The sequence below is a fragment of the Rattus norvegicus genome, chromosome 13 (genome assembly GCF_021556685.1).
Source record: "Rattus norvegicus strain SHRSP/BbbUtx chromosome 13, alternate assembly SHRSP_T2T, whole genome shotgun sequence".
NCBI classification, from domain to species: Eukaryota; Metazoa; Chordata; class Mammalia; order Rodentia; family Muridae; genus Rattus; species Rattus norvegicus.
Window position 1 is genome coordinate 80,989,718 of NC_141546.1, and position 64,345 is coordinate 81,054,062.

Below are 64,345 nucleotides of genomic sequence, written 5' to 3' on the forward strand. Positions count from 1 at the left end.
CAGCTAAGCTGCAAAGGGTGATAAATGGAAAGCAACAACTTCATAAGCCAGCTAAGCTCGGTAGCCAGAAATGGTCACTGCAGGTAATTTCCACAGGGAATTTGTAATACAAGATGGCACCCAGGAAAACATTTATTGTAATCACTTTATCAAAAGTGAGTTTCTCAAGATCACAAAGACCCTCTAGAAACCAGGAGACCCAAGACCAATAACTTTGTAGAAATATGAACAAACTTGGAAGAGGTAACACCCGGTGTGATAATTATTTATTAGCCGTTAAACAGAACTCGGTACTGCCAAATGTATGAATGTAAAAGGCTCTAGGGTATTTTATTAAGTGAAAAATATTTAAACAGCATAATATCATTTGTACATACTCTATAATGTAGAGAGTATCTGTGGCAGAACCTGGTCAGGTAGCTCTCCTGGAGAGATATTTCCTACTGATTTCCTTGGCTGTTCTGGAACTCGGACTGGCCTCAGAGATCTGCCTGCCTCTGCCTCCCGAGTGCTGTGGTAAAATGTGCTATGGTTCATCTCTCACATTTGAAGGAAACAAACATCTCAATTGTGTAGGGACTGTGAGACTTCAGGACTTCCAGGATGTAAGTCTTTGGTGTTAAAAAATTGAGACAGGAGAGCTAAGACATACTATCGTCTTGGTTTCTTGTGCATTTGCTACTTTCCCAGGCATAGTACCAGCTCTGATCGCAGGAACTTCCTGTGTCCTCCACCACCACATTTCTGTCCCAGTGTGGGTGTCAGAGAGGAAAGGCAGAGACAGAAACAATACTGGGTCCTGATGTGCCTCGGCAAATGTGGGCAACGCCCTGCTTTTACTAGCTTTTGCTTCTGAGATTGCTCCCTTTTTATTACAAGGCAACAACATCCCTTCAGTTATGACAGGCCCACACCTTCAGGACTTTGCACTCCTACTAAAGAGGGAGAAGGTAGGAAGATGGCCGGCTCCAGGGGTCTCTCCTAGAGTAGGTGGAGCAGACGCCTCACCCATAGGTGAGCTCACCTGCCAGTCCGTTGACTGGGTGGGGCATGTGGGCCCAGTCTGACACAGGTGACCAGGAGGAGAGTCACCGGGACGACAGACTGAATCGGGCCAGAGGGTAGCTTTAACCAGACAGCCCAGACCTGTCCAGTGCCTTGCCGGTTCCAGACTGGGTTTGTGTCAGAAAAGGAGCAAGACCATGTTGGGGACGGTGGGACCTGTGCTGTGGATGTTCTGTGCGAGTGAGTAAGCCCTCTCCTACCAGACCTGGGGAATGGCGAGGGGTATGATCTGAAGGAGAGGCTGTCCTAGCGTCTCTCACCTCCCTTGGTCTCTGCAGTGCTGTGTCCCACTGAGCAGAGCTATACATTGTACAGTTTGGAGGGGCCGTTTCCAGGCTTATTCCTAAATCAAAATGGTCTTTGTCTCTGTTAGTTCCTAAACAACCCCCAGCCCGTTGTTGTTATGAGAAACTCAAAGAGTCAGACACAGTATTTGAAATCAAGTGTTGTTCCCAAAAAGCCAGGGTGTGGATCTCAGTAGATTTACTGTCTCGGGCAGTTGTTCTCAACCTTCCTAATGTACTGAACCTTTAATATAGTTCCACATGTTCTGGTGACCCCCTAACCATAAAATTGCCATTGCTGCCTCATAACTGCAAAATTGTGACTGTTGTGACTCATAAGTAATGTAAATATCCGTGTTTTCCAACGATCTTAAATGACCCCTGTGAAAAAGTCATTCCATTACCAAAGGGGTCGCGACCCACAGGTTGAGAACCATTGATCTGGTTTGTTTGTTGTTAACTGTCTCCTTAAAGCCGGGAAAGACACAACCGTAAACATGTTAGCACCTATGCCACCTATAGGAAACTTAAAGAGTGAAAAACTTCCTTAATATCCTGTATAGAGCCACAAGCTGGCATGCACGGGCCCTTGGGAGCCCTACCTGGCCCACTCTGACCACTGACAGCTCTGAAGCAGAATCCCTCCTCCCCAGCTCAGCAGTTGATGGGTTTGTGGCTGAATCGAAACTAAGTGCTAAATAGCAAAGCAGTTGTGTGGAGATGGGCAGGGTGTGTGAGGGTGTCTGAACACTTGGGGACTGGACCAGGAGGCTGAGAGAAGGAGTTAAGCTCAGAGACCCTAGTTCAGAGTGTTTGTCCAGTGGCCTGCTTCCAAGATCAGGAACCACAGAGAGGGAGTCAGAGTGGAACAGGAAGCTCTGGAGCCCCAAGGAGCCTGGGAAGCAGAGCCCATGGGGCTTTGGTTAACCCACTGTTCAATACACCCTGGCAAGCCCAGAGCCACCTGGGCCGCCACCCAGCACAGTTCCTCTAGGTCCCGGGGCTTCCTCTCCAGCCCATCTTAGAACCTTGGCTTTGAAGTGAAGGCCACTCTGCTAGGCAGGACAACAGCTTGATCAGATCAAGGCTTTGAGGGAGAGCTAATCAGCCTGGCTGGTTCCAGTTCTATAGGCAGGAGGGTCCATTTTCCTGAGGCAGACACCCTTGTCCCCTTGTCATCAGCCTAGATGGCCAGTCCACTCCCTCATTTACTTAGCTCCTCGATGGGCACATGTAGATGCCTGAGGGGTGGGAAGTCTGGATTCGTCAACCTCAGCCATCATATCTGAAAGAAGGATGCTTGCCTCAGGGGAGGGAGGCTGAAAGGACATGGCCGCCCTCCCCTACTCGACTCAGGGATTCTCTGACCCTCTCCTGAGCCAAGAGTTTTCTCCATGCTTGTATACACACACACACACACACACACACACACACACACACACACACTTGCGCATGCACACACCCTGCATAAAGCCCTGTGTTCTGCAGCCTGGTACTAACGCATGTACACACACACATACGCACACACGTACACACAAAAGAAGTAACACTGGCTCAGGGAAATACCAAAAACCGAGAACACAGTCACTTGCTCAGCTCAGAATGAGAAATGTCCTTAATTCTGAACTGCCTGCAGCAGGCTGGTGGCCTTCTGGAGGGTGAGGCATGTGACCTCTGGGTGAACCCAGCCAGCAGCACTAGTGGGGGTTGGGCATCGAGGTGTATGTGTGTGTGGTGTGTGTGTGTGTTTCCTGACATATTGATAAACTATACCTTCTACCCTCACCCTTTCCCCTCTCCCCCACCATCTCTGCTCAGAACTGCATGCCCACCACCTTTCTTTCTTCCACGACCCTACCTGCTCTAGGAGGAAGGGCTGGAGTGCTGGGGCAGAGGAAACCACTCTGCCAAGGGGTGGAATAATTAATCATTGCCAATCCCGGGTGCCGTCACAGATTACACCAAAAAGCCTTTGGACAGTGCGCTCTCCCTTAGGCTTCAAGGGCAGGCATCGATTTCTGCTTTTGTGTGAGGGGCAGCCTAGGCAGGAATCACAGAAGGTCACCTTCCCTACCTGATTGTGCCCATCATAGATTGTGCTGATGTTTGGGAGAGAGTCACTGAGCTGATGAGGTAGCCCCAGGCTCACTGAACTTTGGGGAGATGGAAGTTATTATAAAAGGCTATACTCAGAGGTGGTATAAATTGGCACCTTAGATTTTTTTTCATTTTTATTTTACTTTAATGCATATATATGAATGTTTTTGCTAGCATGCATGCATGTAGCACATGTGTATCAATGCATGTCGGTTGGATCCCTGGAACTGGGGTTATGAACGCCGGCTGTGAGCCACCATGTGAGTGCTGGGAATCTAATCTGGGTCCTCTGTAAGGGCAACAAGACTCTTAACCTCAGAGCCCTCTACCCAGCCCCAGAATTATTTTTAATGACAAAAGAGGCTGAGACAGTGACTCAGTGGGTCAGAGTGTTTGCTGAGGACCAGGGTTCAAATCCTTAGCACCCACATTAAAAAAAGGTTGGGATAGCCATGCACACCAAAACTCCGGCCCCGAGGAGCAGAGACAGGCAGAACTTGGAGCTCAATGGACAGCCAGCCTGGCTGAGACAAGGATTCAGTAAGTGATTCCAAAAACTGAAGTCAAGAGAGAGGGAGAAGACATTTAATATCCTCCTCTGGCCTCTGTATCTTGCACACACACGCACACACACACACGCACACACACACACACACACACACACACACACACACACACACACACAACTAAAGATGGCCGGCCTGCTTTCATTATTCTAGTTGATGTTTCTAAAAGAGTAATTGACAAACTATACTTTCCCATCAGGCAGATGCCCTGCCCATTTTAATGCCTCACTCTGAGGACCTCTTCTGTCTACTGGAGCAGGGGCAAATTACTTCACCTCATGAAAGCTCGGTGTCATGCCGTGGACTGTAAAACCCAGAGGCTAATTTACAATGCATCCAGTGTGCACTGTGTTTCTAAAGGCAAAGACCTTAGAAGTGAGCCCCTTGTGGACCACGAAGGGCACACTGGTATTATCGTTGCTATTATTAGAGTGAGCAAATGCAGGCACCAGAAGTCAATGACACACTAGTGACCCATCATCTAACAGCTCCGATCTGACCAAAATGAGCCAGGAAATGACACGGAAGTCACTTCGGATGAGTCCCAATTATCACCCATCAGCCAACATGTGCCTGCCCGCTCCCCTCAGAGGCTGCTAGAAAAACCCTCCAGTTTGTGCACAAATTTCAGCCACTTGATCCCCTGAAAGATGAAGATTCTACCTGGAAAGCTCCAGAGGGAGAGTCCATGATCAGGAGCCAAGACCTGACAATATAAAACACAGGCACGTACACACACATACACAGACAGACACTGACATACATGAACACACACAGAGACACAAACACACAAACAGATAAATACACGTGTACCCAAACATCCCCCCATAGACACACACAAAGACAGACACTGGTGTATGTAGACGCACACATACACCATACAGCCATACACAGTCACCCACACCATACACAGCCATACACAGTCACCCACTCACACACACACATCATGCTGACACATACACAGACATAAATACACTCACAGACACACTCAAGGCACACACTTGCACGCACACAGACAAACACACGATACAGACACGCTCATACAGATACACCCCACACAGACACACAGACACTCATATACAAGCACACTAACACACAGAGACACACATACACAGGCGCATACACAGATACATAGAAAGACACAGACATACACACTGACAAAAACAGATACACAAAGACATATACCAAGACACATACACAGACCACACAAACACAGATACATAAACATACCCATTTACAGACACACACACACACACACACATGCACAGACAGACACACACACACACCACATATAGACACACACCCTTTTAGAAGTACAGTGAATTTCTTTGTTGCCTTTATGCTAAACTAGAAAAAATACTGTTTTTCATATAGAAATAAGGAAATCTACCCTTGCAAAGTGTTATACTAGGTGAGAAAAAAAAACTTTTCTCTCTCTCTCTATCCAGACATTAAAAGGTTTCAGTAACCCCCTGGGTGTTGGGCCACAGTGGGATTTTAGGAAGTCTGTTTTCTGGTCGTTGGTCTGGTGAGGCTGTTCTCCACATTAGAATCTTTTGGGGCCCGTCATCAGCAGACACACAGTCCCCACACAGCAGGGTGAGTTTTCCTAAAAGTGCTGCTCTCCACTTGCCTCTCTGAAGTTGGCTTTACAGCCTGGGGACTCCCTGGTGTCTGCTCTGTGGGGGCTCAGAGTCTAAGCTCTGTACTGTTCCCTGGCCCAGGCTGGGCAGTGAGAGGGAGGGCACAGCCTCAGGCATGAATATCTATCTGATAACAGTCAAATTGGAGAATTCCCTTGTGTCCGGGAGCTCTCAACCTCAAGAAAATTTTTGGGCCAGAGCCAGGGCAGTGAAGTGCAAGGCCCATCCTGTCCTCCCCTCTGCTCAGGGCCCTGGGTGTAATCCTTAAGGTCCACCTCCTCTCACCTGATGCCTAGGTATCACTTGCTGGCACAAGGCAGAGGCCAGTGCTCACTGGCACAATTCTGCCTGTCAGAGATGCGATTGGAATTACAATGTCCCAGCTAACATCTGTCTCGGGCCCCAGAGGGGAAACAATGTGAAGAGTGACCAACCTAAGAGGGATGTGTTCCCAGGTGGAGAGTGGCAGGGTCAGGGCCGTCAACCCTGGCTCATTTACATCCACTAGGATCCTTCCTATTTTCTGAATCAGAATCCAGACAGACTGTGTGCTTCTCCATTAAAAACCACCCACGTGGTTCTGAGAAGCAGCCTGGGTTACACTTACAAAGTACAGTGTGGCCGGTAAGTTTCGTCAATGCCCTGGTACCCTGAGTGTGAATTTACTCTCAGTTTTGCATCGTCTGGTGTCATCCCTGAGAGTTGCTGTCTGGTCCCTGGCTGGGTGTCTTGACTCAGGGAAGCCAGCTGCCTGCATTCTTACGCTCCAACGCTCACTCAGGGTACCTGGGACCTTATCCAATGGGTATTGATGGAAGGTCAAGGGAGGGGTATGGAGAGCCTCCCAGGCAGGGGTTGTGTGGGAAGCTGTTCAGGGACCACAGCTTGAGAGGTGAAACCTTTGAGATCCCAGCCCAGGGCTCCATGGAACCCGATTGTGATTATTGCGATGTTGGTCACCAGAAGGCCAGTGAGCCTGGCCCTGTGCATGCCTGTAAGCAGTGTGCCTTCCTGTTAATCTCTCCCTCCTTCCTAAGAGGATGAAGATGTGGTCCAAGCCACATGCTCTTCTGCTTCCTTCCATGGGGTCCTCCGTCCTCTCATGCTTCTGTAGCCTCACCCTCCTCTGCCCCTTGTTGTCAGGGCTCTCGATACTCAGTTCTTCCAGCATCCCTCTGTGAATATATCTGCACCGTTGTTCTTCACTCCTAGCTAATCTCAAAACTCCGAAATGCCCGTCTTCAACCCTACCTCTCTACAAGCTAGAGTCCTGTAAGACCAACAGACAACTTCCAGCTCATATGTCTCTAAAGACTTCCAACTCGCCAGCTACAGCCCAACTCACATTGTGAGTCCCCTAGCCTAAGTCCTTAGTCACCTCTCTGTGCCGCTATCTGATGCTCTCTCTGTCCATCTAGTGACAGAAGGCGAAGACCTAGCAGTGATCTCCTGCCTTTTCCATTGCAGTGCAAAAAGCCATCTCAAATTTACCGCTTACTCGAAATTATAATGCTAATATTTAGTTTGCCCGCAGAGCTGGAGTTGAGAGGGGTCTTAGCTGGGTGACTTTCCTGGGGGTGGAAAACCTCTTCTCGTGCTGGTACCGCCTGTGGCAGGCCAGCTGGTGCTGGCTCTGGCTTTGTTCCCTGTGGCCTTCCACAGTGCAGCCTTAGCTTCCTCAAAGCTTCAGTGGGAGGCCGTGTGGCATTCTACTGTTCAGGGAGTCATAGGCTGAAACTCAAGGGAGGAGTGAAGAGTCCGATTCTTTTTGTTGTTACTGTGTATCTCAGGCTGACCTGGAATGTTACTCTCTAGGCCTCTCTGTCTCTCTGTCCTCAAGTGCTGGGATCATAGATAAGTGCCACCACCCCTGGGAAATGGTTTATTTTCTTCATCACTCACCCACCCTCCGCCTGCCTCTCTCCCTCTCTCCCTCCCTCCCTTCTCCCATCTTCCCCCTCTCTCTCTTCTCCCTCCTTCCTTTCTTCCCTCCATCCCTCCCTCCCTCCCTCTCCTCCCCCCTTTCTCTTTCTCTGGTGGTTATGGAGGGCCTTGTGAATGCTAACAAGTGTTCTATCACCGAGCTACACCTTCAGCCAAACTTTGAGTCTTTTTGGTTTTTCCAGACAAGGTTTCAGTATGTAGCCGGCAGCTGTCCAAGAACTCACTCTGTAGATCAGGCTGGAGATCTGCCTGCCTCTGCCTCTCAAGTGCTGGGATTAAAGGTCTTTGCCACTACTGCCACGCCTCAAACCTTGATTCTTGACGAGAACAGTTTCAAAGAATTTTGGGTCTATCATAACTTGCCAAGTCACCTTTGATGGCCCCTGCTTTCTTACCTGAAGCCAAGTGTCTGCTGCGGATGTTAGGTCTTTTTCACCTGTTCATTTTGCTCAACCTCTTTTGCACTCTGTTGTCATGGCCGCTTAGGCTTGGGCTCGACTCGTGTTTATGTCAGTGATGAGACCCTAGATAGAGTGCTTTATAGGGAGGTACTGGTGGGGTGGCCATAGGTAATCTGGCTGAAAGGGAGCCCAGTAGCTGGTTTGTCCAAAGCTGCTTTCATGGACCCAGTATTCTCTTGTCAGTTGGCTTTTGTGTTTTATTTGGAGTGCCTCTGTGTGTGTGTGTGTGTGTGTGTGTGTGTGTGTGTGTGTGTCTTTGGTCCTGTTGCTATGCTATGCCCTGCCTGTTTCTTTGACCCTTGCCTACTTCACACACCTCCTGTCTTCTATTTCTTTTTGTTGATTATCCCCCAGCCTCTGCCCAGGACAGCGTCCCCACTCCTGAGGCACTTGCTCTCACCACGTGTGGTATGTGTGGGGGAGGGGGCACTTGTTACCACGGTGGTTTCACATTTGTTCTGAGATTATTTATTTATTGCCATCTGACTCACCCAGAGGACTGAACTCTGAGAGAGCAGAACTGGGCCTGTCTCTGCTACCATCAGCTTCCCACCTCTGGCAGGGAGCCTGGAGCCCTGCTGGGTGCTGTTAATGAATGCAATGCCTGCTCTCTTGCCCCTTCCCAGGCAACAGGCCTGCTAGCCCTCACTGTCTCCTGTGCCTCTCCAAGCTTGGCTATTCTAAGTTTACTCTGCCCACTCCACGACTGACTCATATCTGTCTGGAGTCTGACGTGTGAGAGGGACTAGCTAGCACATCTTGCAGCTGAAGAGTGGCCGGAGTCTGTTCCTCCCACAGCTGGAGTCTCACCCCTCCACCCAGTGCAGGAATTCCAGTTTTCAGAACATGGTTTCCAGAGACATATTAGACTTGAAGGTGAGGGCGATAGCCCTCAAGCTGTCTTACATTGGCAGCACTCAACTCTGTTCCCCTGCTGCCTTCTCCCTGCTTTCGGCGCCATGTTCCCAGATCCCTCTGTCCTCAGAGCAGGCCCCTACCCAGGGCACCAACTACTACCCTTGGAAATGGCCTTCCTCCTGAGATGCTCCCTCTCCGCCACCCACTAACCTTTGGGCCACTTCCTTGTCTTCTGCATTGGTGAGTCAGACATGCCACAGGCATCTGACGTGACGCAGGCAGGCGCAGACACAATTTTAGACAGACACTTCCGGTTAGGACGGTCACCCAGTCCATTGGAGAAGAATAAAGTGTGGCTTGAGTGTCCCAGAGCTCGCTGTCCTTCCCTTGCCCACCAGCTTGCTAATACGTGCCCTGCGGGGGAGTGGGTAAAACTGGGAGTGAGCTTGATCCTCCTATGATGCCCGTGTTCCTGCTCCTGCCCAGGATGCTCTGCTTCCTCTGGTCTCTCCTTTGTCTTCAGACTCTTCCTATGTAGAAGCTCACTTTCGTTAACCTGTAGGCTTCCCAAGCCTCTCCATCCTGAGTCTGGTGGGGACTAGAGAAAGCTTCTCAGAGTCTTTGTCTGGCTTTAGCTCTCTCATACACTCTGTCAGGAACACTCTGGGACACAGTAGTCCCTGTGCAGTCTCCACCTCTTGGCTTTGTAGCTGGAACAGTGTTGTCTGTCCATTGTAGGAAACTCAGATGAATGTACCCAGAGGCAAATCCCTAAACTGCCCTTTGGTGCCCAAAGCCCAAGATAGCTGTTATTGATGCTGTCTTTCTGGGTTGTTGTCTTTTAGAACTCACCCTGTGTCTGTGCTCATGTGGGATTGTGGGTTTTGTAGGCACAACCCCTACCCCCTGCTTCTTTCCCTTCTGCACACAACTCAACATGGTGAATGCCATCCCTCGAGGGCTATATCCAATTTTGCCTCCTCAATAAGCTTTCCCATTAAAATCCTTTCCCTGATTTCCCTCCCCCCTCCCATCTCTCTCTTCTCACACTTACTCCTAATACTCTATTAGGCTCCATTAGGGTACTGGTTGACAGTGACATCTACCTGCTTCTTATTAGGGATTATGCCACAAGCCACTCAATCAACAAAGCCCTAATTAGTATCCAGCCAAGAGGCAGGCCTCTTGGGCATTGAGCCAGTGAGTGGCACTTACTAGAATAGTCTGAAGCACCGAGTCCTCTTAGAGAACACCAGCTGGTAAAAGAAGGAGCCTCCACATACAGAGAGAGATTCATGTCAACATCCGGATTATACTCAGAAAGGTAGAACGATAAGGACTGGCTGTGGTCGGGCGGCCTCTAGAGACTATAGACTATGACCGAACCCTGCAAGTTCTGCTAGGCCTGGCACAGGTCTAGGAATTTAGAAGAAATGTATCGAGTTGACCTGAATTTATAGGTTCCTAAAGCTCTATGTTGACCCAACAGTTCAACAAATATAGAGTTAAAAACAACAACAACAACAACAACAAAAAAAAAAACCTCCCGGTGGCTTCTCCCTTCTTTGTCCCGTGCTGAGCACTTGGACTGCTCTACCTGGGAGGAGGGCAAACCTACCTGCATGTGAGAATTGCCTCCTCCTTCTTAGACACATTCATTCTCCTCACCCAAATGTCTGCCTAACCCAAGCTGTGTCCCTTCTGGCCTCCAGCATCTCCTCCCTAAGCAAGAATATGTGGTTTGTCTGAGCAAATGGGTTTTTCTAAGTGGCCACGCTCCTGCCAGTTTCCCCAGGGCTCCCATAATGTGCTGTGTGCCCTTAGGCAGCCAACTCCAGGAGCATTTCATTATCTGCCTGGGCTGTATTACTTTCTGTTTCCCTCTCAGGAGACTGCTTGTTATCTCCTTAACAAATCTTAATTATTTACAAGCAATCATTGAGGCCTCACGCTGGGTCTCCACACCCTAGCTCTGCAGGGGGCTTAAATGACCTCTCTTATTACCACTTAGGACTTCTTGAAGGCTGGACTTCCCTTCTTTGGGAGGGGCTCTCTGGGTCCTTTATTTTATATTCAGGCAGTTTCTTTTCTTTGAAACATACACCTTTCTAATTTCTATTAATATCCATTTTAAAAAATCTGAATGGAATTTCCATTCACGTGCTTAGTGTTTTGCAGTGCCCTGGCCCATGGCTTTTTCCATGGTTGGCAAGTTCTACTGCCCAGGTGTGTCCATGTCATATGTGGAGACGCTTTCTAGTAACTCAGGATAGGTCCTCCCTCAAGTGTCTTGAATTACCAACCCACCCTTCTTGTGTGAAAGTTATCTATGGCTCTGCCAGGCTGTCAAAGAACACTTACCAGAACTTTGCTGGTGCCTTAGGGCCTTTGCTGAGCCCTGGGGATCTGAAGTGAAGGCAATCCCAGACAGTGGAGAAATCTTACTGTTCTTGTAAAGTCCAGGCTGGTCTGACAGCCCTCCCGTGTACATCCTGATACCCAGCAGGTACTCACCTGTAGTAGGTGACACAAAAGGCAACATCTGCATGGGAGACTTAAAACCCTGCCTACAACCTTCCCTACAAACTACTATGACACAGGAAGATTCTTGTAATTCCCCTCTTGCAGATAAAAACACATTTTCCCTGTCAATTTGGATGTCCCCAGGGGTTAACACATCAATGTATTATCAATTCTAAAACCCTAGAACAACTGTGTTAGTCAGCCTCTGTCGGTGGAATAAAACAGCTGGGAAAAAAAAACCTACTTAAACGGGGGTGGGGGGGTGGGGTGGGGGAGGAATTATTTTGGTTCAAGGTTTTTAATCCATTGCCTCTGGGCTCAACATAAGGCAGAGTATCATTGTGGGTACTCACAGTACAGCAAAAAAAGTGGCTGACCTCAAGTTAGATGACAGGATAGAGGAAGGGAGAAAAGGAGGGATGAAGATGGGAAGCAAGACAAGAGGGACAAGCTATCATCTCCAGAAACATGGCCTCAAGGACACACTCTCCCACTTTCAACATTTCCTGCCATCTCCCAGTAGCCCATCAAAATATGACCCTATCAATTAATTAATCAGTCAATCAGTGAGGTCAGAGACCTCCTGTCCAATATCTTCCCCAAGGTCCCTCCTCTGAACATGGCTGCCCTGGAGACCAAGCTTTCAGTGTGCCAGTCTATGGGGATGTTTCGAGTCTGGCCCACAATAGCAACATCGTTCTGTGTTAAAGAGGAGCGTTCCTTGAGCTTTGAGGGAGAAAGGCAAGCAGAGAAGTAAGGAGGGAAGGGAAGAAACTTCTGGAAGCAGGAATTGGTAAGGAGCTGTGGCTTTGTGGGAATTGAAAGGGTGATATTAATGTCGAGGAGGAGGAGGAGGAGGAGGTTGGAAGCTTCTAAAAATGACTTCTTTCCTCATATTCTAGTCGAGGGTTCAATGTCTCACCTGCCTTTTTTTGTTTAACCCCTTAGCGGGGGTGCAAAGACCCACGGGAAGGAAGGACTGAAGAACCAATAAGCATAAGACCAACAGGAAGGGCACAAAGGAACAGGATTATTAAGTTATGGCGAAGCCAGTAAGGTGTTTCGTTGCTGTTAGATCAGAATGGCAGAACTCTGGCTGTATCTGCAGAAGGACTGAAGGTGGTTAGGGTGAATGACCATGACAGCACAGAGTTCCAAAACACGGGGGAGCATCCCACCTGGAATCGTGGAACATGTAAGCCACAGTCAGTCTTTTAAAACCCCTCTCAGATGTACAGCTAACATGAAAATTGCTCTGTGCACTAGTCAAAGGGTGTTTTTTCCCCAATTCTTTGTGAGTCTCCCATCATTTCTATCCCTTTCCTTATCAACCTATTAGCATGTAATGATTTTAACTCACTGTTAGAATGATCGCTAAAATCAATCAATTAGCTTCAGTCATTAGGAATCACTCCTGCTTTCTGTGGGCTAACTTGTAGGCTCTTGTCTCTCACGACGAACTTCTAATCAAGATGCTTCTCAACAGCAGAGCATGAGATGACAAAGTACGGGTGACTCACCAAGGGGAAAGGTATACAACAGTGGCGATCACTCAGAGAGCTCTGATTATGAGTTGGGAACCATTACACAAAGGGCACATCGCTTCCTCATTACTTACCGCTCACAAGACGTACTTTACCCCACTTGGGGTTTCACACGAAGCAGGTGAAGGGATTCTAACTGAGGTATTATTACAACAATACATTTCGAACCTGTGCGTGCATTTACAGCTCCTGCTCATGCAGTGAGTCGTGCTCTGGGAACAGTGGTGAATGAACGGGGATAATCACAGGGGTGTTCCTGGCTTTACAAAAGGGAGTTGGGAATGGGAAGGGACAAGTGGAAGGAAGATGTTTGTCTTGCTGGGGAGGGGATGCACAGAGTCCCCGATCTAGCCTGATCTAGCTTGATCTAGCCTGATCTAGCCTGTTCTGATTGCCACCTCCGATAAGGAGGTGGAATGGCTGCTACAGAGGTGTAGGGTGCTCTCCAACAGCAGGTTTGCTTCCCAGACACTCTCCGGGCCTAATTCTTCTCCTATAAAAATCTCAAGTTTGTTTCTCTTCTGCTGGGAAAGAGTCTACCTGGAGTTTGATTTAGAGGATTGCAAGGTGGCAGAGAGATGGCTTAGCCGTTAAGAATGCTGTCTGCTCTCCCACAGGACTTGAGTTCAAGTTCTACCATCCACATAGGGTGGCTCACAATGGCCTGTGGCTCTAGCTCCAGGGGATCCAACAGCTATTCTAGCATCTGAGGTATGTATTCATGTGCACAGTACCCCTGTGACACACAGAAAGAGCTAAGGGCACGTACGAGCCCAGTCTATGTCCATAAGCCCTGTAAGAAGCAGGCTCCATGCATTTTTTTTATCTTGCCTTGGTAGACACCTGTTAAATACTCGACCACGAACTGAAGAAAGGATGTGAGAGTTTCATTGACGAGGAAAGGGGTGGAAGAAATGGATTCTGTTGGCAGTCAGTACAAACACCATCCCTGCCAGCGGACAACGTGATCCTTTTGTGCTGACCGTTGGGTAGATGTTCTGGACTGTCAACTACGTCTACGTAGAACACATTGCTTAACCCCTCTGAGGTACATGTCAAGGCATGCGAAGACCAGACCTCAATTTTGTCATCTGAAAACTAGGGATAACACCAAAGAGAGAACGGGAGTAAATGAAAAAAGACCTGCACCGTTGAGTTGTAGTTAATGTAATGTAAGAATGAGAGGAATTGGGAGTTACCAACTCCACGTGTTGGCTTGTTCTCCTTTCCCTGACTGTTGGCTTCCTATCTGGTTCCTGTTCCTTAGTCCTGAGTGAGTGGACAGCTGAATTCGGAAAGAATGGCTCAATGAGTTAGTTCTCTTTGATTTGGTGGCGAGAACTGGTTGATGGGAGGGACTGTGCTACCTGAACTCCACCAGTGGCAGCTGTTGTAATAGACTGCTCACATGTAAGACAAGGAAGAATCCTTATTCAGGTCATGGAGAATGGTCACCTTGAGGACAAGGCTCCAGGGAAATGGGTCCGGGCAAGAGGTGAGGTAAAGATCAATGGCAGTTGTCATGACTACTACTAGGCACCCAGGGAACATCATATAATCGTGCGCTCTGAACAGGATGTAAGCTGGGGCTGGGACCTAGAAGATAGCAGAGGCCCTTTCTAGAAACTCGCCACCTGGTGAAGGATGCCTTACTCCTAATGACAATGAATGTGCTTTCTGATAGATGAAAGTGGAGAGACCTCTGGTGACATGGAGGAGCCATGGTGAGCCATGGCCATGTAGGAAACAGCTCAGGGGCAGGCTTCAGATACCAAAGAAGACAGTGTTTGGATGACTTCAGGGTGATGTCTGGCAATGGGGCACTGTTATCCCCTGCTCCAACTATGCCAGGAATTTACGAATGCCAAGGAGAAGGCTGGCTTTTAGAAACTTTTTTTTTTTTAAATCCCCCAGTATCTATTTCTCTGATTTCACAAAGAAGACCCAGGAGCTCTCGTCACCCAGCTCCCTTGTTGGGCAGTGCTCACTATGTCAGGGCAGTTGGCTCTCACTGAACACCGAAGTATGAATAGCTCCATTCCTAGGAATTTGCATCCTCAAAAAAAAAAAAATCCTGTGCTCTTGTTTTATTTCTGTTATTCTCACAAATATCCTGACAAAAAGCAACAAGGGAAGGGTTATAATGCCAAGTTACGTCCCATCATTTTGGAGAAGTCAAGGCAGGACTCAAGCAAATAGTCACATCATATCAACATTCACGAGTTAAGAGAGAATAACTATGTTCTTGCTGGCCTGTACAGTTTACTGCCTCTGCTTTTACGCAATTCAAGGCCCCTCAGCCTAGGGAATGGTGTCACTCACAGTGGACTTTGTCTTCCTACCTCAACGAGCAATCAAGACAGTTCCTCACAGATATACCACAGTCAAAATGGATGTAGACAATTTCTCAATGATGACTCTTCCCCCGTGATTCTGGGGTATGCCAAATTGACGTTAAAACTAAGCAGCACACCTTGTTAATCTGACAGATGCCCACGTTTTGCAGTGGTGACTTCAGAGCTAGGTGACAGAAGGCTACTTTTAGCAGGATGCTTTCATTCCTTGTGACACAACATCCTCTCAGGAACCCTCAGAGCAAACTTTGTTCAGACTGCTACCCCCAAGTCTACCAACTCATCTGTGCCTTTAGCACAGTAGATGGGTGGCTTGCGGTCCTTTCTAAGGCTTTCTCTTCCTACCACCCTGCTAACTCCATTCTCTTCTGACTCATTCTTTTCAACAAACAGCCTCAAAGTATTTTTAAGTCATCAAATAGAGCCCCCTAAAGACACAAACCTGTCTTGGTCCTAATGTTTATTTTAGCTATAACGTACTCACGTCCTTTCTAGAAAGGTTGTCTACTTGTTCCTTATTCTTGTTCCACTTTGTCTTCCATTTAAGTTCCATCCCCACCTCTCCACTCCATCTGCTCATGTCAAGGTCATCTTCACGTTCCTACATCTAGCTGCTGTCAGTCTTGGTCCTGAGTCCCTTTATTAACAGATCATTGACTTCTGAGCAGTTGACCCCTGTCTTAGTCACTGTATTGCATGAAGAGGAGATACCATGACCAAGACAATTCCCATGAAACAAAGCATTTAACTGGGGGCTCGCTTACAGTTTCCCAGAGTTAGTCCATGACCATCATAGCTAGGAGCATGGTGTCATAGTGTCATGTGTCATGAGGGTAGGCACTAGAGCAATTGTCAGGGGTTGGGGAGGGAAAGAGAGAGAGAGAACCTGTGCCTGACATGGGCTTTTTGAAACCTTAAAGCCCATCCCCAGTGGAACACTTCCTCCAACAAGGCTACGCCTCCTAATTTTTCTAATCCTATCAAAGAGTTCCACTCCCTGGTGACTAAATATTCAAATGTATGAGCCTAAGGGGCCCCATTCTTATCTAAACCATCACAACTCCTTTTGTGAGACACCTTGGCCTCTCAGAAGCTTTCTCTTCATTTTCTTAGCTCTTCTGCGTGTGTGTGTGTGTGTGTGTGTGTGTGTGTGTGTGCGCGCGCGCGCGCGCGCGCGAGCGCGTATGCTGAGCTTCCTCACCAAGTATTAGCCAGCACACCAGAGTAGCATTGGAAGAGGACAAGGCAAAGCATATTCTGTCACATGAGTTAGCGTGGGAGCTATGGAATGCCCTCACACCATACTTACAGACCACCCAGATTCAGATGGCGCTAACACTAAGGAAGGAGACTGTGGGAGGGAATGGTGGAACTGTGGGTTTTTTTTTTTAAACTCTTTTCTAATAATTACTTCTGATAAATAAAATGCCCCCTAGGGATATTCTCTTTTACTTTGATTTAATCTTGCTCATGAATTTCTCTCTGATAAGCAAGTGTTCCATTAATATTCGCTAGGTAAGTAAATACACAAATCATGGTTACGACAGAAAGGCATTTCCCAAGATCTTTCTGTGCTTGGTATGAAGTAAAACTTCATTTCCCCAATAACTGGTGGGAACACTGGGGCTTAGAGCAGTCTGCACAACGGCCCAGCGGATAGCTGAGATGGAAAGCCAGGGAGCCATCAAAGGCAGATAAAGTCTTCGGGACACCTCAGGGTAGGAAGACTCAGACCACGGCACTTGACTTCCTCCCTGTCCTGGTCTTGGAGACAGCTGCTAGCATGTGCTGACCAGGTTGCTGCTGCGGTAGTTTTCTAGGGCCACAGAACTCCTCCGAACATTCTTGCAGTGGTTCAAAGACACTGCGTGGGTGGGTACGTGCGAGCGCGCCATTTATTCTCCTTTCTTTCCAGTCTGGGTGGCTGCTGATGCTATTACTGTGGAAACCACACAGGACGTTCTTCGGGCTGCTCGAGGAAAGAGTGTCACCCTCCCATGCATCTACAGCACTCCTGTTTCAGACCGACAGGGATTCATTCAGTGGGATAAGCTTCTCAGAAGTCAAACGGTAGGACTCCAGGGTGAACGGGATATCGTGGGTCATGATTGTCACCTGATCTCCTGACAGGCCCGTACCTTAAAGCCTTCCTTGCCTCACTTCCTCTTTCCTCTCTCTGGGTTGAGGTTCAAACCCAGGGCCTTGGGATCTGATCCTGCGCTCTAGCGCTGAGCTGTGGCACTGGGGTTCCTCCCTGTCCCGGTCTTGGAGACAGCTGCTCGCATGCCCTGACAAGGTTTCATACGGCCGCAAAATTCCTCTGAGCATTCTTGCAGTGATCTGAAGATATCGAGTCTTATTTTTGAAAATATTTTATGAAAATTATGTATATATGTTTATGGACATATACACCATTGGTTTGTTTCCTATGTTTTGCTGCCACAGTAAACCCAATCGTCATTATATGTGATATATATATGATATATATTCACAAGGTCCTGAAACAAATAATGAATGAATGAACGGAACGTCTGTGTTACTTTCATTAGACGTGTCGCCAGTCTTCATTCTCACCCACAGTAGTGTCCACCCATTTTCTCAGCATATGCTCAAACTGTCTGATAACCAGTGACTTGATAAGTGAGAAACGTATCACATTTGCGATCACATGGAGCATCCATCTGCACTTTTAAGTCAGGCCTTCTTTTAAAATGCTAACACTCACCACAGAGGTGGTGGAGGGTACCCCCATACTCGGGAGGTAAAAGCCAGAAAGAGCCCCAGTTTGATTCCAGTCCCCATAACTCCCCCCAAAATTCTTTAAAAATAAAATTGATGTATTCTAATTAACTTACAAACAAAGCCATCCAATGGCTAGTTTAAACCCCAGTCCCAAACTCTGTACACCTCCGTGAACTTGTACACAGTTAAGATGGTCAGTCATACAGAAACCATGGAACAATGTTAAGGTTTTATACTTTAACTATCTGTTATATTTGTATTTTTTTTAAATTATCTTAGTTAGGATTCTAATGCTCTGATAAAATACCATTACCACAAAGAGATTTAGAGAGGGAAGGTTTTTCTCGTTTATACTTCTGCACGGTAGGCCATGGTCAAAGGAAGTAAAGGCAGAAACTTAAGATAGGAACCTGGGTGCAGGAACTGAAGTCATGGAGAAATGCCTACTGTGAGGCCCTGGAGAGATGCTTGCTTCCCTGGCTTGCTCAGCCTGCTTTCTCACAGCACCCAGGACCACCAGCCCAGGGATGAGGTCACTCACAGTGGGGAGCCTTTGTGCATCTATCACCAGTCAAGAAAATGCTCTCTGGGTCTGCCTGCAGGCAGGTCTTACAGAGGCGTTTCTGGGTTGAGAGCCCCTCACTCATCCCAATGACTCTAGCTCGTGTCAAGTTGACATGAAACTGACCAGCACTTTGTCCACCACAGGTTAAAACAAAACATGATAGGGTTGAAACCAGGAGAAAAATAGCTTTATAGCCTCTTGCTACCACGACTCGCCCTTGGTCTCCTTTCTGCAGTATAACCTTTAGGGAAAGAAACTTTTAATAACATATCTGCTGGAGATAATCATCAGGTTCCCCAGCCACGTATGGAGAAAGAGGCTTTAGCCTTTTCTCTGACAGAGAATGGCAGGACTCCTGGGTGACAGGTCTGACAAAGGACTCAGTCTTATCTTTATGTACCGAGGGTCCTGATGGGCCACAGACGCCTATCCTGTCTGCCCCCAGAGGGAAAAACCCATTCTCCTGCTGCTGTCTTGAGCTTCAGCCTGAGGGAACTGAAGGGCCCTGCACCTCCTTCCAGATGCCTCCAGCAAGCCAGGACAATGTCTATGGCTGACTGATTCTCAGTGCCGACATAGACTACGGTTATTTATTGACTGCTGGGTACTCTACTTCCAAATGGATGTGAGGCAGCATCCTTGAGACTAAAAACAAATGCAGAGAAAAGCATTGTTTTTTTGTGAGTCCCAGGAGGTGCTGTGGTCAGGAAGAGATCCAGGAATGATATCTTTGATGAGAGGGTGTTATGAGGTGGGAAACCCAGGCAGAGCCAGCCAAGGGTCAGGAAAGAGCTGGGTACCTATGGACTGTTCCTAAGCCTAGATACCACCCTGCCCTCAGCCTTGCCTCCTTGAATGAGCCAGGCATTCCCTGTGGGCTATGCACCCGATCAGGGCTATCAGGGCTATCAGGTGTGGGTGGACAGCTTGTGTCTTGCACAGGGCTATCCAGCTGAAGGCGCCTGGGCCTCCAATAGCTACACCATGTGCCCTAACCTGGGCAGAGTCTGTTGGAAAACTGGAACGCCTTGTTCTAACTGGAAAGGTGTTACGGTGGTTTCTTACCGAAACAAGCCTGTGCAAAACCCACAACCAGTTATTATATTTATAAGCTATATGCCTAGATTGGGCAGATCTATCACTATACTAATTTATTCCCCAGTTGTGAGACCCCTTGCTACTTGTGGCCTCTCCCGGTCATGTAGTTCTGCTCCATCTTCCCTCCTCTTCCTCTTCCTCCCTTCTTCTCTCTCTCCTCTCTCTCTGAGACCATCTGTCCCACCTTTCCCTTCCACTGCCCAATCATCAGCTCTAGCCTTTATTTGAACAGTTAGAATGGGGAGAAGGTTCAGTGAGATCACCTGAGAACATGAACTCATCAGGGTAGCCACTCTTGAGGAAGTAAAATTAACTTCAGATTCAAACAGCACCAGGGCGACCCACAGCAGACAGGCTCTGCATGCTCAGGACCCAGACCCCGCACAGCGTCTCCATGTTTTCTTCTCTGCCCATCTCACCCGTCTTCTCTCCTAACACTCTTGAAATCACCAGCATTTCCCAATAGCAACTACTTTTCCTTCTTAGAGCTCTACTTCTTGGCTTTGGGGGACCTTGGCTTGACTTTCCCCCTTGTCTTTCTGAGCCTTATTTGATCTTTGAATAACTTGGGTACTTGGCATTTGCTTGGAGCCCATGTCTAGCCTACATCTCGGTGAACACCTGTATGCCACTGACTTCCAAACTTTCATTCCCCAGACATATTACCAGCTGAAAGTCTCTTCTTAGTTCTGTCCTCAAAAGAAAGGACTCAGCCAAGAGACACGTACAGTTAAAACAGAAGTTCATTTACCAGGGCAAAGCGTGAACCCCCAAGAGAGACTGGAGTGGGCCGACCTGAATGTTGGAGGGAGTAGCCACTGGGTTCTGTGTGTAGAAATACAGCAGTTTTGTGAATGTTCAAGAAGTGGACCACCTATTCATTGGGACAATGTAGCCCCCTTTTCCCCTTAAACCACAGTGGACTAGATTTTGCTTTTAGGATATTTCTTCTTATGATCCTCTTGAAAAGCCCACAAGTTGGGGGAGGGTCAAGGCCGCCATGCACATGATATGATAAAGGAGCAGGGGCTTTGGAGAACCCACCCCTCTGTAGATGTGAATGGACGACAGTGAGGAAGAGCACTGGCGCCCTAGTCTCTGACACAGCAGGAGAAGTTAACTACATCTCCCAGTGTGTTTCACCACAAAGAGGCCAAAGAGGCCATCTAACAGGGGAGACACAGCTGCCATGAGAACACGTGATTTCCTTGCTTCCTCGAGCCTAACTCCTTGCCTGTCTCTTTCAGTGAGATTCCGCTGTCCCGTCTGACCATGCTGAATCCCTCCACCTTGGTGTCTCATAGACCTGTCAAGCATCCTGCTTGTAAACAGAACACATACTTTTTGTTTAAAGCACTCTCCTCAGGAGCTAACTCTGTTGGGAAGGCAAACATGCATGACTAAACCCTAAATCTGAGATTAGCTGCTCTCTAACTCTGCGTCTCGGTCCCACCCCTAATTTTATGTCAACCCCCCCCCCCACTTCTATCTTTTAGCCCTTCCAACTCATTTTTGTCTCTGTGCTGCCACAACCCGATTTGACAGCAATCATGGTTTTTCCACTTTTTTTAAATTAAGGATTTCATTTATTTATCAGGGTGAGTATATAGAAGTCAGATGGCAGCTTTGTGGGAATCCGTTCCCTCTTTCCTGGGATTTGAACTCAGATCGTCAGGTTTGGTGGCAAGTGTCTTTACCCACTGAGCTATCTCTCCAGCCCTCCTGGTTACCTCTTAACCTGTTCTTTAGAAAAGGAGCTAATCCTCCAAAATGCAGAATTCTGGGGTCAGGGACACTCCTGGACTGTAGAGCCCTTGCCTAGCATGTGGAAGGACCGAGGTTCAGTCCACATCCACATTGGAAACCAAACCAAACCGAACCAAGCAGCATCAATGAAAAGCTAACGCACGTTAGTTACTGCTTTGAAGGTGAACTGTGAACTACTTAGTGTTGCACAGTGTCTCAGATGTGACCCAGTAGAATCTGCAGTGCTTTGGCTCAGACAGGATCATCTCAGCCCTGCTAGTCACTTAAACATGTCAACTCGTGGCGTCTCCCGGGTTTCCTCCCTGTAAGAAGATGTGATCGTAAAGTCTACTTACGGTTAAATGAGATGACAGATAGCACTGGAGTATGCCGGTTAAATGAGATGACAGATACCCAGTCCTTGGAACAGTACGCAGCACAATAACAAACATCCTAAGTAGCAGTTATGGCCTTTATTGCCCAGGCTCTGCTCTTGCTAATCTGTCACTCACTCACACTGTGCCACTTGGGTTTGACACTGCTTTTTGGTTTCTTTCCTTTGCCTCCAATGTTCAACACATTACACACCCTGCCCCAGTCTTCTCTCTCTCTCTCTCTTTTTTTAATTTTTAATTTAAGTATTTATGTTATGTATATGAGTACACTGTCGCTGTCTTCAGACACACCAGAAGAGGGCATCGGATCCCCATTACAGATAGTTGTGAGCCACCATGTGGCTGCAGGGATTTGAACTCAGGACCTCTGGAAGAGCAGTCAGTGTTCTTAACGGCTGAGCCATCTCTCCAGCCCCCTGCTCCAAGCCTTCTAGCTATTTACCTGATTAATTCACAGCTGCTTTTCAAGAGTCAGTGAAGCTATCACCCTTTGTAGGAATCCTCCCCCAAGTGGCTAGGGTCTTCTAATCTCGAGATACCCTGGTTGGCTGGTTTGCAGACTCATTGTCTTTGAGGGGACAACTCATGAGTTGTATGCTGGACTGTCGTAATGGCTAGCCGAGGCAGACACCTTGCCAGGCCCGCATGTGTTGTCATCAGCATCTCCGTTCTGTAGTGGAGAAAAGAGTCTCAGAGCAGCCCAGCTTGTTGCTCAAGGACACTCAGCAGCAGGGTGAGCATTGGACTGAGGCCGTCTGGTCTGTGTCTGTGTATAAGTCATTGATATGCTGCCCCATCACCACCAATGGATAAATAAATAGACAAACTCCAAGGGCAGCAATAGTCACAATTAGGTGAGCTTGGAACTCACCGGTTACCTAGTATGGTTCCCGGCCTTCGGCGGTGCTCTGCAAGTGTTGGATGAAGGGAGGGAGGGAGGGAGGATAAACCACTGCTTACACGTCTGAGTGTTGGGATCCGAGCGGACCTTGTTCACACACTGGTATTCCAGGCTGAGTGCCTCTGGGCTCTTGGGTATCCCTGTGCTTCTGTGCTGCTTCTTGCTGTCCTTCCAGTCCTCATGCATCCCAAATTGGCTTAGAACTTGCTGCATTAGCCAAGGGAGACTTTGAACTTCCCCCTCTCCCCCGCCCCCATCACCTCTGGAATGCTGGGATGATCACCAACGCACAACACCAAGTTTACACGGTATTAGGGGTCAAATCCGGGCCTTTGTGTGCAGTAGGCAAGTATACCAACTAAACTACCACCCCGGCCCCTAAAACTTTCACTTAAAAGTCAATCTTTAAAGTCTAGAGTTATCTAGCTAGCTAATAAAAGAAATCTGCCCATAGGTACTGCCCTTCTGTTTGACATGCTATTGGTTGGTTCTGGGGGAAGAAGACTGAGTCAGGGCAGGGCCGCGCCAGGGTCTGGCAGATCTTTCCTCTTTCAGGAAAAAGTGGCCACCTGGACTTTTGAGACGAAGAAATACACCTATGGGAGCCGTTACGAGAACCGCGTGAGAATATCTAACGATGCCGAGCTGTCGAACGCCTCTATCACCATCGACCAGCTGACCATGGATGACAATGGCACCTACGAGTGCTCTGTCTCACTGATGTCAGACCAGGATGTCACCTCCAGGTCTCGAGTCCGCCTCTTAGTCCTCGGTGAGTGTCTCTGTGTTTTTCTGTCAGAGGAGGGTGGGCAGAGGCGTGCTGTCGGCATCAGAGCCTTGGTTCCACCTCTCCCTCTGGAGCCAAATGCTCTCCCGGTTCTCAGTGAATAGCAGGTTGTTTCTGAGGGCAGAGACGGTGGCTGGAGTCATCCCTCCATCCTGTTGCTCATTCCCCTCCCCAGCTTCAAACTCATTACTCAAGAGAAGGGAAGGGGCTCCCCAAGCAGTACACAGATTCTCGGTGTGTGGCACTCACAGGGCCGATCGGGACTCTCATAGGTGACTTTCCCTGCTCTCAACTCAGCTCCACAGCACAGTAAACCCCCCCCACCCCCGCTTCCCCTCCGCCTCTTCAAACAAAGGTGCAGTCGCCAACCAACGGGATTCCTTTTCATGGGAGAATTTGTTGGAATTTATAGTTTTGGAAAGATGAGGAAACTCGTCTGCTCCAGATTCTGAGTAGATGAGGCCCATAGGAAGGAAATAATTGCCTCAAAACCAGTTTCTGGGCACATTTTAATGAGTACCTGGTCTATGTGCAGTTATAAGCAGTGGTCCCACTTTTGGGAGGCAGCAACTCTGTACATTAAAACAACGGATCGTTTCTCCTTTTTTCCCTTTACACTACGTGGCAGAATTTCTTTTAAATTGTGTATGGTAGTTGTTGGACTTATAGAAAGCATTATAGTGTGTCAGATACCCTGTGGTATCAACTAATGCTGCCTAAAGAAGAGGCAAGACCTCGTCCCATCGCGCCACCATGTGGCAGCCAATGGTAATGCAGGCAGGCGTCTTAAACTTCGCCCATGTTCTCCACACACTCATCCACGTTCCTCTTTCCTTTGAAGACGTGTGATATTATAAAGCACTTAGCAAATTGCTTCTTGACAAGGCTCCGTGAACACCTCGGGTTTCAATGCTTTTTGTTAGTTTCTATTTGAACAAGCGATACTACAATATACCCCTTTAGCTCACTTTGTGTACAGGTATATATACAAACCATACGCACATTATATATACATATAAGGATTATGTATACACGGACTCATATAAAATTTGAGTTCTTGAAATACCTTGTCTGTCGTTTTTGCCAGAGAATTTCAAGCAAATGGCAAGAATCAGTATAAATCTGAAACCTGATTCTTCTGGTCCTCCAACCAAATTCGGGTCTTTACGTCAAGGACCACCTTCTTTTAAAAACAAACAGATTAGTGGTAGAGCGCTTGCCTAGGAAGCGCAAGGCCCTGGGTTCGGTCCCCAGCTCCGAAAAATAGAACCAAAAAAAAAAAAAAAAAACAAAAAAAACAGATTAACCTGAAAACTGAAGGTTACAAGTTTAATCTAAGAATAGGGAATTCGTTGAAACCAATCTTTTGCTTTTAAAAAAAGCATTTTATCCTACATTTAATAAACCCAGTGATGTTCTTTGTGAAAAGTTTTCTTTCTCGGTGTCTCTATAACTGGGTGATTTTTTTTTTTAAGAAGAAAGGCTTTAATGATACGGGGCGCCTCATTCTGAGGAGGCTAGCAGGAAGCCCCTGGTTTTAGCCTCTGGGAGCTAGCCTTATCTAGCTCACCTCCAGTAAGCCACGAAGTCAGAAGACTCACCAGCCTGCGCGGCAGGTGTGGAATTCTTGTTCTGGTCTCCGGCGCCCCCTGACGTCTTTAAAGGGAACAGCCGGCATCCGACAGGCTTTGAAGCCTAACACAACCCCTCCGACCCTCCGTGGCTGCTCCCCTAGTAATTATTCAGGCAATCTTCTGTTTGTAAAACAGGTCACTGAGAACAAGACCCCTTCCCTTGTGAGTACCCGCTCCCTCACAGTACTCTTGGCTGCTGCGTGTGGGGCTCTTTAAACTAGACTGACTTGGGGTCTGGAGATCTGGAGAGAGAGGGTAGGAGTGTGTGTGCCTGACACAGGGTCTACAGTTTAGAGCAAGGGCCTGGAGCACAAGATCTGACCTAGAACCCTTGAATGCAGATCTCCCTTGCTGACCAGCACCAGGCAGGCAGTTTCTGGAGTTCCGCTCAGGCCACACCCAAAGAGTGGAGTAGGCGCTAGTTTTCAAACGTGCCCATTGGCCTTTTATGCTTCAGCGGATGGTCTCTGGCACTTTCCTTCCCACTTCTGTCTGTAACGCCCCCCCACAACCAACCAACCAACCAAACACAAACTAGCTCAGGGGACCCTCTACTACTCCACCTCTTAGTCTGATGGGAGATGTGGGAGTTTGCCGCTGTGCCTCCTGCTAAAGGCATGCCTGAGGGTGAGGTTGGCTACCTAAGGGTTGCAAGGTTCTGCTGTGGGGCCCAGGAGGGAAAGAACCACAGCAGGAATACCCAGAGGGTAGGTTTGCCTCCCCTGCCCCTCCAGAGCCGCCCCCAGGGCTATCAGGAAGTGCAGAGGACTGGAAAGTGCCAACCCCTGGCAGGTGTTCTGCTCACCTTCTTGTGCAGGCTTGGCTTTGATCCTCAGGAGCTTGGGTTTCGTTTGGTGAGTCGGGTGTGCCTCTATTGTGTCCTGTGGGAACCCTCTACCTGGCTGGCCCAACTGTGCCGGCAGATGTGAGGCACTCCTGATAACAGCCTGTCTGTTTCCAAGAAGAGATTATGCAGCTGCTGCACTGGAAGAGAGGAGTAAGGGGCAGTTGCTCCAGCAACTTCCAGGTGGGCTAAGACTGGCGTTAAAATTCAAGATGGGTGGCCATGTTCCTGAACTGAAGAAGCAAGCCATCCAAGATGGCGTGTGACAAAGGTAGAAGGGTCGAAGGACGTTAGTGACAACTTCCCCAACTGTGTGCTCTCCCTTCCTCACCCCTAACAATACTTCCTAGAGTCGCATGGATACTTTCTGCTTCTCGCCTCGGAGCCTTTGCATATGCTCCTGTTGGGCGTGCTCATCTCTGCTCCAATTCCTGTCACCTCCTTTACCACGGTGACCTTCAGGTCTCAGCCCATATTATGTATTGGGTCATCACTCTCTGCCCCATCAGATCTGTCCGCTGCTCTGCCATTGTTCCGTTGTTGTCCTTTGTCCCCCACTAGATCCCTTGACTCACCCAGGAGTGCCACCGCAGTACCCAGCATTATTAGGCAGAGCCTGGGTACCTAATGACGTCTATCGAGTCACCCACTCCACCCAATGTGACATTAACAAGGCTGACAGAAAGTCACAGGCTTGGAGTCTCGAGAAGCCAGGGAGCCATGTGTGGATGGTTTGCAGTGGCTGTTGGGGCTTATAAACTCTTCCTTTGCATTCCTTGGCCTCCACTGCCCACTCCCAGGTCTTCAGTCCCATTCGTCACCCAGCAGGAAGGACTGTACTGCCTGCCGGTCCCCCCTGCTGTCTAGCTACTAGTGCTGATTGCATTTTATTAGCAAAGTAGGGGTAGAGGGCAATGGTAGACCCACAGAGAACAGCTCCAAGAAGGCTGAAGTGCTACAGAGAGGTCTAACCGAGGGTGAGGAAACCCTGGCCCCCTCCAGCCCGTAACCCGCCCCACCCTTACGGTTCTCAGGTATTAGTAAAACCAGAAGGGAGGGAGGAGCTGTCCAGAGGGAGTGACTGGTGTGGGGGTAAAAGACATGATCAAAATACATTGCAGATTTCAAAGAATACAAATATATTCTACATGCTTCCAAGAGAAAAAAAAAATGGAGATAATATTGTGTACAAATCCCATATGGCCCCTACAGAACAGGCTTGCTGTCCCCTGACTTTAGAGTTCAGGAATGAGGTGATCCTGGCTGAGTTAAGAACAGAAAGAGCTCACATGGGACAGTAAGGCATGCACTGGGTCTGGAGTCAGAAAACCTTGGTTCTAGTCCCACATCTGCCAGAACCCAAGAACAAGTGTCTGTTCTGCATGCTCCGGTAGCCCCACTCCCCATTTGTATAACAGCTATGTTGATCATGGTTTAAACTCCCAAGAGTCCAGAGAGCACAAGAAGCCACCAACCAATCTTTTCCCTAGGGAGATACAAACAAACTCTATAGGACACCAAAGGCAAACATAGGTGTTTCTACGGAAGCTCAGCTTGGAAGTCGCGGGTTACTGTGTGTTTATATGCAAATCTTGGGTGAGCCACAGTGCTGGAATCTCACCTCAGTTTGGACAATTCTCCGTGGCTGTATAGATGGACAACTCCCACTTCAATTAGCACCCCCTAGTCCATGCATTCCAGCATCTTTTGAGACGAGACTATGGACATTAGGACAGGATTACTTACCTATGACCCCTGGTGTGTGATACAGTGCCTGGAATCTCTGGTGAGAGAGAGTTCAATACCCTCCCCAGCCCCTCCTTCTAGGAGGACAGGTGAGCAGCCTTGAAGGTCTCTGATAAATTGTCACAGCTTTTCTGAGGAAGTTGTTGCTGTTAGCTGGGAGGAGCATGCTGTATTGCCCGACCTGTGGTGCTGCCCCTTTGAGAGCGTGCTATGGCAGTAGGTATCTTGGGGATGAATTAGTTTTATAATATCAATCTCACCACCAAGCTATAAGTTCCTCTGCAAGCATTCCTCTGTGTGTGTGTGGAAGAAGACATGGGTGGGTAGACATCGGATGGGCAGTAGTTGTCTCTCTGTGACTCAGCTCTCTTTCGGTCTCTTTCACAGTACCACCCTCCAAGCCAGACTGCGGCATCGAAGGGGAGACAGTGATTGGGAACAACATCCAACTGACATGTCATTCTGCAGAGGGCTCTCCGAGCCCACAGTACAGCTGGAAAAGTTACAATGCCCAGAACCAGCAGCGGCCACTAGCCCAGCCAGGTGAGTTGGGCAGCAGGGAAGGCTGTGTGTCTTACACACAGGAGCACCTCACTGCCCAGGGCTGCCAGAGACAGAGGCTGACCAACCGAAGTCCTTTTAACCCAGTCCTGCCTTCGAGCTACCTTGGACCATCACTCAGAGCACTAGTTTTCCGTACAAAATCCTGTGCACCTCACAGCAGGGGCTCTGGAGAGCAGCTCAGCACAGGCTACCGAAGAGGTCTGTTCTCTCCATCCTCCATTCTTTCAAGGAAGTGAGTCTGGCTAAGCATTCTGTGCAGAAACATCAGGGCTTGTTCTTTTAAGTATTATTATGGCCTAAAGCTCACTTTTGAGGTGGGGAACTTTCTAGCCTCGTTTCCCGTCCACACCAGTCCATCTCAGACACCACCACAAACACAGCAGGCTATGGCGGATTTAGCTGTAGTTGCAAGAGACCCATTTTGTACTGGTCACATAATATTTGACCTTTTGATCAGGAAACAAACTAGATACAGGAGGGTATCAGGGGAGAGAGAAGAGGAGAGAAGGGTAGAGCTGGGACCATGTAAACCACTCTGCTGCCATTATGGCCGCTGGAGTGGAAATCGCGTGGGCTCTCAGTGCCCACCAGCTACCATGGCTGCACCAGTGAACCGAGAGGCGCCCATTAATTTTAGCTTTGAGGTCATTCAGTCCTCCCTGTGTGGAAATGGAGTAAGGAGGTGAGAGCAAACCCTGTGGGTGAAGGTGATCTGGGCCCAGGAGGAACATCAGGTGTCTCGGGGAAGCCCTGTGAAACATCCAGTGCCCCGGGGAAACCCCGTGGATGAATACCCCACACTCTCTGGGTTTCCACCAAAGCCGAGTGGATTATCACGCTGTCTCTCAGTCATCTAGAGGCCAAACAATAACTTCATTTCTGGCTTGCCAATTTTATTTTATTTTTTAAAAAGATTTATTTATCAAAAAAGACAAAATAACAAAAAGGCCAAAAACAAAACAAAACAACCAACAAAAACAAAAACAACAAAACAAAAAAAAAAACAAAGTAACTGGCACAAAAAAAGACAAAATAACAAAAAACAAAAATTTTTAAATTAATTTATATTATGTAGGTATATTATGTAGGTGAGTGAGTATACTGTTGTTCCCTTCAGACACACCAGAAGAGGGCATTATCCCATTATAGATGGTTGTGAGCCACCATGTGGTTGCTGGAATTGAACTCAGGACTGCTGGAAGAGCAGTCAGTGTTCTTAACCACTGAGCCATCTCTCAAACCCAGTTTACCAGTTTTAAACACTTTTTAAACAATAAAATTGCATTTGTGTTGTGCATATATGCAGGAGAGCAGTCCAGTGAGAGGCCAGAGGACAACTTGTAGGAGCCTCTTCTCTCCCAACATGTGAGTCCCCGGCCTTATCAGGCTTGGCATCAAGAGTCTCACACAGTCGTCTCACGAGCTCCTGGATGGCCAGGTTTTGAACATCTGAGATTTCTGTTGACATCACCTGGCACCCTTGCTTAACCACTGTGTTGACCTGTTAACCCTTTATTACCTGTTCATTGTCTAAGAACATAGTGATGTGTGACTTTCCTCTTGCAAAGTGTGCACTGTGAGGTCCAGGGCTGAAGGTTGTGAGGTCATGAGCTGCAGGGGGCTGGCTTTCTTCACAAAGAGTGATGTGGGAGTTGCAGCTCCACCAGGTGCTGAAGAGTAGCCATGGGCTTAAATCCTAGCTGTGTTCCCTTCGAGCAAGTAAGGCAAGATGTCTGCCTCAGTCTATATGCCTGTAGAATGGGCACAGCACCAGTGTTCATCTCGTGCTGTTACTGTGAAGGGAGAACCAAAGTACATGAAGCACAGAGATTGGTGCCTGGTACACAGTAAAGGATGTAATCAGTTCTAGGTGTTATTAGCTGTGTTCAGCAGACCCTTCAGAGTGGAAAATAGCGTGGGAGTCATGGTGTCAGTGTGGCTGAGGGAATATGGCTGTATAGAAATGATGGGCAGTGATATTCCTGGGGAAGACAGTGAGGCAAATGGAGAAGGGCCTGTGTGTCAGCCTAGGAGGTTGGACTTCTCCCTGTAAGCACCGAGCTTCTCCCAGAAGCTCACAGATGGGTACCCTAGTCACAGCTCCCCCGCTTCCATCACCAAAAGCTGTTAGGGGTCAAAACTTAACTCTTTACTGACTAAAAGTGGGTGAATCCTGACGGCATGGAAGGAGGCTAAAGCCACATTTGCTTCTCGGCTTTATCCGGGCCTGGAGTGACAGCAAGAAAGATGGCTGCTGTGGTAAGATGGCTGCTGTGGTAAGACGGCCGCTGTGGTAAGATGGCCGCTGTGGTAAGATGGTTTGATGTCTGCAGCACGAGGGAGGAAGGACTTGACTCACAATTTAAGATCACAGTCCTCCAAGGTGGGGAAGCTGTGGCAACTGCAGCTCGATGCCCCTGGCCACAGGAAGAAGAGAGGAAGTGGGAAACACACAGACAGAGACAGACATATCCGCATACAGACACACACAGAGGGAGACAGACAGACAGACAGACAGACACAGAGACAGACATATCCGCATACAGACACACACAGAGGGAGAGAGACAGAGAGACAGAGACAGACATATACACATACAGACACACACACAGAGGGAGAGACAGACAGACACAGAGACAGACATACACAGACACGTGGGTTAGGGGGGAGAGAGAGAGAGAGAGAGAGAGAGAGAGAGAGAGAGAGAGAGAGAGAGAGACATAGTGGAAGGAATTCTGGTGCACAGTTCACTTTCTACTTTTTATTCAGTCCAGTGTTCCAGCCCAAGGGAGGGCATGGCCTACAGCTAAGGTGGGTCTTCCCACCTTAATTAACATAATCTAGCCATCTCCACACGACCTCGATCGAGGCTGATTGACCTGGAATTCCTCCTAGGCAGGCCCGGGGGCGTCTCCTCTAGGTGATTTCCATTCAGATTGACAGTATGACAGCATTGGTTACCATGCAGTTGTGTCTGTGGTGGAGGTAGGGGTGCTGTTCTCAAAGCCTCTTGCTCCCACAGTTCCCTGCAGAGCCTGGGAGCCCTGTTTTAACTTTGCAGTTGTAAGTCACTTGGAAGCTCCCTGCTCCTTCAAAAAACACAACAAAGGCTGAGACGGTGCCAATGTTACCTTCCTTGAAGTAAGAGGCGGTTTCCCACAGGAGAGCTCAGGAGTGGAAGGAACAGGAGTACTTCAGCGGAGGGACGTAATGAGAGTACTAATGGGTCTGCCCCAGAGCCTGGGATAAGATGTGGCAGCCAGAGCTTACTGACAGGCGTTGGTGGGAGGAGACAGCAGATCCTGTTCATTCAACATCTACATCTTGGGGTCATCAGGGTTTCTTGGCGCTTCAGCGGGGACAGAAGACGGCCATACACAGTCCCTGTTCTGACCACCAGATGGAGCCACAACAACGGGAAAACGGGTTTCAGACAGTAGTAAGTTTTCCCAGAAGGAAAAAGAGCCTAAGAGTCCCCAGTTCAATCAAAGCCAATCAGTGGCATGGGATGAGCCCAATTTTATCCCAGAGAAGTTTCTAGGGTATAGGATTTACTTCAGAGACTAGGAGAAGGATGGTGCTGGCTCATGCGGCAGGAACCCCCATGACCCAACCCCTAAAGGCGGCCTAGGAGCTGCCTGGGGTGCTGTGGACACCTGACTCGCTGAGCAGTGCACTCTCAGGAGGGGACTCTGATGCCAGCGCTAGGACTCCTAAACACACCTGTCCCTGGGGATACAGAGCATTCTGTAAAGTGTGTTCCTTCAAAATGCTCTTAAGAACAACCAAATCCAATTGGGTTAGAAAATGGGACTCTGAATCCCGTCATGGTTTCCACTGCTCCTTACCACATCAAGACATCCGTAGGCCACGCCCACAAAGTAGGCCATGTCCAGGAAGCTTCAACCACAGTGATTTACATTCTTGCTTCGCTTGTGGGTGGGCCCCTTCCAGTTTCATGTATGAATATCACATGTAAACGGTATACCAGAAAACACTCAGGTGTGAGGTTCTAGAATCCAAGGCTGTCGCGTTTTATAGAAAAACATGCTTTGAGTTTTAAGGAAAGAATATAAAGAAAGTAGCATACTTATGATAGGAAGAGAAGGAAATAAAATCAATGGGCCGTGACTATAGCGATTTTTTAGAGGTGACCTCTTGCCCCTTCACCATGAGTTCACATACAACCTCTACTTTGAACCATAACCACTCATAAGGTCACCGCTGTTCCGTGTATGTCTTCCTTCATAAACACCAGGAGGACAGGGGCTCTCCTCATTTTGTTTGTAGCTGTAATTGGAACGTAAATGTTTTTAGTTTGAAGCGAGTTGACATGATAGCTTTATGCCATACATAAATTCTTATCACAGGCATACATTGCTATTATAGTGCAAAGGTGTTTTGCTTTTTAAACATTTATTTACTTATTATTAGTGTGTGTGAGTGTGTGTGTGTGTGTGTATGAGTGTGCACGTTTACACACGCATGCACATATACCAACATAAAACTCTCTTGTGAAACTGGAGTTGGGAATACATGGCCTACCTTCCATACAAGGATTTTGGAAAGATGAAACACCATTGAGAATTTTGAGAGACCAACAATCCCAGAGCATGGAGGCCGGACCTTGGGTGGGCTGTTCCCTGGTTTGGCACATGGGGAAGCAACGGAGGGAAAGCTGGCATGACTGCAGGACCAGACTGCAGTTTTGCCACTGTATTAAGAGCCCAGAATACAGGGACTAGGGAGGCAGTTCAGTTGGCAAACTGCTTGGCATGAAATTGTGAGGAACGTGGTTTGATCAGCAGCAGCCCATGCAAAGCTGGGCACGGCAGCACCTGCCTGGAATCCCAGCACTGGGAATGGGGGGTGGGCAGAGACGAGGAGGACCCTGGGGCTCACTGAGCCCCCCTTGAACAGCTGAGTCAGTCAGCTCCAGAGCCATCGGGAGACCCTGTCTCAAAAAGCAAGATAGAAAAGAGATCAAAACACCTGAGGTTAGCCTTTGCCTCCACATGTGTATACAAATGTACATGAATACTTACACGTACACACACGTGCACATGAACATGTAAACACACACACACACACACACACACACACACACATCGAGCTAGCTACTGACGATTAGAGATAGCTTCTGAAATGTCTAAAGGGTTGCAACAGGTCCCTCGACAACTTAGAGCATGTACCGGGACATGTCACTAGATTGTGACACCTGGTGACACAAGGTCCTGGTGAGGCTGGCACTGCAGTTAGGGGTTTCCTCTCTTGGAAGAGCAGTTATGATGAAGCATCTCTGAGAACAGGGCACACACAATGGCTGTCCAGCTCTGAACCCACTGGAGCATGGGTTCAGGGAGAGCTCTTTTGTGAGGACATCTGTCTGGTCCATGTCCCTGGGCTCAACATTGCCTGCTTTCACTCTCATTTCCAGATGAGGCAGCCACTGCTGAAGAACTGGGTGGAGGAAGAGTTTAAACTGACACTGTGCCTCACATAACACCTCCCATACCCTGAACCACACACATCATATGTGTACACTTCCTGTCATATATATATATATATACACACATATATGTGTATATATATAATGTATGTGTATGTGCATATGTACATGTATATGATGTATATGTATATGTATATGTGTATGTATATGTATATGAAAAGTATCAGCCCAGGACCACCAACACCAAGTTCTCAGCACAAAGAAGATTTATGTCCTAGAGAGACAGAGGGCAGTGTAAGGGACTAAAACAGGAGAAAGAGGATGAGAGAGGAGAAGGGAACAAGGGAGAGGGGACAGTGGTATCTATCCTGGAAGGGAACAAGGGGCTGCCTCTGGAAGGAGACAGACATGGCACATGGCAGTTATAAAGGTAAAAGGGGAAGCCCTGTGTTAGGATGCAGTGGTGAGTTTTAACTGGGAGTATTACTTAGGTGAACCGAAAGGGGCTTTTGACTGCTGGACTTCAATACTTGGAGAGCTGGACCTTGGGAGTCAGCCTCAGGAGAAGGAAGTGGCCAAAGAGAGGAATAGACCTCGATGGCTTTGGGAAGTGGGGAGGACAAGGCCTACAAGAGCCAGTCTTGCCATGCATGAGCTGGCCAGAGTTCGTGTGTGTGTGTGTGTGTGTGTGTGTGTGTGTGTGTGTGTGTGTCTGCGTGTGCGTGCATGAGTGCGTGTGTGTGTGTGTGTGTGTGTGTGTGCGTCCCAAGTACTTACTGTATCAGGCATTCTACTGGACACATATTTATTAATAATATCTCATCTTAGGCCCACAAGTATCTTGTCACACAGGTGCCATCACTTCTAATTATAGATGAAGAAATAGATTCAAATAGGACAAGTTATTTGCAAAATACATCAAATAAATAGGCAAAATCAGAGTTGGCACCCAGGGTTTTAACTGCATTTGAAGCCCTTCACTGTTGTCCCGCCTGCCAGGCTGATCCCCCAGCATCCTTAGAGGTGGTTTTCCCTCCATCACTGATAGACTGGCTCCGAGAGGCTGTGCACACTTCCCCACAATGCTGTCTTTTCACCATGCTGGTCTTCATTCAGTCTCAGGCGAGCCCTTGCTTCTGAAGAACATCTCCGCGGATACAGCGGGTTACTACATCTGCACCTCCAGCAATGACGTGGGCACAGAGTTCTGCAACATCACCGTGGCACCCAGACCTCGTAAGAGCAGGGTGGGGAGGGAGGGCTACAAGGTCCAGAGATGGCTGTTTGAAGCCATTGGAGGTAGACCAGGTGGCAGCTGTGACCCTAGAGAGATGACTCTTGGCCTAGGCTTTTCTCACCCCAAGGCTAGCCCAGCTCCTCTGGTTCTTTGGAAATAGAGCCTGGGACAGACCTCTGGAGACCTCTTCAGCCATGCCTGCCTTGTGGTCACTCAGAGAGTGTGAGAAGCTTCTTGAACCAGTCATCGTCATCTTGGTTTAAGCCCTATTGTCCTTTTGTGGGGAGAGGGGAGACCATAGCTAGCTCAAGCATGAGCCAGAAGCAGGCAGAGCTAACTCTCAAGGGTTTTGGAGAACCCAGGGAGCCCCATATCAGGATGCTCTGGGTCTGTCTCTCATGTCTGTACTTCTAACCTAAAGAATGTCCTCAGATCTGTCTGATTGCAATATTCCAGGGCCATGACTGTCATAGTGCGTTACCAGCCACTTCTAGCCATGGCTCTCTAGTCAGGCAGAATTGGAGCTGCCCAGAGGCTGGGGAGGGGCTAGCCTGCCGTGCCCTGTACCAGGGCTATGGTTCCCCACCTCCCGCCTGACTTTGTATTCTGTACCCGGTTATTGACTTGGCAGTGGGGGCTGGAGTTGGGGGAGGGGTGGAGTTGGGGGAGGGGTGGAGTTGGGGGAGGGGTGGAGTTGGGGGAGGGGTGGAGTTGGGGGAGGGGTGGAGTTGGGGGAGGGGTGGAGTTGGGGGAGGGGTGGAGTTGGGGGAGGGGTGGAGTTGGGGGAGGGGTGGAGTTGGGGGAGGGGTGGGGTTGGGGGAGGGGTGGAGTTGGGGGAGGGGTGGAGTTGGGGGAGGGGTGGAGTTGGGGGAGGGGTGGAGTTGGGGGAGGGGTGGGGTTGGGGGAGGGGTGGAGTTGGGGGAGGGGTGGAGTTGGGGGAGGGGTGGAGTTGGGGGAGGGGTGGAGTTGGGGGAGGGGTGGAGTTGGGGGAGGGGTGGAGTTGGGGGAGGGGTGGAGTTGGGGGAGGGGTGGAGTTGGGGGAGGGGTGGAGTTGGAGGTCGGGAAGTATGGCTGTTCCATTCTCTTACAGCCTCCATGAACATTGCACTGTATGCGGGCATTGCGGGGGGTGTCTTTGTGGCCCTCATCATCATCGGGGTCATCGTCTACTGCTGCTGTTGCCGGGAAAAAGATGACAAAGCTCAAGAAATGGAGACCGTGCGACCGTAAGTGTGCTGGGGTGGGTGGCCTCTGGGAAGGGAGCACAGCCCAGCTCCTTGGGCATGCCCATTAGCGCCTTTGGATACCAAAGCATTTCAGTCTTTCCCAGTTGTGGTTGAGGAATGAGCGACTCGGCCAAGGGTGGGCTGAGGTCCTGCACTTGTCCTCTGGGCTTGTGGTTTGAAGCCTCTCTTCTCGGGGCAGGCCTTCGCATGGCCAGCCGAGGGTCAGATAGAGGAGGCTGGAACGCACGCAGTCTTTCCACGATCTCCTCAGCTCGCAAGTAGGGAGATCTCACTGCGCACTCGCTTGGTCAGCAGCCTGCAACAGAGTCGCTTGGCAGCTCATGGGTGCGGACAAGAGTAGGAACAGTTTACTCCCCCTCATGCCCACCAAGAGGGAGGGTTAACTTCCTTTTCTTTCTTCATTGTCCTGTAGGGACCGAGCAGCTTACCAAGAGCCTAAAAACCAGCGGACAGAAATTTCCAGAGAGTGGGAAGATGAGGATGACCGCAGGCATGAGGACCAGAGGAGCTCAGGGCGTGGCTCTCCAGACCAGCCTTTCCAGTGAAGGGTGCCTTCTGCCTAGGGGTAGAGAAGGGAGGTCTAGGGCCCAGGCTCCTGCTTCTGGCTGCCTTTCTCCCAAGCCCCATAGTCCCGCCCCTCCCCAGGTGGAGTACTTCCTGTGTGTGTATCTGCCTCTGGGGAATCATCACTGGCTTGGCTACTGAGGTCACTGAAAGGACCCTTCCTTATTGCTAAATCTGACTCAGGGCCTGGCTTTTCCTCTGCCTGCCTTACGGCTGGCATGAGCTCCTAGAGGCTCAGAACGATCAGGAGCTGCTTCAGAGCTCCGCATGCAGGCAAGTGCCAGCCTCAGCCTCAGGTGGGAGTCTGCCTTGCCCAACCACGCCCAGCACTCAGGGGAGAACCAGTATGAGCTTGCACGCAATGTTTTGTTGAATGAAGGGACGAAATCAACGGTAAGATGTCATCTCTGTGATTTACCCAGCTTAATTGTACCCTCCATGCTGGGGGCCACGGTGGCCTGCAGCTTCTCCCTCAGCCTCATCTCCCGCCACAGTGCTTCTGTTCCTAGACATACACCTTCTTAGGACTTCCCCAAACCCAGCTCCATCTCTGCCTGTCAGAGCCTGCCTGTCCTTAGAACCCCCGAATCTGTCTTAATCCTATTGTGACTGCTAACAGGCAGGAGGACAGTGAAGTCACACTGTCCCACACCTAGACCTGGCTACAAGGCCATCAGAGCTGGACTTCCTGCCGTATTAGAGTAGGTGCCTTGGAGCAAGCTCTGGATCTTGGGGCCTGACAGACTCACCTGGGGACTTGCCCTCATGGCCACGCCTCCTGGATGTGACCTGGGACACCTGGTGACTTCACCCAAGCCCTGTGTTAGTCTGGCGAGGTGGGCAGACTGATTTAAAGTGAGCACAGACACAAGGTTACTTACCTCCCCTCTTGGCCAGCCATTGGCCTCTGAATGCCAACTGCCCTGCCCATAGCCTCCTCCTTTCATTACTCTCCAGGACTCAGGCCAGATGGGCTGCTTCAACTGTGTTTTACTATTGGATAAACTTTTCTGGATCACCAGAAAAGCCACTGAATCAATCCCTCCCCCCTCTGATTTTATGTACACGTGTATTTTTATATACTTTGCTAAACTCTTCGTTCCAATCAAAATGCTTCTTTATCAATAAAATTGCTGGTGCAAACTCACTTCTGTTTGTTCACCTGTTTTGTTCATGCCAAGAGACTCCCTGGACTGTGATACCCTACAGTGCTCCTTCTGAGGGGATGGGCCAGCCATTCTGTTACAGAGAACTATGGCACCTCTTCCCCAAAGCAGCTTGGATCCATGGTCGGTGCTCATCTTGAACACAGACTTGTGAGACACATTCAAGGTCATCTCCTGTGGAGCTCTGTGATTCTCCTGCCTCAGCCTCTGCCATATGGTGCTGCTATGATCCGAGTGCACACATTCACCTCTTCCTCTGCCTCCAAGATGCCTGAGCATCGGAACCCGCTCCTAGGCACTCGGTAAGGGTCAGTTGCATAGATAGTGTTTATTGTCACAGTGTCTTGCTCAAGGGCTAGCACCTCGCCCCCTGGCCTCTTTGAGATGCCACTATCCCCCATGGTTCATGGCTCCACAGGCATGTCTGGAGGCTACTCCATCCTGGTTGGCTCCCAGCTTAGCTTGGGTCTAGGGGAGAGCACAGGAGAAAACAAGCTCTACTCCAGCAGGGATGGTTGTCAGTACCGGCTGCACTCTGTGCTGCCCACAGCAGCACTGAAGAGCTGGTATCTAGGGCAGGGAGGAGGCAGACACAGGAGCAGGTGCATGGGACAGGAGTGCTGGGGGCAAGGTGTGTGTGTGTGTGTGTGTGTGTGTGTGTGTGTGTGTTGGGGGGAGGGGAAAGGGAGAGGGAGAGAGAGGGAGAGAGAGAGAGGGAGGGAGGGAAAGAGAGGGAGGGAGGAAGGGAGAGAGGGGGGGGGGAGAGCGCCTGGGGATAATTCAAACTGGTGACACTTGGCTGCATCTTGACAAAGCAGAGCAGGTGCGGATGCTCACTTGTCCCCTAGCACAGGGCTCCACTGTTTGGGTGTCAACTCTCATTATCAGTTGGCAACACTACAGATCCCTGCTGAATTTATTATGGTCCAGAAGCTGCGGCAGTTAGATTGTTGTAGGTTCCCATACAGCCTCAGCTAGCCCAGCACAGATATTCAGAGCCTCTGGGTGGGCGCTCACACAGGTTCCTGAAAGAGGAGACGCAGCTACTCTTCAGGGCTTCCAACGAGTTGCTTTTGTGTCACAGTGACAAAGTGTCAGGTCTCAAAGGCAGAGGCATACACCAATGGCAAGCAGTAAGGCTGTACTTACTGTGGGCTAGCTCTGGTTCTAACCATTTCCCTCATCTCTTCACACCATCCTCACGGGACCAGTGTGAGGTTCTGTTTTAGTCAGCGCTCTGTTGCTGAGAAGAGACAACCACGACAGAGGCAACACTTATAAAGGCAAACATTTAATTGGGGCTGGCTTACAGTTTTAGAGGTTCAGTCCAGTATCATCATGGCGGGGAACACAGTAGCACGCAGGCAGACATGATGTTGGAGAGGTGGCTACATCAAGATCTACAGGCAGCAGGAGGAGAGAGAGACACTGGGCCTGGCTCGTGCTTTTTAGACCTCAAAGTCCACGCCTCAGGGGCACCCTTCCTACAAGGCCGCACCTACTAACCTGTCTTAAGTAATGGCTAAGCATTCAAATCTATGAGCCTGTGGGGATGTTCCTACCCAAACCACCACGGATGCTTTAGTATTCTCATTTTACAGAGCAGAAACTGAAGCATGGAAAGTCAGGCCCTTAAAACACTGGATGCCGAGTTGCTATTTCCAGCCATAAAGTCTTTTTGTCCCCCTGACTGAGGACCATGCTCTCACTTGCTTATCCAGTATGGAATCAGAATAAGAGAAGTTGGCTGCCTTCCAGTAACCCTCATCGTCTAAAGCAGTACTTACAAGCAGACATTATATCGCCTGTGGAGATTCTGGAAGCTTCCCGGGTCTTGGTTTTATCCCCGTATGTTGTTTCAAGGCTCTGGTCATCTTCAGAGGTGATCTTGCTGGGAACCATGGTCCTGTGGGCGGGGCCTCTTTGACCACGCCCCTACATTTGCACGATTTTTTTTTCCCCTTTTCTGGTCTCAGGTACATTTCCAGAGGCCCCTAACTGGTGTCTGATGGCTCTTGTTTGCTGGGCAGCCTCAGCCAACCATGTTCGCTTCCTTCTCCCTCTCTTTCTACTCACACACTTTCTTCAGACTGGAGAAAACCTTCCTTCAGTTCCAATGAGGTCAGCTTGGCCTGGGAACTGGGACTCACGGCTAGCTTTCTGCTGTGATCTGGAATGTGCTGATTTTCACACTCATTCCTGATTGCCCGGCTGTTGAGTGGATTTTTGTTTCAATTAGGATAAACCAAACTACTACAGAGATGGACTTAAAAATCCTAATGACTGAAAAATCAGCAGATGTTGCTTTCTCTCACACTCAGTCCTCCACCACCAGTTTATCTTTTTATTACTTATTTATTTATTCACTTTATATAGGTGGGTGTATGTGTGGAGGTTGGAGGACAAGTTTCAGTGGTTGGTACTCTCCTTTCATCCTGGGGAATCCCGCTGAGCCAGTCACTAGGCCCCTGTCTGTCTAATGGGTCCACCCTTAAGATGCTGTTTGCTGCCACCCAGCAGAGGAGATAAAACACACAATAAAGGTTCAGTGGCTTCTTTCAACCTTGTTCCTGAGGTGACCACAGAGACTCTGCTTAGGTCACAGATGAGTCACCATGTAACACAGCACGTCATGGGGTGGTGTGATGTCAACCTGCGTGCGACCTTGACATGGGGAGAAGATGAACTGGCTGTTGGTCTCTGCCACCGTCACCTCAGTGAGGCCTCCAAGAATTCTCCACTTTACAGAGGAGGCTAGGATGTCATTAGAGGTGACAATGCCAGGAGGATGAAAATGAGACTCAGATCTGATGAGGAACGCCTTGCCCTTGTCACCAGGTCACATCTCCTGGTCCTGTGCACATCCAGAGGGTGGGCACTGGGTGAGTGGGAGCAGAGGCTGACTTAGGGCTGCTTGCTTTATATATACAGGCTACATAATGAGCCCCTGCTCAGAAAGTAATTGACCTGTGTGACGAGCTGAGTTTTCCGTGTCAGGCACACTTCACTTACACCTTTTGAGAGACAGGGTGACTCATTCAGCTCTGTGGATAAGCTAGAGCTTATTCATTAAAATTCTCACTTACCACAGTGTAAGTCCTCTCAAAAACGGGTCTCAGAAACATTCAGATCCTATTCTGAGGGGATAAGTGTATTGCCTTTTAAGATGCAGAAGAAGGTGTGTGTATGGGGGCGGCTTCCTCAGCAGTGCATTTGGGGCCAGAGAGGCTGTGGGAGGGGCACCGACATATATGCACGGCATGAAGGGCAATGACACGGTTCTGCAGGACATCTGCCCTGCACCCTTTAGATCTCGAACTTAAAACAAGGTCTAAGTACGGTCCGAAGACCTGAAAGGTGAACTAAGTTGTTGATACGCTGTTCACTTTAGCGTGCCACAATGGACAAGTGAGTATATTTACTTCAAATAAAGGTATCCACTCAAACCAGGAAAGGGGCAAATGTCACCACCCACCTCATTACAGCCCCACCCTCAGAACTGGTTCAGGTTCCACTAGCTTCCCAGGAGCTCACACGGAAGCAAGAAGACCCAGGTTAGATTCACCCACTCAATTTACAGTCACACATATATGCAGTCTCCTTTGGGCTCCAGCAATCCTTTGTTGTTTTTTCTAGATTTCTGTGACTTTGACCTGATGGCTATAAGCCAGCTTTGTAAAACATCTAGAGCTGCCTCTGGATTGAATCTATGCTTCTCTGATGAGGAAACCACAGAGGTGAGGCTATGCTCCTGTGTCTCTGTATCCTATCGGCTCGGGCAGGCCTGACAGGAGTTCAGCTTCTCAGCTGCTGGGGACATCATCTTCGTTCACTGGATCGAGGGTATCTGCAAGGTTTCTCTGCTCACTTCCCACCACAAACACTTGTAAGTGTTGGAAGGATTTCAGAGAGTAGGTAACATTTTCTCCTCCAACTTTATTTATATATTCATAAACTCTCTGCAGAATTCTGTGCTTCTGTTTCATTCTGCAGGTTATAATCTGTCACCGCCTCCCGCCCCCCCCCCATGTTTGAATCACAGGTTGGCTAGGGGACTCCTTGGCTACTGACCTGTCCCCACCATTCTATGGGCACCGTGTGACTTCTTACTGTAAACTTGTTTGGTACCATTTCTGTCCCAGCTCTGACGTCAGCTGTTTCTCCATGGACCATCTGTCCAGTTTAGGAAAACACTTTTCAGAGAGCGAGGTGTGCTCGTTGCGGCTAAGGAATAACAGCTCTCAGCCTTCCTCAGGAGCGGACAGACTGAGTGAGTGAAAGACACGTATCTTGAGCTTCCAACTATTGAAGACGAATGTTCACTCCAATGTCTCTGTTTGGCATCCAACAAGCCAAACATTTGAGTTTCTTTTGGCCACAAGAGGCTCTAGAACCCCATTATCTTTTCTCTATTTCCTTATTTGAGCAGTTTCTCTGTGCTGTGCACCACTTCCCCTTCACGGCCTTTCCCCCTCTGCCATGTGTGCCAGGGCTCTGCCTTCCCTGCTGGGGAGCCTGGCTTGTGAAGAAAGTCCCTTCTAGAAGCAGGTAGCTTCTGCTTCCATACAACCTGACCCTCCTCATATCAACATCGGGGCATCGTGTGAGAGGTTCAAACATGAGCTGAAGGTACTTTTGTCTGCACATATATACAGTTGTGTCAATACCATTTACTGAAAAGGTTTCTTTCTCCCACTGACCTGCTTTGGTATCCTGGGGGAAAACTCAATTGGGGATCTAGGCGTGAGTCTATTTCTGGACTGTTCTTCTCCTTTGAGATGTTTGTCTGTCTTAATGCAATACTGCCCTGGCTACTGTGGTGCAGAGTAAGCATTGGTTATGATAAATAAGTTAAAATATCATCAGTACTTTTTAATTTTTGAAATGTTACTTTTCAATTAGATATTTTTTATTTACATTTCAGATGTTATTCACTTTCCTGGTTTCCTGTCCATAAGCCTCCATCCCCTCCCCCATATGGGTGTTCCCTGCCTTCTCCTCCCCTTACAACCACCCCCCACATTCCTCTGCACTGGGGGTCCAACCTTGGCAGGACCAAGGGCTTCCCTTCCCCTGGTGCCCCACAAGGCTATTCTCTGCTACATATGCAGTTGGAGCCCTGGGTCAATCCATGTATAGTCTTTCGGTAGTGGTTTAGTCCCTGGAAGCTCTGGTTGGTTAGCATTGTTGTTCATATGGGGTTTCGAGCCCCTTCACCTCTCCTCAGTGCTTTTTGAGAATTGTTTCTGACCAGCCTAGATTCTTTGATTTTTGGCATCATATGAGAGTTAGTTTTAGGGGTTGGGGATTTAGCTCAGTGGTAGAGCGCTTGCCTAGCAAGCGCAAGGCCCTGGGTTTGGTCCCCAGCTCCGGGAAAAAAAAAAGGGAGTTAGTTTTTATATCTATGAAATAAACTCTGGTAATTTTAGTTAACACATCAAGCTGAGAAGGATCATCAGTAAGGCTGACTCCTTCTTGCTTATGAAGGAGCATGCTTCTTCTGCTATTCAGATCTCTTGAGCTTTTTACAGAGACACCAGACAGTTCTCAATGTAGATTTTGCAGGTATTTTGCTTCATTTAAAAATGCTTAATGGTTTTGGTGCTACAATAATCAGAATTGGTTTTTACATCTCATTTACTTTGCTTAATTTATTTTGCATCTCTATTCTTAGATACTTACATTTAAAATAACTATATCTTTCCATTTAATTGAACCTTTTGTCAGTAGGAAGAAGTATTCTTAATTAGCTACGATAATAATCTTGAAGTTTATATTAACTAATAAATGGTAAGCATAAACTAATATGTTTGTATAGATTATAAGCCATTTTCTACCATTGATTTTTGATATTAATAACACATATTAAGATGTTATAAATATACAAGCATATCCTTATTATGAAGTGGGAATTATGTTTAATACAAAAAAGTTACATTTTAAAAAATTTATGTGTATGTGTGTGTGTGTCTCTGTGTGTTCACCCATGTGCACAGGCGTCTGCAGAGGCCAGAAGGAGTTGTAAGCCTCCCCAGGTGAGTGCTGGGAAGCGAACTCAGGTCCTTTGAATGAGCAACATAATCACTTAGCCATCTCTCCAGCCCATAGGAACAGTTCATGCTCCGTATTGTATGATACATCTGCTTCTATAACTTTACATTCAATATATTTTGTATTTAAATTAGATTTCCCTTTTCTTTTTGTCTTTTTTTTTTTTCTCAGAGCTAAGGACCGAACCTAGGGCCTTGCCCTCACTAGGCAAGCGCTCTACCACTGAACTAAATTGCCAACCCCAGATTTTCCTTTTCTAATCTATGCTGACAATCTCTTGATTCAGAGACGAGGTCTCACTATGCAGCCCACACTGGCCTTGAAATTGAGGATCTGCCTACCTCTGTCTCTAGGGTATGAGACACATACCACAGAGCCTGGATCCAATCTTTTCCTTTCTGAGAGTTTATTTTTTATTTTATTTGCTTTCTTTTTCTTTTTCTTTCTTTTTTTTTTCTTGAGACAGGTCTCTCTATATCCCTGGCTGTCTGGAACTTGCTCTGTATACTAGGCTGACCTTGAACTTACAGAGATCCACTTGCCTCTGAGATTAAAGAAGTGTGCCACCACCATCAGGCTAGAAAGCTTATGTATATGCATTAAAACTGGTGGGATTACTTGTTCTAAGCCTATTGTTTTGTCATTTGTTTTCTTGATTCTCTTATTCCTTTCCTTTCTGTTAAGGAGATATTTGATAACATTTAGACTCCTGCTGGGTTATAGGTAATGTGTGTGTGCATGTGTTTGTGTGTATGCATGTGAGTACATGTGAGTGCATATATGTATGTGCATACATGTGCATGTGCATGCATGTATGTACATGTGTATTAGTATGTACTGAGCATGTAATTAGTTATGCCCAGTTTTGTTTTTCCTATCAGGGAAGCAGAACATATTAACATCACAGAGACTCCATGGAGAGGCTTGCAAATATTTCAGGACAGGAGAAGCCTGTGAAGTTTTTTATAGTTTAGATCTGATGTGAGTCACATTTTCACTCTGACCAAATACCCGAGAGAGGTCATTTAAAGGAAGGATTTATTTTAGTTCATGGTCCTAGGTTTCAGTCTTTGTCACCAGGGTTCACTGTCTCTAGGCTAATGTGTGTTACTCTGTCTGTAGACAGAGTGTCACTGCAGGGATCATGTAGGGAGACAAAGGACTCACATTATGGAAAACAGGAGGCAGAAAGCAAGACAGATAGGGGCCCAGGACAACACACATTCCTGTGGATATGGGTATCCAGTGACGTACTAGAACTATCCCTCTTGAAGTGTGCACCACCTCCAAGAATAGTGTGTCTAGCTAGAGGAAAAGCTTTTACCACACAAACTTTAATACACAAGGCTCTGAGGGAGACACCTCATATCCAAGTTGTAATGAACAGTGCATTTACCTACTGACCACCACTCTATAAGAAGGGTTCTACTAGAATTCTACTGGTTGCAGACCAAGTTAAACTAAACTTGGCCTGTGTCCATATGTAAGAAGCAACAAATCTAACTCAACAAATAAGTAAATAGAAACCCAACAACTGAGGAGTTGGTCTTTATAAGGAATAGCTGGATCCCAGCCATCCACAGCCATGTGCTTTGGCCAATCACAGAGAGCCAACTGTCTAGACTACATACAGATAAAGCCAACAACTGTGGCCAATCCGACTCTCTTTGTGCCCGCCTCTATCTCTGTGCCATCTCCTATTTTCCCAGTAGAAATGTAATCTGCAAGTGTGTCGAGTTGCAGTAGTCTGTTTTGCCATCAGATTCAAGAACTGCACATAAAACCCAATTAATACCAAAAACCAAATCCATTGTGATTGTCTCTCTAATGGGGCTTTTCTGTGGTCATCATTTCCCTAATATTTTCTATATGCTCTTGTGTATGGAGGTGGGATTCTCAGGCAGAAAGATAGACAGTAGGTAGGTAGGTAGGTAGATAGGTAGGTAGGTAGGTAGGTAGGTAGATAGATAGATAGATAGATAGATAGATAGATAGATAGATAGATAGATAGGTAGATAGGTAGGTAGGTAGGTAGGTAGGTAGATAAATAGAGAGACAGCAGTATGCATTGTAGTAGCTATAGAGGAATAAAGCCTGGACCTGTCCACCTCAGTTGCACTTAAATCAGGTGGCCAAAGGAATGAGATCTAGGGATCCACAAATGTGTGCTTAGGCCCTAGCCCCTAAGACTTCAAGGCTACCCTGCCTCCAGGAGACACTGATTCCAAGAGAGACCCTTCCTCTCCTGCCTGCATGGAGATCTCCAGGGTCCACAGGCTTGGAGCCCAATGAAGGGCCCTTTCTTACTACTTCTGCCACAGCACCCCCTTAATGCTTGAAGCTGGCTTGTCATGCACCCATGCCCAGAAAGAGCCTGGATGATTGTGTCTTTCCACAGTACCTGAATGGACTGAGTAATAAACATTTCTCAAGCTTATCAGTTTTGTTAGCTGCAACTTGTCAATCAATCTTGTTTTAAAAGTCATCTTTGTAAAATTAGGGTTTTATTTTTATTTTACATACATTGGTGTGTCACCTGCATGTATACCTGTTTGAGGGTGTCAGATTCTCCCCTGGAACTGGAGATACACACAGTTGTGAGCCGCTCTGTGGGTCCTCGGGTCCTCTAAAAGAGCAGCCAGTACTCTTAACTGCTGAGCCATCTCTCTGGCCCTTTGTCAATTAATTTTAATTTTGCCTGATAGCTGGCTACTGGCAATCATGGGTTCTTTTATTTTAAGCATTGATATTAACTCTCAGATCAGATGCTGTGCTTAACACAATTCCACATACACTTGCAGGTTAGAGGATGGCTGAGATGGGGTTAGCATAGTTGCAGAGGACAAGATAAGAGATCTTAGATCCTTGTGCAGATATCAGGTGTGGGTCAGGGGAATTAGGCCAATTTTATGGTCAGCTTGACATTCATTGGCTGTCATGGGCATGGGAAACTAACTATGCTGGAACTGGAGCTTGGGGACAAAGGGTCCATTCCCTGTAACAATTTTCCTGGAAGAGGCTCATGGCAAATGACTGGGTCAGTCTGCTTGCCAAATTTAGCCTTGGGGTGCTCCTAGGTGAGGGTTACATCTGTGATCAATAAGCCCATTTGTCTGATGTTTCTGACATGGCTTATTCACAGTATCATCATTGATTGGAAACAGATAATTATCACTTTGTGCCTCCTGGTGTATTGGTGTGTGTGTGTGTGTGTGTGTGTGTGTGTGTGTGTGTGTGTGTGTGTGTATGTGTGAACAAGGTTCAGTCTTTCTTTTGTGGTACTAAAGCTCAAAACGGAGTAACTTGGGTCAAGGTCATTGCTTTATAAAATGGGGTAATTGCTCAACACAACACAACACAGAGGAACCCAGAGAAGGCCCAGCAGCCTCACAGTTCTGTAGTGTTGGGCTAGAGCAGCCCTCCTCCTCAGCTGTGACTGGATACGGAATGATTTGCTCGAGATGATACACTGAGGAGAAAGGGTACAAAATGAAATGTTTTTCCAGTCTGAGAGGCCTAGACAGTCTCTTCTGTTAAACAGCGGCCATTTCTGAAGCTTCCAACAGGTCCACTTTTCTGTAGTGAGTCCCCTCCCTTTTCTCCTGGCTGCTGTAGCACCCTTTATGCCCTTACACAGTGACCTGAGACATCACCTGCTGATGTCCTTGCTTGGCTGAAAACCTTGGACTGTGTTCTCCTCATCAGTGGTCCCTCGGACAACTCAACACAGTGGCATGGAGCGCGGCTTCTTCCTGGGCAGTATTTACTTGGACAGTATTTACAGGAGGCATTTTAGCTTCTGTAAAAGAAAACAGTTCTCTCAGCTCCTTCCTGCCTTGGCTCGACTTTCCAGAGAGAACATCCACACCTAGAGTGGGCGCCGAGTACCTGCCGTCCCACAACTTCTAGAGACCAGCTTTGGGCTCGCTGCCAAACAGTAATCCCAAAACCCGATTGAAGAACAGTACGAAGCAGGCAATGGTTACCCTGTCCTCAAGGCAAGCTCTCAGATTTATATACTTGGTTCACCATTTCGACTCAGGAATTATTTTACATAAATACTTGGCATCATTCCACTAGGTGTTGTAGGAAGTTGTCAGAAATAGCACTCAGCCCCTCCCCCTTCATCTTCATAGTTAGGATGCCGTCAAAGACACGGCCTCAGTCCACTGCAAGTTATCTGTCGAAAGGAGTCCACCTGGGGCGTTTTCTCTCAAATCTACTTACTAGGAAGAAGGTCACTGCTGCTCATAAACAATGGATTTGCTGTGTATCATTTTAATTTAAAGACACTTCACACTGTAACTGGCTTTTTCTTTGCACTGGTTGCTAGGAAACCCAGAGTGAAAGTTGAACTATATAGAATTTTTCAAAATGGAGTTGAACAGATTTTATCCGTAGTTCCATCTCTTCTTCTGTCACCCCTATCTTCACACCGATGTTCTCTTTCCTCAGTCTTCACCTTTTGTGCATTTATTAAATCTACCTCACCGTCTTTGTAAAACAAGACAGGGTTGGACTAGTGATGGAGAACCAGAAACAACAGCTTTGGGGAATGAGATTCATTTCGTGGAACTCTGGGAAGTTGTGGCAGATTTGGGGTTGGGGGTCACAGGCATCAAAGAAGGGAGAAGTCAGGCATGGTGGCATCCTGGAATCTAGAACCCAAGAGGCAGAAACAGGAAAATTGCCAGAAGTTCTAGGCTACCCTGGTTGACACAGAGTAGCCCAGATGACAGGGTGAGACCTTGTTTCAAAAAAAAAAAAAAAAAAAAAAAAAAAAGAAAGCAGTCTCTTCTCAGTCCAAGGCAGAATGAAAACAAACCAAAACCAAGGGCCATGTAGTCCCCGTGTGGACGAAGCATCTTGGAGTAGGGTGTGTAGCGAGCAGGTGCCAAGGACCATTCTGAGGACGTTTAACAATGACGGAGGAGGGAAACTCAACGAGATGGGAAAGAGCAGCAGAAAGGCTCCAGGACAGCCCAAGGTAAGACAGTCCACAAGGCAATAGAATACAGTAGTCTTTCCCTTTAGATTAATTTTTAAAAAGTCTTCATGTTTCTATTCTATTCTTTATAAAACACAACCAGAAGGATAGAAAGACTTAACCAAGCATGGCATATTTGGAGTGTGGCAATCTTCTGACTCCCCCAAGTCAATGTTATTAGTCTATTCACAGCAATAAGCTTTTCTGTCCTCAGGGAAGGTCGCTCCCCAACTTACCGCCTTGATACACTATTGGTTTCGTGTATTGGTTCTGCCCAGGTGAGGCAAGCCTTCCCGCACTCTCAGGCTGAGAGCATGCCCTGGACTGCAGGTAGATGACCTTCCGATGAGGTAGGGCCCACTGCTCAAAGCACTGGAGTCTCAAAGTGACACTGTGGTCCACTTAAGCACCTCTGGCACAGCGGGGAAGGCAGAAGACTTAGTTTCTGCAGGGAGACATCTGGACTTTTAATTTAGGCTGCTTACTCTGCCTGCCTCACTTAGCAATCAAAACCGGAGAAGCTAGAAGCTTTGCAATCTCTGTCAGAGAGAAGGTGAGCCCGTGGGCAGATGGGCAGTCACTTCCTGTCACTCTTGAAGGAGCCGAGGCAGCAGCTGCCTTGGAGCAGGGCTTAGTGGAGTGGATTCTCAGTGTCTCATCTCACCCAGCATCCAGGAAGAGCTTCAGACACCTCCCTGAAACGCTAATAAGCAATTTCCTGGAGAAACCAGCCTCCGTCTCACCCTAGCTCGTCAGTCTCCCTGCCATAATGCTCACTTCACGCTGCCGAAGTGGGAACGTGCAGAAAAGAGGCAGCGCAGGGGCAAATGGAATACGGAACGTTGTAAACAAGTGAAAACCCTGACCCATCCCAACCTTCTAAGAATGCCATTTCCTTCTCCATTTCTAGACAAGCTGAGGTCCAGGATACAGAAGTGACTTCTCGGGAGTCACAAAGGGGCTAGTGAGCGGTTTAAGTTCTGGGGTTTACTATAGAACCCTTTTTACTGGGCTCAGGGGTGGGGTCGAAGCCTTCAATAAATGTTAGCTGCTTACATATGCTTTTCCTTATCTCAAGCCTTAGCCCTTCCCTTAGTAAGGAACAATTCATATGACTCAGAGCAGCCTTCCTGTCCCCAGCACGATACTTTTGTCTTCTTTCTCCTACTTTTCTCAGAGTAGCTTTCTTGTCACATTGAAAACATCCTGTGGTCCCTTTGAACCTGTTCAATTACCCTGCAGGGTTCTGCGGCTTGGCCCACAAACAGTCAACCAGAAACAATGCTTATGAGGCATTCACCAGGCTGGGCTGGGGGTCCAGGGTGAGGGCTGGGGGTCCCAGTTACGCTTCTCAAAGCCTCTCAAAATATGAGCATATTCTTTTAGGCTTCATGTTTTAGCTCAGATCAGAAGAATGGCATTTTCTTCTCTATTGGTCCCCAAGAAAGGAGAGAACATTTATTGTTGCATGTCTAGTGCTTCCAAAAGTGCTGGGACACAGTACGCACGTAGTAATTGAACCTGAACACCTAAGAGAGTAACTGCTCGGTACTGTCTTGAGATAGGGTCTCACCATGTAGCCCAGGCTGGCCTCGTTTGACTCTCTTGTCTTCGTCTACCAGTATTGAGACTACATACATGCACCGCCATGCCTGGCTTCTAGCATTTGTCTTTTCACTCGACACTATAACCATTGAAAACTACTGCTTTTGTGCATGTGTCGAAGTCCTGTGATACTCCGCGCTCCCCCGTCCACCACCTTTTAACCCAACTTCAATAGGACCTGAGGCCTTTTCTGACATATCCTGTACTTGCTATAATTTGAACCTGTCTTAATTTATACAAAGATAATTTGAAGCATAAGGAAATGCCTCCTATGATATGTGAACTGACAATTCACAGGAAAGTGAAAATTAGTCCTACTTCTGTGAAATAACACTAATGTTCATTATCTTACCAGAAGAGGAATTTAAATCAAACCATTTCTCACCAATGAGGCTGGAAAAGCTCCAAGATCCGACCACATACCTACTGGTGATGCTGTGATAAAGCAAGAGCTTTGATCTAGATTTTATTGGCAAAATGAAGAATAGCATAATTTAGAGACATTTTGGTAATATTTAGAGAAATTTTACCTCTTGATCCAGAAGTCACAGCAGATATTGTTGTTTGGGGATCTAGATGCTAGAAACTGTCTCAAAGACAGAAAGCCTGTAGAAAGATGCAGATGCAGAAAGATAAACCACACAGTGCCATTGTGACATTCTGTGTAACAAAGCCCTGGCCAGCAGGAGCCACACTTCAGAAGCAGTGTCTCGGCCACCGATGACGAGGACAAAGGAGGAGTTGTTCATACAGAGGAATGACTTCTAGAAGCACAGACCAAGCTCGGAAAGCTAGCTGTCTGCCCTCCTGATTACAGTTTACATATTAAATGATAGAAGTCACGTCAGTAATGGGAAACCAACGACACACGGGATGGAGCCCAGCATCCAGACGCAAGGTTCCAGTGTCCTCTCCCAGCACCAGCACTGAGGGTTCCAGACAATGAGGAGTGGCGCTGTGCATGAAGGATGGCTAAGCACAGAAGGTTTGGTGTCAGAACACAGGGGCTTTGGTACCACAGGCATGACCTTCACACTGTGAGGCCTGGACTCCTACCACAGATAATGCTGTTAGCAGAGACCAAGGGCCCAGATAAGGCATTCTACAGGCAAGGGTATCCTAAGACTTAAAGGTTTCCCTAAGAGTTGGTCACAGGTTAGAATTTTCTTTGGAAGGTGCAGGGTTTGGAAACCCAGACCATTTGAATTATCCCTTTATTGAAAACTGACCTAGAAGTGATGCGGTTCAGGTATACATGGATGAACTTTTTTTTTTTTTTGGAGCTGGGGACCGAACCCAGGGCCTTGTGCTTGCTAGGCAAGCGCTCTACCACTGAGCTAAATCCCTAACCCCAAGGATGAACTCTTTAAAATGTGTATTTATGATTGTACAAAAATAACCATAGCAATTCATTAAAAAGTCAGTACAATAGTAAATGAAATAATACTTGTTTCTTTTTCTTAAATGACTAGAGAGATGGCCATGGTGATGGAGGTGGAGTCGGAGAGACTTCTCTTTGTGAAAGTACTTTTGCTTGGAAAAAGAAAGGAAGTACAGTGGGCTGTTTGTCAAGTTCTACTAAAACAGTGTGTGTGGCCAAGGATCAGCATTCTTTAAAGTAACAAAACGTTCCTCTCATTGCAAGTACAAATGACACATGAAACAAGACTGAAAAAAATAAAAATATGATCCAGCACCCAGCATAACTGCCGGTTTATGGGTGTTACAGGGAATAAACATGTTAAATGATCCACGAATGCAGTCAGCAAATCAATATTATGCTGAACTACATACAGAGCTTGTTTTTCAACCCAAACCTTAAATTTAGACGGTAAATCGGTGTCTTAGGGTTTCTGTTGCTTCGACGAAACACCATGGCCAAAGAGCAAGTTGGGGAGGAAAGGGCTTTTTGAGTTTATGCTTCCAGATAACTGTTCATCATTGACGGAAGTCACGACAGGAATTGGAACAGGGCAGGAACCTGGAGGCAGGAGCTGGCCCAGAGGCCATGGAGGGTGCTGTTACTGGCTGGCTTCACATGACTTGCTCAGACTGCTTTTTTATAGAACCAAGGACCATCAGCCCAGGGTTGGTACCGCCCACAGTGTGCCCTCCCCCATTGATCATTAATTGAAAAAATGTCTGACAGTCGAGTCTCATGGAGGTCATTTCCTCAACTGGCTCCTGATTACTCTAGCATGTTCAAGATGACACACAAAACCAGCCAGTACAGGTGGTAACCTGTGGACTAAAAGACACATTGACAAATTAGTGTTTGATACTTAGTTGTATCCCAATTTAGACTGCCAAACATAAAAAAAAGGCAAGATTCAAACATTTCTAAGACCACTAAATATAAAATACATTACATTGGTAACTTGTCATGTGCTACTTAAGCTTGTTAAAAGTGGCCTCTGGATTAAGAAGGCCCTCCCTTCTCTGTTCCAAAACCCTCTGTCCAGGGACAGGCTGGCCCCGTAACTCTAATACAAAGAACGGAAAGTAGTAAATAGTTAAATATATTAAAACACTATGTGCTTGAGAACATGTAGGAGGGAATGCATTTCCAACTGGAGCTATCATTGCTTATTCAATAGGAAATAGCATCTACAGTGAATATGAGAAGCCAAGCTCACTTATGGAGATGACAGAGGGGACCCTCTTTGCCTGGGACTCCTAGCTGAGAACTCCAGCTGAATATCTCAGCTTCCCCAGTGTTAAATTTAGCAAAACTTGGTGTTATGCCAAGCAATTAAAGAAAGAAAAAGATGAATAAGGAGGTGCGAAAGTATGCAAAGGAGTGGCTGTCTCATTCTATCCTGGACTTTTAACTTGGTGTCTTAGTTTGTGTTTCCATTGCTGTGAAAAGACACCATGACCAAGGCAACTCTTACAAAGGCAAACACTGAGTCAGCTGGCTCACAGTTTCCAAGGTTGGGTCCATTATCATCATAGCTGGGAGCATGGCAGCGTGCAGGCTGACTTGGTGCTGGGGAAGCCAAGAGTTCTACATCCTGATCTGAAGGCAACTAAGAAAGGGACTCTTCTGCAGCGGGCGGAACCACACGTAGTAAGAAACACAGTGAGCACACAGAAAGACACAGGAAAGAGTGATGAAGCCAGCTGGTTGTAAGTTGTTTGTGAACTAGAAGAGGGTTGATTTGGGATGTTAAAAGAAGAAAGCTCAAAAACAGCAGTGAGGCCTGCTGTGGTGGAGCACCCCTTTAATCCTAGCACTCAAGAGGCAGAGGCAGGGGGTTGGGGATTTAGCTCAGTGGTAGAGCGCTTGCCTAGGAAGGCCCTGGGTTCGGTCCCCAGCTCCGGGAAAAAAAAGAACCAAAAAAAAAAAAAAAAAAAAAAAAAAAGAGGCAGAGGCAGAGGCAGAGGCAGAGGCAGAAGGATGGCATTGAGTTCAAGACCAGTCTGGTTTACACAGTGAGCTCTAGACCAGCCAAAGCTGTCTCAAGAAAACAAAACAAATAAAAAAATAAAATAGAAACCAGAGGTGCTTATCAGAGTGTATCCTGCTTGCCAAGGAGTGTGTGGAGAGGTGTGTTATGGGTAATGATGACTAGTATATGAATAAGGTTGTGGACAGCGGAAGTGGGTGAATGGCAAGTGGGTGAATGAGGAGAGGACTCATCTGGATTTGAAAAGATCATCTCCATGGAGACTGAGACCACCATAGCAGAGGTAGCATTAGAGCGTAACAGTGGAGCAGAGTCACAATCCTCAGGGAATGAGTAGGAGAGACGAGTGGCTGAATGACAGTTACAAGGAGAGCTTGTTGCTGTCAGGAGAAGATTTAATGGAGGGGGATTATTCATGAGTTAAGGTGAAGAACCCTAGGAATGTTTGAGACAAGAGTGCACTCTTCTTTCTATTTTTATGTGAGTTTTTTTTTTTAATGTGGCAAAAAATCAGATACCTGAGAGGAACAGGCAATTTCCCACAGCTAATGGTATGGAGGTGACATTTTATTGAGGTAAAAGACAGTAGTAGCCTGGGTTGGCCATGCCAGTCCTAGTCAGCTTCTGGCAGTCTTACTGATACAGCTTTGTGATGACATCAGTCTCTATCGATCAAGCAATGCCCTGTCTACCATGCCTGTGTGGTCTACCTCCCGTATATTCACTAAAAAGAACAAGGGGTGAATACGGAACCAAGTCCAAGATACATCAGGCAAGACAGACATGGGAAGTTAAAGCAGTGTACACATACAGACATGGGCAAAGATGGGGTTGAGGGTGTGTCACTTCTGCACACAGGCTGTTCTGAGATGAGGGAGATACGCAGGAAGGAGCAGAAACAGGAAGGCTTCTCTGATCTACCCTGAAGGAGGCCACAGAACTTAGGAAGGATTTTCAGACTTACTCTGAAGCAGGTCATGAGACCATTCTGTGAGAACTGAATTCTTATTACCTGGAGGAAAGGAACACCCTGATCTCTAAAGCTCAGAGACTGGGAAAGGGTCTGAGTGGGAGTTCTTGCTAAGCTCTCACCACTTGGTCACACCACTTGCCCCTTCAGACTGCCTGGAACTGCTCAGTCCTCGGCAGGCTGCGGTAACACAGCTTATCCACCCTTGGAGCCTTACAAGTTTCCCAAATTATTCAGTTTCCCATTTGCATGCTTTTCTCTTGTAAGTCAGTGTGTTACAGGACCTTAGCCACGATCTCAAGATCATTAGGAAATTTCTTTTCCTGATTTTGAAAGGGAAAATAAAGTGTACAACTGTGCATAATGGCATATATCCAAGACACTGACCACACCAATCGCCCAGGGGAAAGAAGTGAGTCAGTAGAGAACAGGGATGCCACAGGGGAAGAGAGGGAATAAACACTTCTCTGCAGCCTTTTGCTTCTCTGGCGGGAACCACGTAAGACACGAGAATATGGCAGCTTCTTCTGAGACTGGCAGGTGTGATCAGTGGTCCCTAACATCTGCTTGGAGAGGAGAGGTAGGAGGATCACATGCTCATGTGAGTTACAAAGTAAGATCTCCTTAAAAAACAAAACCAACCAACCAACCAAACAACCCACCCCCTCAGCTTTATCATAAATCAAACCAGGCTTATTGGGAATTAATAAAATTAAAAAGGAGGTATATTTCAAGTGTGTAACTAAAGCTATAAGCTGCTTTCTGACGCATTGTCAAGTGCTGGTCTGCTATGGGTCAGTGACCTACGCTATCACTGTTCTTTCTGTGAGAAGATCCAGAAAGTGCTTTTAACTAATTGCAAGGCTTAACAACCAATGGTAGGAGCTTTACACTAAGCACAGTGCTAAGGGGTAAACTGAGAACACAAAATACGTCTAGCTGTTCCTTCCTGGCCTAAAGCTAACACGTTAAAAGGTAACCGATGGCAATAAGTACAGTTTATTCCTATCTGAAGCACTTCTTGAATTGCGGGCCACACAAAGCAGCTCTTGGCCAACTACAAACTTACATCAAGTAACATCGAGATTAAATACTTCTGCTCTGCTTTGGTCTCAAAGGGCAAAGCATTGTTTTCATGCCCAAGGCGCATGGCACCCTGGGATGTGACGCCTTCAACTGACTGCAAGGGGCGAAGGCCTAGATGGTTGCCGTTTTCCTTCCCCTGCTGCCCACCCTGCTCTCCTCAGTGTCAACATTTTACTTCTGTTCTCTTGAGACTGTACCTTTCTGTGTCTCCCTCTTCTGTCTCCTTCCCCTGACACCCAGGGCACTGTCCCTCTCTCTCTAACTCTAACAGATTGATCCTCCAGCTTCTTTCTGAGTCTGCATTTAAACTCTATCAATGAGACCAGCAATCTACAAAAGGGACTCTATCTCTGGTGACAGGAATTGTCATACTAAAATTTAAATCCTTTTGTCCTCTAATGGGAGACAAACTACTTTCCCGCAGGGTGGACTGTGGTACGGCAGAGGGACTGTGTTCAGGATGTGGCTGGAAAGACCGGGTACTGGGAAGTTGGGTTGGAGATGACTGTAGCCCTGAGTTCAGTGAACTGGAGTGAGCACGAGCGAGCACGTCATCTCCAAGTCAGGAGTGCACGGCACTGCTTTTGTTACCTCCTGACAAGGTTTTGGTTAAAAGCAGAACCCAGAAAACTTGAAGAATTCAGAGAGAGTGAGTTGCGCCTGGTAAAAGTCAAGGGTCTAACGTTACTAGCTAAAGGCTTTTAAAGTGCTTGCTATTCCCCGTCGTGGCCTGCTCCATCATTAAAGCAGCTTGGTTAACACCACGGTGTGCTGGTAGGAGACAGAAAATGTGTTATTTTTAGCAAATTCTAGTACAAATGGTAGATGTTCTTTGGACTCTGCTGGCAGATTTGCCTTTCAGCTCCTGGGAAGCCCAATTTATCTAAATTGTCATCCTTGTTCATTTAAACGGTGAAGTGGACATTTTAGCATCTTCCAGCCGTGATGTGGTGGGTGGGTAATCCCACCAGGTGGCATTCAGCGTGGGCCAAACTCAACGCTTCAGGCTTTTGTTTCTCTAAGTAAGGACAAGGTAGCAGCTCAGTGACCAAGGACACCCATTTCCCGAGAAAGCACATGAACAGCTGCCCTCCTTTTATCCTTAAAGCATGTTAAGTAGGAGAAACTGCCTTTAGGATAAAGATAGCATGAGTTCTACTGGTTGTGATAAATATGCCTGTAATTATAATTTTCATATTCTTCCCAGTTAGGAAACTTAAAACTGAATGCAATTTCTTAAATCTAATGTGGTTGTAGATAATTTTTTAATGAATGCAATTTCTTAAATCTAATGTGCGGCAGACGGCAATAGGTTCTTTTGCAGTGAACTCCTTCCTTATTATGTCTTGGAAATCCTGAAAGCCTGAAGGTTAGGAGAGGTTACTTTCTTTAAAGGTTTTAAAGGTTTCTTTTTAGGACACAACGTCCTTAAACAAAACGGGGTTGTTCTTAGTGTGGAGAAGTGAAACTTAGGTTTTCCCTTCGTGCAGTCATCAACTGCTCCTGGACAATCTGAAGAGCCACACTGTTCTGAGATGGCCAGTCTGTCTCAGATCACTACTCTACAGGTGAGCGGCACTTCTGATTCTGTTTCTATGGTTAATTTGTCTACATAAATTCCCCCTTCACCATATTACTTCTCTATGGGGGCACTTCTAGCTTTTTCCTCACCTTTATTATTCATGGAATTGACCTATGTCTCATGAAAATAAAACTGCCATTTTGATTGGAAATGCACTAAATCAGCTAAGGGAAACACGAAACCTTTATAATATTGTGTTTATCCATAAATATGAGAATCTCCAATTATATTCCTGTGGTTTTCACTAAAATTTTTATCATTTTTTGCATATGGTTCTTACAGTTTGGTCAGATTTAGTTAGGTATCTCAGATTTTCTACTACAAATGCTTCGGGGTTTTGGTACTGTTTTCTATGTGTTTATAAGGATGTACAAAGTTTGGTACTGATCTTACAGTTGGGCGTATCTTATTTTACAGAAAACAAATTCTTTTCACTATGTAGACAACTATATCCATGTACAATATAATCTTATGTAATCTTTCCTAAATAATGTGGGATTGTTTTCTGTGTGTGTGTGTGTGTGTGTGTGTGTGTGTGTGTGTGTGTGTGTGTGTTTGTGTGCGTGCACTTGAGGTGTGCGTCACATGCATGCAGTGGCCAGGGAGGTCAGAAGAGGGCGTTGGATTCCTCAGAGCTAGGGTGACAGTGGTTGGTGTTGGGAACTGTACCCGAGTCCTCTCAAGGAAAAGCAGGTTGTTTAGATGCTGAGTCATCTCTCCAACCTAAATGCTATTTTTATTTTCTTTCTTTGTCACATTTTATTCAATTCAAACTTCAGTACAATGCAGAGAAGCAGCAAAAAAGGCTTTTCTAATCTTGTTGATTTTAAAGGAAATGCTTTTAATGTTATGAATACTATTATGAATACTACTCACCAGGACTGAGTAGACAGCTCAGTGGATAAAGCAGGTCCAAACATGAATCCCTGAGTTTGGATCCTCAGCACCCAGACAGAAGGTAGGTATGGCTCTCCTGTAACCCCAGCCCTGGGCGTAGGGGATGGAGGCTGGAGGATACCAGAGATGCGGACCAGTTGACTATCCAGTCTAGCAGAAATGGTGAGCAAAGTTATGCTGGAATCTGGCATCTTTTACATCTCGAATTTTACTAATCTGTTTTCTTGTTTTACTTTGACTAGTTTGGATAGAAGTTTTTCAGCATCTTTTTAAATAACCCTCTGCTTGGGTCCACATGTGATTGATTCTCTGTTTCACACATTTCTGCTCGGGTCTTTACTTCTCACCCGGGCCTGCTTTTGGGCTTTGATTGTCCTTACTTTTTCCAAGACCTTAGAAAAGGTGCATCGTTAGGTTATTGGAGGTGATTCTTTTTAAAGTCCGCACTTACAACCATAAACTTTCTATGCAGAACTGCTTACCTAACGTCCCAAAGGTTCTGATAAGCTGTGCTATAGTTTTCATTTGATTATATGACCTTTCATATTTCCTATGGTATCACCAATGACTGTCAATTCAAGGGTATACTCTCCCGTCTCCCAAATATTTTAGACTCTGGTATGTATTGGTAATTTCTCATTTTAGTTTATTACATCACGGTATGGTGAGATACATAGAATTATTGTTTCTTTTGTGCTTCTTGTAGTTTTGTGATGGACAATGTGATTCATTTTAGAGAAGGCTGCTGAGAATGTATATTCTGTATCCTTTGAATAGAATATTCCACAGGTATCAATGGACACTAGTCCACTGATTTCTGACGTAATTTCTGATTTTTCTTGGCTAACTTATCTGATCTGTCTTAGGGTTTGTATTCCTGCACAAATCATCATGATCAAGAAGCAAGTAGGGGAGGAAGGGGTTTATTCAGCTTATACTTTCACATTGCTATTCATCACCAAAATCAGGATAGGAACTCACACAGGACAGGAACCTGGAGTCAGGAGCTGATAGAGAGGCCATGGAGGGATGCTGCTTAGTGGATTGCTTGCTCTGCCTTGCTCAGCTTGCCTTCTTATAGAACCCAGGACCAGCAACTAGCAGCCCAGGGATGGCACCACACACAATGAGCCTTCCCACCTTGATCACTAATTGAGAAAATGCCTTCAGTTGGATCTTATGGAGGCATTTCCTCAAATGGAAGCTCCTTTCTCTGTGATAACTCCAGCTTGTGTTGACACATGAAACCAGCCCATACATGACCTATAATGATATATGAGTCAATATTCCCAGAACAGAGTCATCTGCCCACTCCTGTCATTTGGTGTTTTATGCAACTAGGAGTCCTAACATCCAGTGCAGATACATTTACAATAGTTCAATCTTTATGACTAAATGTAATGTTAACAAACATTAACAAATATGAAGTATCCTTTCCTAGATTTAAAATCTGCTTCTTTCAGAATATCTATGCCAGATTGTTTCCAACTTCCATTTGATAGGTTGTCTTTTGTCCTTTGACTCTGTGGGCATCTTTGACAATGAGGTATGTTTCTTCTAGACAATAGATAAGCTGAATCTTTTAAATCTGTTAGAATCTTTAAAATAGTGGATTGAGGCAATTTACATTTCTGGGTCTTATTGAAGGCTTTCTAATTTCTGTGCTATTAGTTTCTTTAGTTAGGGTGTATCTTTCCTCTTCTAATAGTATTAGGGGCTTGTTGGTTTCCTGTGTAGAGCATGGCGGATTCCTCTCATGTAATATATTTTCTACTGTGTCTTTATGATTGAGACCATGATTGATTCTCCTGTGCAGAGTTTTACTTTAAATATTTTCTGCAGTGGTGGCTTGGTTGTCACGAATTGTCTTTCTTAAGTGTTGTGCTGTCTTGAAATGTTTGCTCTTTCTATTTTAAAAGAGAGTTTTGCTGGATAAAAGTTTCTGACTGGGCGGGTTACTTTCAGAGACCGACACATACCATGCCGTAATTTCATCGCTGCAGATGAAAGACTTAAGTCCCGTCTCTGCCTTCTGAGTTGGCGTTTCCCTCTTACAGTTTTTACACAGTTTCTCTGTTTTTTTTTTTCACATCTTTGATGTATCATGGAAAGGTTTTCCTGTCATGTCTATTTAGGGTTTTATATGCCTCTTTTGGTATGTTCATGTAGTTTTCTAGATTTGTGGGATTTCCTGCTATAATTTCTAAGGATGAACTGTGTGTTTGCTTACATATTTATCTTCTGGCCCTCAATCTCATGGATTCTTTTTTTTTTTCATTTTTTTCTTTAATATAGAAATAATATATAATTGCTTATACCATAGAGTTGATTTGGAAGCTAAATAAATTAACAAATGCTTAACACTTAAACATAATGATTATTAGACATTGCTATTACCATTACAACTGGTCTGTGGTCACAGTGGATACCACCCCTTTGTGTCCATTTTGAGTCCAGCTCTGGTGACAAGTCCCAGCTTACTAGTTGGGTACAACATGAGGGTGTGTCAAGATTAACTTAGGCTGATTGCGTCCACTAGAAAAACATTCTACACGCTGATTCTTTTCTTTACAGATAATTAGGTCTACTACCTGTCAAGCTATGATCTCATCCTTGTTTAACACTTTTTTGATCAGGATTATGCATACACTTCATGCTTAGAAAGCCTTCAGGACACTTACTGCTGGTGATTGCCAAGGAAACTCCATAGGCATTTTTTTTTTGTAGGCAAGGTAGTAGAATATTTTATTATTTCATTTATAATTGACGTGATAGGGCTCAGGGTAGGATGGGCAGTATCATCCCTGGTCAGATGGTCTTGAATGGTCTAAGAACTCTGCTAGCAAGTTGTAAGGAGCAAGGCAGTGAGTATTCTGTTTCAGAGCCGTGGTGATCTGATAGCACGCATGGGATTATTTCTATCTTTCTGCACCTGTTGAGGCCCGTTTTTTGACCAACTATATGGTCAATTTTGGAGAAAGTACCATGAGGAGCTGAGAAGAAGGTATATCCTTTTGCTTTAGGATAGAATGTTCTATAAATATCTGTTAAGTCCATTTGGCTCATGACTTCTCTTAGTCTGTCTACGTCTCTGTTTAATTTCTGTTTCCATGATCTGTCCATTGATGAGAGTGGGGTGTTGAAATCTCCCACTATTATTGTGTGAGGTGCAATGTGTGTTTTGAGCTTTAATAAGGTTTCTTTTCCGTATGTAGGTGCCCTTGTATTTGGGGCATAGACATTTAGGATTGAGAGTTCATCTTGGTGGATTTTTCCTTTGATGAATATGAAGTGTCCTTCCTTATCTTTTTTGATGACTTTTAATTGAAAATTGATTTTATTTGATATTAGAATGGCTACTCCAGCTTGCTTCTTCTGACCATTTGCTTGGAAAGTTGTTTTCCAGCCTTTCACTCTGAGGTAGTGTCTGTCTTTGTCTCTGAGGTGTGTTTCCTGTAGGCAGCAGAATGCAGGGTCCTCGTTGCGTATCCAGTTTGTTAATCTATGTCTTTTTATTGGGGAGTTGAGGCCATTGATGTTGAGAGATATTAAGGAATAGTGATTATTGCTTCCTGTTATATTCATATTTGGATGTGAGGTTATGTTTGTGTGCTTTTCTTCTCTTTGTTTTGTTGCCAAGACGATTAGTTTCTTGCTTCTTCCAGAGTCTAGCTTGCCTCCTTATGTTGGGCTTTACCCTTTATTATCCTTTGTAGTGCTGGATTTGTAGAAAGATATTGTGTAAATTTGGTTTTGTCATGGAATATCTTAGTTTCTCCATCTATGTTAATTGAGAGTTTTGCAGGATACAGTAACCTGGGCTGGCATTTGTGTTCTCTTAGGGTCTGTATGACATCTGTCCAGGATCTTCTGGCCTTCATAGTTTCTGGCGAAAAGTCTGGTGTGATTCTGACAGGTCTGCCTTTATATGTTACTTGACCTTTTTCCCTTACTGCTTTTAATATTCTTTATTTTGTGCGTTTGGTGGTTTGACTATTATGTGACGGGAGGTGTTTCTTTTCTGGTCCAATCTGTTTGGAGTTCTGTAGGCTTCTTGTATGCCTATGGGTATCTCTTTTTTTAGGTTAGGGAAGTTTTCTTCTATGATTTTGTTGAAGATATTTACTGGTCCTTTGAGCTGGGAGTCTTCACTCTCTTCTATACCTATTATCCTTAGGTTTGATCTTCTCATTGAGTCCTGGATTTCCTGTATGTTTTGGACCAGTAGCTTTTTCTGCTTTACATTATCTTTGACAGTTGAGTCAATGATTTCTATGGAATCTTCTGCTCCCGAGATTCTCTCTTCCATCTCTTGTATTCTGTTGGTGAAGCTTGTATCTACAGCTCCTTGTCTCTTCTTTTGATTTTCTATATCCAGGGTTATTTCCATGTGTTCTTTCTTGATTGCGTCTATTTCCATTTTTAATTCCTTCAACTGTTTGATTGTGTTTTCCTGGAATTCTTTCAGGGATTTTTGTGTCTCCTCTCTATGGGTTTCTACTTGTTTCTTTATGTTTTCCTGGAATTCTTTCAGGCATTTTTGCGATTCCTCTCTATAGGCTTCTACTTGTTCTCTAAGGGAGTTCTTCACGTCTTTCTTGAAGTCCTCCAGCATCATGATCAAATATGATTTTGAAACTAGATCTTGCTTTTCTGGTGTGTTTGGATATTCCATGTTTATTTTGGTGGGAGAATTGGGCTCCGATGATGCCATGTAGTCTTGGTTTCTGTTGCTTGGGTTCCTGCGCTTGCCTCTCGCCATCAGATTATCTCTAGTGTTACTTTGTTCTGCTATTTCTGACAGTGGCTAGACTGTCCTATAAGCCTGTGTGTCAGGAGTGCTGTAGACCTCTTTTCCTGTTTTCTTTCAGCCAGTTATGGGGGCAGAGTGTTCTGCTTTCGGGCATGTAGTTTTTCCTATCTACAGGTCTTCAGCTGTTCCTGTAGGCCTGTGTCTGGAGTTCACCAGGCAGGTCTCTTGCAGGGGAAAAGTTGGTCCTACCTGTGGTTCCAAGGCTCAAGTTTGCTCGTGGGGTACTGCCTAAGTCCTCTCCGCAGCGGCAGCAACCGGGAAGATCTGTGCCGCTCTTTCCGGGAGCCTCCGTGCACCAGGGTTCCAGATGGCGTTTGGTGTTTTCCTCTGGCGTCTGGATTTGCGCAGAGTGCAGTCTCTTCTGGTTTCCCAGGCGTGTCTGCCTCTCTGAAGGTTTAGTTCTCCCTCCCACGGGATTTGGGTGCAGAGAACTGTTTATCCGGTCTGTTTCCTTCAGGTTCTGGTGGTGTCTCAGGCGCAGGGGTCCTGCTGCTCCTGGGCCCTCCCCTACGGGAACCCAGAGGCCTTATACAGTTTACTCTTGGGCCAGGGATGTGGGCAGGGGTGGGCAGTGTTGGTGGTCTCCTCTGCTCTGCAGCCTCAGGAGTGCCCACCTGACCAGGCGGTGAGGTCTCTCTCCCACGGGGTTTGGGAGCAAAGAGCTGCTGCGGGCCGGGATCTTCGGGTCAATCTCATGGATTCTTATGTTTCCTCCTTTATCTTGGTGTTTGGGTTTTGCTCTCTTTATATGTATCGGTGTATTATTACCTTGACTTTGTCCTCCCCAGGGACCCCTGTGTGTGTGTGTGTGTGTGTGTGTGTGTGTGTGTGTGTGTGTGTGCACGTGTTATACCTGTGACCTGGTCCTATATCTCTAACACTTTCTTCTGCTTGCTTGCTTGTTTATCTTTTTTTTTTCC

The 64,345-nt window shown here is 46.9% G+C and overlaps 1 protein-coding gene across 2 annotated transcripts; it reads left to right on the plus strand.

Moving 5' to 3' along the window:
• Nucleotides 1–735: 735 nt before the first annotated feature.
• On the plus strand, nucleotides 736–38,005 carry Gpa33 (glycoprotein A33). 2 transcript variants are annotated; one of them, XM_087581266.1, is made up of 7 exons: nucleotides 736–1,014; nucleotides 17,255–17,409; nucleotides 23,342–23,558; nucleotides 28,185–28,340; nucleotides 34,927–35,046; nucleotides 36,138–36,273; nucleotides 36,707–38,005. In XM_087581266.1, the coding sequence occupies exons 1-7, from the start codon at nucleotides 900–902 to the stop codon at nucleotides 36,837–36,839; spliced, it is 1,032 nt and encodes a 343-aa protein (XP_087437392.1). In that variant the 5' UTR covers nucleotides 736–899; the 3' UTR covers nucleotides 36,840–38,005.
• The last annotated feature ends 26,340 nt before the right edge of the window (nucleotides 38,006–64,345 follow it).

Bases quoted from the DNA above. Each gene is read 5' to 3' on its own strand.
- Gpa33 (XM_087581266.1), top strand. From the start codon at position 900: ATGACAGGCCCACACCTTCAGGACTTTGCACTCCTACTAAAGAGGGAG. The intron at 17,410-23,341 runs GTAGGACTCCAG...TTCCTCTTTCAG, and splicing joins AGCTTCTCAGAAGTCAAACG to GAAAAAGTGGCCACCTGGAC. The intron at 36,274-36,706 runs GTAAGTGTGCTG...ATTGTCCTGTAG, and splicing joins GAAATGGAGACCGTGCGACC to GGACCGAGCAGCTTACCAAG.